A 64,698-nucleotide genomic window follows, 5' to 3' on the forward strand; every position below is an offset into this window, starting at 1 on the left:
AACGGCGCCTCTTCTACGATGGATTTCTCCCTCTATAATCTATAAATATACAGTTTTTAAAAGGAATTTCTCAAAGATAATATCTAACTTACTGAGAAATAAGAACGGTATTACCATAGTGACCTGAAAACAATGAATTATAACAATAAAGAGCCACTGTGAGTGAAATCTGAGTCAATAGATCTCAAGGCCAAACAGCTTTTGACATTTAGCTATTTTATTTGGCCAGCCAATGCTGTTATCCCAGGAGAAAAAAAAACAGCAGTTTATTTGCTGTCATGGTAACGTCGGCGGCCGCTGCTGCCAAAACGGGGCGAGCTCAACCGTGTCGTTCTCACACACTCTTTTTCGAAACTGCAATTTCTCCCCGGGGTGAAAATTTTTCAGCCCTGGTCCCAAGCAGGGCTGGATTTGCTGAAAATAAAAGGTGAAAATGCTCATGTGTTTACCCCGAGTTGAAAATACGACTGTGAAAGTGCCTTATGATTTGTGAATGCTGATGCGAAATTGAAGCTCTCTACAGAAATTCTTGCTCTTTAACGGCGAGGGACTGACACCAAAACCTGATGTGTCAGATCGCCGAAACTTGCGATATCATCTATTTTTCGCCATTTATCTAAAGCAATTAAAAAAATATGCCATCAAATGACAAAATGGGCCCAGAAATGCAAGAGACATCATCAAAAGCTGTTTTTTTAACATGTTAAATTATCACAAAGTGGATTTTTTTTTTTTAAATTCCTCAATTTCCAGCACTGCCGGCAAAAGAAGACAGCACGGGAGCTGGACTCGGGCCACCCAGGGGAGCTGTCACGCTCACCCCGAAAAGTGGGAGGTGCAGCGAGCTAGATTAGTCAGGATTAGAGTTTATCCCCTGCTACCAGCAGGCTGATGGGGATAACCGCCCTCAAGCCACTAGTACTGTAAGATAAGCCATTTACACTTACATTCCATTGTTGGTGTTTAGCAGACTGTCTAAACTGAAAGGACTACAGAGTTTTCTTTTTTTTTTATTGACCATTTAGTTTATAAATTGTCAAAAACAGCGGACAGAGTCTCATGGGACGTTAGCAGAGCACAAAATGAGCCTTCAGTTCACTCGTGCTCCTTTTCTCCGATCATAAGCCAAAGCAGCAGCCCCAAAGTATTAATTTTCATAATGACAGGCAGAAGACACTGACCCTCTGAGCCGTCCCGATGAGCCGGCTGCTACCTTGCAGCTTGGGTCACTGGATCAAACTGTGTGTCAATGAGGAGAGGTGAATGAAGGACACACACTGAGCTGGTAGGTACGGTCAATTTACCAAATCATGATCGATCAGTCATTTTCTGTTGACAGATTAATCAGGCAATCACTTTAGCACTAGTCAACATTAAAAACAGACTTGCAGATCACTGTTTTTAAAGACATCCGCCAAGCTCACAACTGTAAGTCAGAAATTTAAGTTCAAACTTGAGTTCGTTTAGAGCCTTTACAGTCTCAAATGGCTTTACAGGCCCACAGACAGAAAACAGAAAAAACAAAACGACACCCAGTGACCTAAAACCTCATATTGGGCAAGAAAAAACAAACCAACAAAACCCCAACGGCAATCAGCGAGGGGAAAAAAATGCAGGAAATTATGGGAAAGATCCCAGAGAGAGAGGGAAGCCCCTTCCAGGCGGGCCACGAGCGCAGCAGGAGTGCATGAGCTCTAATCACTTAAAATCAAATTCTCAACTGTAAGCAAATGCAATGCAAGAAATTGTTAAAAATAGTTACGAATTAAAAAAGAATAAACAACAGACAAGCAAAGAAAGCACGAGTTGTGGCCCATGAGTTGTGGTTTGTGCTGAGCCCTACCCCCCTTTAGGCCACGTTGTTGTCACGCCCCGTCGGCCAATCAGCAAGCAGCAGCCTCGAGCAGCCTCTCCACCGGGCCGGCAGATGATCACGTATCCCTCCACAGACAGTCACTCACCCAGCTCCTCTGCCCCGTCTGAATGAACTCTGCACGCTGCTAAAAACAATGCCCTCGCTCCTGTAATCCTCTGTAGCTTAATGGGCAGAGGCTGGCACCGCCGCTGCCAGGGGGAGGGGCCTGAGTCTCCGCCGCGCCCGGCCGTGTAAACAGTGACTGTTTGGGATTGAAGCGCCTGCTGAATGGCTGATGCTGGCCTCGTACAGTCGGATCCCCGCTCGCCTGCCCGCCCGGTCTCACAGCAGTTTGTGATATGAGGCTCTATTTAAACAATCCAAGCACACAGTCTGCAGAGCACGGCGCAGACCTGGGCATTTATACTGTGTCCACGTCCACTTTTGCTATTTTAACAGTAGAAAAAGGCTGAGCTGCTCCAGGCACCTGGTTCAAAAGGCTTGTACTGAGTCTCCTCATTAATCCTGGCTGTGTTTTCATGCAGTAAACCAATCAGAGCGTTGTCTCCCATCCCCTTTAAAAGCCAGGTGTGTCACACCTTGGTGGATTGCTGTTATAATGGAGGATTTTACAGGTAAGAAGGAAGGAGACGGATCTGCTCGTGCACCGAGTGAAAGTTGGTGTTGGCCCTGTTGCTGTTGTAAGACAGGGCCCCTAGTGTCCACAGATTTGTGTCCACAGATACAAATTATCAGTATGAAAAATCAAAAATGTGAAAAAAAAGTAATGTACCGTATTTCACCAATTAATCGCCTGGCCGCAAATAGCCGCCGGGTTCTTATAAACACCTGGGGTCTGCACCCATTTTGCGTATTAAACGCCCACCCGAATAACCGCCGAGCCAATTATTTGCATCATAATGAGGTAACCCAAAATAAGGCTCCTCACCTTATTTTTGCAGCAGTAAACAGTTACCGCACAATAACTGTGCGGCACTTCTGTTTTCTGTCAAAATAAGAGCGCTAGCTAATGTTAGAAAAAAAGGGTGCACCGTAATCTTAAATTGCCCGACTGTAAATATGTTGGACAGTAACTGTCATCACAATAATGGCCTGGTGCAGGTCTGTGCAAAAATAAATAAAGGCCTGCAGCGAATAGCCGCCTGGTTCTTTTAAACGCCCGGGGTCCAAGTTGATTTTGCGTATTAAACGCCCGGGCGATTAATTGGTGAAATACGGTATATCAATTAGTAGTGTGTTATGCAAAGCCAACATTACAAAGAAGACTGAGGCAAGACTAGCAACAGTGTCCAGGTTCCTGTTTTGGCTGCTAACCCCAACCTTTCCCTAACCAGGTGGTTTCAGGCCTGAATGTAACCTTTCCTCACCTGGATATTTGTTTTGGTTGGCTAAAGCTACCACATGGAAGTGGTTTTTGACAGAGATTAGTGTTCAAGGACATTCAGTTTGTGACTAAACTCCTGTGAGAGCGGGTTGTGTCCCCTGCAGCAGCAGCAGGTGAGCGTCTCCTCAGGCCGCTTCCTGTCTGGACGGCAGCCAGCGCCGCACTCCATGTCAGCCATTTGTTAAACGCCATCGACAGTCTGACTGTCACGGGGCATTTAGCAGCTCTCCTTGAAGTCCTGCTTTCATATAAACACATTCAGGGCAAGTCAAACCACGGAAGAACATATTTGGAGATCAGAGATAGGAAGGCAGCGGCCCCAAGCCTCAAACCAATCCCCGGATGCCCTCAGAAAGAGCCTGATGTCACTGTTTTCCTGATCTGGAACGTCAGTGTACATCTGTTTAAAATGTTCCGCTGGGATCCAACATGCATGAGTTTGGAAGAAAGTAAACTTTCCATCAAGCGTTCCTTACGGCTTTGGCAGAGCTCAAGTCACTTCTTGTGTTGCTGCTCCCGTTGTTGCCTCTTCACTCCTGATTTCAGGTCTGTGACAGAGATGAATGCACAGGGTTCCTATAGATTCTCCAACGCAAAACTCCACGTACTGTCCAGAACTTCATTTCTTCAGTGGATTTGTAAAGACAACACCCCAAATTGCATTTATCTGGATTTTTTTAGACGGACCTTAAATGTAACAAGGGTGTTTTTCTACACTGCTCCAGAGGTTTTAAGGCCTTGACTTGCTCAGATTACAGTTTTTCTCAGTTGCTAAAACACTAAACCCTATTGTCTGAACCAAATGCTCCATTGCCTGAACCCACTGATTGAATCAGTCACTCTTTTGGCAAAACCATAAGCACTTTTCACCTGTTTAGACACAACTTACCAATGCATTTTCATTGTGATGCACCTGTGTTGCATAATGGTGAGCACTGGATGCTGTGGCTGAGTAATGCACTTCTCATTTGTATATTTTTGTACTTTATTTTTACATAGGCTTACTGTATACAAGTGCTAAATGCACAAGATTTCTGTTTTTTGTACTTTTTTTTTTTTTACTATATACAAGTGCTAAATGCACAGGTTTTTTGTTTTGCAACATGCATTTAGCCTACAGTGAACAATAAACATTTATTTCTGCAGCTTCATGTCCTGAGCATTGTGTTTTCTATTTTTCTATGTAGTGTTTCGTGACTGCTCAGTAGTGTTTTTAATTTTGATGGACTCGGGGCACAATTTGACAACACAGTTCAGTTTTGAGCACAGATTGAACTGTTTTGAGGTGAAAGTTTGGTTTTGCAAGAGGAGTCTGAGGTTTTGTGAATGTAGCTTGAAAATTGGGTTTAGGGTTCACAGTTTAGAGAAAAGGAGAGCAACTTTCGAGAAATGTGTCTTAGCAATCGAGAAAAACTGTAATCTTTTCAGGAACACTGAATACAAGCGCCTCAGTCCAACAAGTCATATTTCTCTGAGACGATCGTCATAAATCACCCTGTAAAGCGCAATTACTGATTATTATCAAGATTCTTGTGGGTTTATAAAAATCTCTCAAAACGTCATGTTGTGGTAGCCCAGAAAGTTGGAGAATTTGGCTCGTGACAGTCAGGATTTAACGACGGAAATTCAAATTCCTGCGCTGGCTGTAAAAATCGTGGGGTTTCGGATTTTATCATTCGCACTTTTTTGGGTTTATGATCACTGACATTTGGTGTAAAATTCATTTTTCTGATCTAATTGTTTTGTTAGCATACTGGTATATATAAAAAAAACAAGGCAAACCATGTTCATTAGTAAGTCAATAAAGAGCAGGTCGCTGGTTCACTGCCAGGTTCTCTCCCTCTAGTATCCAATTCCATGCCTCTTTCATTCTGGTGTCAACCCTGGAAAAAAAAAACCTTTTCTTTAGTCTGTAAAAAAAAAACGCACATACTATGACAGCACTATGATTACTGATTGTGATAGGGAAGGCCGAGACACAAAAAACAGAACGTGAGAAAACGAGGGGAAACAGACATTTATTCTCATGCAAATGGCCGCTAATGGTTTGAGCTGAATACCAAACAGCAGCCAGCGACGAGAGCACAAGAGGGCAGGAGGCCAGCGTGTAACCTATCCTCCGCTGCACTCCCCTCTCCTAAATGGATAATCGCCCCATCCCGACCGTCCTCCCCGCAACTTCTTCACGTAGGAAATGAAACAGGTAAACAGAACGGCTCAAAGAGAAGAAAGCCGACATTCAAATCCAAAGACCAAGAGCTCAGCAAGGAGGGAAAAAGCACAGTGAGAAGAGTCCAAGTCCTTTCCAGGTTTGATCTCTATCAATGCAGATCCTCTCCCAAAGACAGTGGCAGGAAAACTCTCCCACATTCAATCCAATGTGAGGGGTAAAAGTATTGTCATTGTGAAGAGAGAGTTAAATTGTTGATGCATGAACCATGAAAGAAGTATTTTAATGTTGCAGCTCTGACTGCTCCACATCCTGCTGGCATGTGACGTTTTGCATGGAAAAGCTTCTTCTGCAAAGTAACTTTTAACTCACCAAAGTACAAGATTTTCCTCTCAGATGTAGTACAGGAAAAGTACCAAGTCTCACTAAATGCAAGTACTCCAGTAATGCAACAGAACCTCAAAACTGGACTGAAACAAGCATGAAGACGCAGCAGAACCCCAAACAGTCCGCCTGATTGGACAGACGCACCGCAAATTGGAGGAAAATGGCATCTCGGCCATCAGTTTAATCGTTTTCCGCCTAAACAGTAAAATAAAATCTGATTCTGAATACATTTGAGGTGAGAAATACACTTTGAGGTGCTGCTGCTGAACTCAGACTCAGGTTTCATCTGTGAAAACTTTTTTTTGGACAATTTGGCGGGGCTTTCGTCAGCTCAGCTCGTTCTGTCGGACAGATTCATTTGCAAAAAGCTAAACTTGATTCAACCTTATTCAAATAAAAAAAACAGCCACTGACCTGTCCACTCACCACGACGTATCCGCAACTCTGCATGGATAGATTAGACTTTTTTTTTAAGTACAGACTGATGAATAAAACAGTTGGCATTTTGTGTATCTCAGAACGAACACACATGGCATTTTGGAATTAAACATTTATACAGCAGCGACGTGGCCCGAAGGCCTGGTGACTAAACAGATCTGAGCATCTGTTTTGGCCGGATGACACCGGCGACAGCCATGCTGCATCACGCCGTCTGAACCCAACACATGCCAGTCAGCTGAGGGACGATTGTGTCACTTTCCAGAGCGGCTGACAGCACGCATTGTTGCAGGGGGCAACCAGCTGGTGAGCAGAGTGTGTGTGTGTGTGTGTGTGTGTGTCTCAATGGGATGCAGATTCTTGGGCATAGGAATGCTGGGGCGAGTGGGCAGAGTCGTGTCTATGTGTGTGTGTGTGTGTGTGTGTGAATGTGTGTAACAATGGAAGCCGTCCCCACTCAGTTCTAAAAGCCTCCATTCACTGTTGCTTTTAGAAACTGAGTCATTCTGTCCTCTGCACTGCAAAAAAAAAAAAAAAAAATCTCTATCCTTCATCTAATCTGAGCCATTTAATCTTGTACTGAGACCTAGAATTCCACTTGTCACTTGACATGACAGACGACATCTTTTCATGCAACAAGAAACAATAGAAAAACATCTTCCTCTGAAACAGGGCTGTGGCTACGTTTCTATTCAAAATGCTTCCATACAGAATTTTAGGTCCTTTTTGAAAATCTGGTAAAAGAAAATGCCGGTTTCCATCAGCTATGTTATGCAAATCACTGTGAGAGGAGCGCTTTAATACCACGTAATCAATAATTCTGTGCAAAATGACTGGGCTAACTGTGGAAGGGAGGCGTTCTCTGTCAGGGGGCCCATCCATGGCTCCATACCAGCGGTCAAAGCAGTTCCCAGTTCCATCGGCCTTCATCATTTTTCTCCTATTCGATTTGATAACTCATCCACCTCAGCCAAGTGCTTAGACTTTTATTTCTGGGAGATTTTGCAGATTTTCAGTTTTTCCATTCAAGTTTTTTTTTTTTTTTTATGCGCAAATTCAAAAGTAAGTGGATGACAACCCAGCGACTGTCACTACGGTCAGTGGCTGTGTTTCTGCCCCCCATTATTACAGGGATCTGTCCGTGTCTGCATTCATTACGTGATATTTACGAGCCTCTGTTGTCTGTTTTGGATGAAACTTGGTGAAATGATGGATTTTGGCACTGGGGTCCGGCATTGTGAATATAAACCTGTGTGGCCCACCGCAGCACCAACATCATCAGTATTTCTGACATGGATAAATCTGATGAACCTTTGGGGAATCCGCAAAATGAAATGACAGTGCCACCACCAGGCCAAGGTTGCAGCTTGAGCGCTAAGCCCATGTCCCTTTCGGTAATGTCGGTGTCTTAGGACACACTGCTTTCAGCAAATCAGCATGGCACGTTGCTGCCTTGACTCATGACCGACCTCCCCACTGGATTTCACGGCGTTACGTGGATGCATTTCAAAACAACGGCCCTTGACCCACTGCTGCGCCCCCTTGAGGCTGGTTGGCGACAACCGCGCCAAGAACGACTTCCATCGGTTGTGGGGGGGTGTGATCAGCGTTAAAGTGAGGCTATAACCAAACAGTTTAAGTAGCTCTGGATATCTAAATATAGAAGTGAACAGTTAAACAATTCTATAATAACAGAAAGATGGTGTAGACATGGGGGTGAGATTAAAAACAAAAGTGGGTTATTAAAAACAGACTGTAAGTCAAGGAGGGACGAGTCAAAGCCACATGAAAACATCTGATAGCAGCTGAAAAACATCATCGTCTGTCCTGGAAATGATCACGTATGACAGAGAAGGGGGGAAATGAAGAAAAAAGAGCAAGAGAGAGGAGAAGGCAGCAGGGTCTTTTTTCCGGGTACTGTTACTGTACGAGCCGCTGCAGGCTGCGCTCGCTCCCTCGACAGTCAGAAAGAGTCCAGCTCCCCAGTGCCCCAACTCCGAAAACTAGGAAACCAGCTCAGCCTGCCTGACCCAATTAGAAACCTCCTCTGCAACAGCAGCCTCCGTCCTCTCTGTCAAGCAGACCCATTTGCCTGCTGAGAATAGCCCCAAATAGTCCAGGATGCAAATGGAAATGTGACAGCCTCTGCATGTAAATGTGTGTTCCAAGATTAGGCTAATTCTGCCATGGCCACCACGAATACTTGGATCTGATTGGCTGGAGGGTGTCCAATAAAACCGTAGCCCCTGTCAAACAGTTTAATCTGCCGTTCTATATCGATATGAAAGTTACTGGAACCTAATGGCTACACTAACACGCTGATGTTCAATACTATTTTCACCTCTGTACATCCGGTGGTTCGGTTCCTCTGGGTAGCATTTTGTGTTAGCTTAGCGTAAAGACTTGAGGTCTATGGGAGTCGTTAGCCTGGCAAAGTGAATGCTAAGTTAACACAAAATGCTACCCAGAGGAACCGAACCGCCTGGACGCACAGAGGTGAAAATGGTATCGAACATCTTGTCTCAGTCTGGGTAAGCTGGAAAAAGGAGATTTCGCACAAAACACTGGAGTATTCCTTTAACACCAACACTCAGCTAGCCAAGGCATTTTTGCAAACACATGTTTAGTATTCCAGTTCAGCAAATCCACAAGTTGCATTGCCAGATCAGCTGGTAGCGTCTCCGTTTCCATGTTGTTCCAGATATTAGTCCGACCCCAAGTGGAAATAGTGCAGGAAGTTATATTTTCAGAGCATACTGATCCATAAATAAATCAGCTCTACTTATTTTTCTAAATGCTGTTAAGCAGCCATGGTGTTAGTGTGATAATGTACTCTGAGGTGTCCAGCTTAAGGGAATTAGTGGATGTGGCGTTCACCTTCATCATTCATTATCACTTTCATCATTCCAGCTAAAGACTTGCATAGATAGATAGATAGATAGTTAGATACTTTACTCATCCCGAAGGAAATTCACAGTTTTCAGCAGTATCCACAGAGTACAAGATTAAGTAAATCAAAAATAAAGAATGAGTAAATCAAAAATAAAGAATAAAAGATGACCCTCGAGATCTAAAGATCTAAGTACCCAATGTGCAAAAAAACAATGTGCAAAAAACCAATAAAACCAGTGTGCATCGATGTGTGCATAGATTAGGGCAGTGTGCAAATGTACAGTATAAACAGATGATAAATAAATAAATAGCACCCAGATGATAAATAGATGATAAAAAACCAATAAAACCAGTGTGCATCGATGTATATAATGTGCATAGATGAGGGCAATGTGCAAATTTACAGTATAATGATTTGAGAGAAACAAACTGCATGAGTGTTTTGTTTCCTCCAAACTATGTTCACTGTGTTTAGGATGCATCTAGGGCTTAAAGTAACAGTCAGTTAATCAATTAGTCAACTGACCAAAAAGTAACTAATTATACTTTTGATAAGTGACTAATTGCTTTGGTTATTTATCAAGTAAAAATCCAAACATTTGCTGATCCGAGCTTCACGGAGATCACTAAGATGCTAAAAGTGACCTCCTTTTCTCTGTTCGTTTCATTAAAAAAATTAACACTTTGGGGTTTTTTGGCTGCTGGTCTTGGCTGCAATTTGAAGACATCACTTTGGGATTTTCTGACTTCCTGTGAGCATTTGTCATTATTTGTCATACGTCACACACACAAAACGATTAACCGATTAATCCGAACCAAATTATCATTGATTGCAGCCCAAGTCAGCCTCGTCTGAACTTCAGCTGCACTGAGCTTCACGTCAGCTTCACCCTCTGGTTGTTTGAGTGGTTTCATGAGCCGAACAGGCCGGGTGGTTTTCTTCTATATTCACATGAAAAATGCCTTTGAAGTGGGCGCTATCGCAGCAGGGCTCTTGGATGAGACGACGCAGCCTTCAGTGGACTGACGTCGTCTACCCTCGTTCTCCATTTCAGAACGGGCTCCACAATCTCTTCCTCAAGAGCGAGCAGAGATATCGCTAACTTTCACGCGTCCATTCTGATTTTCAGTCGTATTACCACGTTTGTCACCTCAGGACAGCGGCTGCCAATTAGACGGGCTGCAAGTTGCTGCTGAAATTTGCTTCACAGAGCTGAGGACTTTTATCTTTACAACCTCAAGAAAGCATAAGGGCATTTGGTTTGATGCTACACTATTGAACTCATCATCCTCCCCACAAGGGACAGGAGAGCTATGTTCATATGTGAGAGCTATTCCAGCTCATTCTCATTCCCAGGGGGTCAAATACCGCAGCTGGGTCATGCCTTTCTGCGTCTGATACCGACACCAAAGGCATCCATTTGAAGCCAAATGCCCCATTTGGTGTCAGTGGGGGGGTTTAGTAGTATAATCAGCGAGAAAGTGGTGGGAGTGGATGGCAGGCAGGTAAGCATCAGGACCTTCACTCTTGAGACCCGAGTTCGGTTCCTGTTTCCAGCGAGACTTTTCATGTGTGACCAAGATCGTGTCCAGTTTCCCTTTTGTCGCCTTAACCTGACCTTTATATGACCTATATATAATATGTATATAAAGCCAACTTGCTTTAGCCTCAGTAGAAGCCCTGAGAAAATCTACCTCCCTCTCTCCATCGCGGGTTTAGGATTTAGGATTTAGGATAGCGCATCCTGCCCTTAAAGGCAATGGCACCTGGCACACTGATTGCTTTAACTGGCGTAACGCCCAAAACACGCCTATCCATAATATAGCGGGTAGCGCAGGTGTTTTGCGGATAGCAGGAGGTGCACAAGATAGCAACTTTTACGGGGGAACGCCTCTTCCTAAATCCTAAATCCGCAAATAGCGGGTTTAGGGAATCTGTGTGACCAAGATCGTGTCCAGTTTCCCTTTTGTCGCCTTAACCTGACCATTCCCTAACCTCAACCAAGTGGCTTTGTTGACTAAACCTAACCTTTCCCTAACCTTAACCCGGTGGTTTAGATGTCTAAACATAACCACGCAACTCTGACTCGTGCTAAAAGCGAGAAGGCCCGATGTGTCTCATCCTGGCACCAAACGCGGCGCGACCACGCTGCAGTTTTGGACAACCTGGGAATGAGAATGTGTTGGATATTCATAAGCTGCAAGCTGTATTTTTTTTTTTTTTTTTTTTGTATGTCCAACTTTGACTCCAAAGGCTTTCGAGGAAGTCAGCTGGTTACAGAGACCACCCTGCACGTCCACCACAATAACCAGAAAAATGTATTTGTGCAGCACAACCTCCAACTCCTGTTGCTTCTCCCTGTTTCATTTCCAGTTTTTGTGACTGAAAACCTGATATTTCCTTTGATTATTCTTCACTGCACAGTGAAGGAAGGATCTGCTCTTTCGCGGCAACACATAGCTTCCCATTACAAACACAATCCTCCACTGAGCTCCAGCAGACGGGCGTCGCAGACTCAACACTTCTCATCGGAAGACAGTTGTTGGAGTGGATGTGTGAACTTGTGACCATCTAGTCAAATCCAACACATAATCAGTAAATCTGAGATAAATGGTAGGCACGCACGGGGAGTCAATTAAAGGCAATCAATTTTGTGATGGCAGATTACACAAGAGAAGAGCTAAAGTCTGTAATTATGTGCAAAAAGATGAGAGAGGGGGGGTTCGTGACCAAATGGTTTGGATCTGCGGATGGGTTTGGGAAAGCCTGCCTGGAGGAAATGAGGTATTTTGCATACTTTTAATAATTACCATCAAACATACCCAGACTGAGGCACTTCAGCTTCAATGACTCCATTCATTCACACTGACAACTCTGACTGAATATTTAATGGTGCCGCTGTCTCAAATACCTGTTCTGAGGCCTCCGAGCACCGCTTTGAAATATCACTGACGCTTCAGTGGCGGCGCGAGTGCCAAGGAGACCAAACTTGCTGTCGTTATTAAGCCATAATACTGTGAGGTGTGTATCAGTGTCACTATAATAGTATAATAGTGAAGTATGGAGAAACGGGAGTAAAACCATAGAAGCCTAGCAATGTACTGCTGCAGAGGGGCCAGAAGAGGCAAAAAGGCCAACCTAAAGAATCAGTTATAAATGTACAGTGGTTCCTTGTTTATCGCGGGAGTTACGTTCTAAAAATAACCCGCAATAGGCGAAATCCGCGAAGTAGTCAGCTTTATTTTTTACAATTATTCTAGATGTTTTAAGGCTGTAAAACCCCTCACTACACACTTTATACACTTTTCTTAGACAGGCATTAACATTTTCTCACTTTTCTCTCTTGTTTAAACTCTCAAAGGTCAAATCTTCATAGAAAAATAAGGACGCAGAACACAATGCGCTGTAAAAAAAAAAAAAAAAAAAAAAAAAAAGCATGCAAAATTGCACTAAAAAAATCCGCGAAACTGCGAGGCCGCGAAAGGTGAACCGCGTTATAGCGAGGGACAACTGTATGCTATAGTAAGAATATTTTCACCAATTCACCTCGCCGTCAGACAGCCCTTTCCTTTTGGAGCTGCATTTTCTTAGAATTACAATTTCTGTAGAAATTCTGCATTACTACATATAAGCACAGCTGTGATATGCACGGTTTTACACCACAGCTATGCCCCTGCCTGCCTCTCCAAACTGTAGGCCATCTAACTGCAGGTCATACACTGACTGTAGATGAGCACCTCATACAACCTCACTTCAAAAAACCCAAACTAACCCTTTAAAGTTACACTGATGTTAAGACTGCTTACCTAAACCTGGTCCCGGATGGTAGTGAGAATTTAGTTCCGTATGAAAGGGATAATATTAGCAGCCTAGAAGAAGCTACTTACAGTTTATAAAGTGATTCGCCAAACTTGCATGTGTGGCTCCGATGCTGACGCCAGGATGAGCTGAGCTACGTTTGTCTGAGAAGGGGAGGCGAGGTCCTCTGTGTGTGTATGTCCAAGAAAAAAAGCTGTACATAATCTTCAATTTTCTGTTTCTTTATTTTTTTTTCAATTAATAGATGAATGAATCCATTTAAGAACGAGTGTCAATGTGAAAAACACTTTGTCCCTTTGAGTTTGTTCAGTCGCACTGCTGCAGTGACGTGCTGTTTGTGGGTCTAAGCTTGAGATAAGTAGATCTGCTAAAACGCTTCAAATTGAATTAAATGTTTAACTTTGTGTTCCTAACAGTGACCGGCTGCCGTCGATCACTGATGTTTTATTTCAGCGCGAGCACGAGGTGTTTTGGCTCCACGGGCCACTAACAATAGCTGGTAACAGCTTCCCTGTGGAGAGAGAGCGGCCGAGCAGCCTGGCACTCCGCCTGCTGCACCTACTTCACTCTGCTGTGTGTGTGTGTGCGCGTGTGTGTGTGTGCGTGTGTGTGTGTGTGTGTGTTGCAGTGCAGGGTGAGTGCCAGGCTGCCTTGCTCTCTCCTCCTTGAAGGCTCTATTTCAGTGTGCAATCACAGAGCGGACAGTCTGTCTGTGACAAGGTGAACACAACCATCCTGTTTACACACACACACACACACACACACACCACACACACACACTCTCATCCACAGAATGTCAAAAAGTCAATTCAGATTCAGCCTTACAATAAAACGAATCAACTCGGTAATTCTCCAGTTAATTAATCCAATTAATTGTGACTCTACCAGCTCCAAAAGGATATATTTCCATTTGTTATCGCGGTATATTCCCAGTGCATTTTTAAGAGAATGTGTCTTGTTTTATTGTCATATTTCAATATGACGCCATAACTCGCGTTGTATAAATAAGAAAAAAAAAAACAATGAAAAAATAACACAACTCCTGCACTCCGCCTTCTGATTGGACGGCTGATTTGACTCGTCCCCTTTTCCGATGGCAGCCGTATCGCTAAGTGACATCTTGGCGCCGGCTTCCAGCAAACTGGGACTGAAAGTCATGAGGACGGAGCGGAGGTCGTGCACGGCGTTTTAGCCGCACAAGGGGAACAGTGTTTTGGGAGATATCTGTTACTGTTTGTGCTAAGCTGTTAATCACACCGCTGGCCGGAGCCGCTTCCACCCGGTCCAGCGGCCAGCCCCGTTCAAATGTAATTGGTTGTGAAATGAAGTATCAGCGGCCTGAGCCAGAACCCCCCCCCCGTCCCGCCTCCTCCCGCCCCGCTGCAGCAGAGCACACTTCCTGAGCCTGTGTGAGTTCTGGAAGATTCTCTCCACAAATACCTGCCTCGCTCTCGCTGGAAGTGAATAGCAGCCAGCGAATGCACCGCTCCACTTGAGAGATCCTTGAGATGAAGGACATTACACACACACACACACACACACACACACAGACACCGACTGCAAGCAGGACACACAGCAGAAGACGGGCTGAGTGGCTGCTGATTGGCCGCCGCAGAGCTTCTCTTCGCTGCAGCTGCAGGAGAACAAACACCATCACTGAGCAGCACAGTTTCTCTGCTTGTAGAAAATGAATAGACTTCTGTACAGTGTTTTCATCGTGGTGCCTGAACACACACACACACACACACACACTCAGAAGGACTGTGACTGCATGCATGCTGCTTCACTGCAGAAACGCATGCGGAAAAATGCACAGGTTTGGTTTGCAACTCAGTTTTCAGGCCGTGGTTCAGTTTTTATTCCAGTTTGGACTGAAAAATGGAAAAATGTAATTGTTTTAGTCTATCGAGGAATTGATAACTGATTCCAGCTTCATGACAATCACTCATTCTGTCTTACTTTTTTTCCTTTCATGTGATTATAAAATTAATACTTTGGGATTTTTTTAGGCTGGTAGTCAGACTAAGGAGGCAAATTTGAAGCGAAGACATTAGGAGACAATTAAAATAATCAGCACACAGTCCAAGGTTTACTAGCTGTATAAAGCTAAAGAAATCCAATATAAAGACATTATATCTGACTTCTAAATCTGATCCCCTGTGCCTCTGATCAGCTGATGAGCGATCGGTGCCCAGTGGCTACAGCCTCATGGCGTTTACGCTGCCTTGTGGCTGCAAGCAGGGGAATTTCAAAATAAAAGCACGTGGGAAACAACGTGTAAACGATGCTGCTGGCAGTTTTATTTTTATGATTAGTTTCTTCTTTATTTGCACTTAAAGCTACACCACCCTTGTCTAATTACAGGGTAGGGTTCTGATGCCAATGTAAAGGCCTTTATCCTGAGCTAAGTGGAATTCAACTTACAGTGTTAAAAAAATATAATTTTCTTGGTACGAGTGCTCCTTTTCCCCAGTATTATTGCTTAACTCCTCATCCACGGGACGTTTCTGGGGATGTAACAGCATCTTACAGTCAAGGCTTTCTCCTTCATGTGAGAGACTGAAGCCGTCCAGCTGATTTCTCTACGAGCAGAGAGAGGCCTTCAGTCTGATTACTTTACTCTCCATTAAGAGAAAAGCTGCAGCGTCCTCCGTGTAATTTTATGCAGCCCTGGATCGCCACAGACCGCAGATCATCTGACGTGCACTCACGGTCATGCAGTGTGTTGTTCAATCAGACGCTTTGATATGCTTTGATGTCGGGAATATTAATGAATGTCAAAGTGCTCTAAAAACAGCTGGTGCAGCTCATTCAACAGGAACTTGTTGAACATCTCTGCTTTAGAGAAACAAGCCATCACCTTGTTAACTAAACAATTAATTGAAATATTATTACTAAAACAGAATTTGGCCGAGCGAGATGTGTAAACCACAACAACTGCATTTTTGTTTTTAGAAAGGCAAAATGTGAGAGAACAGCACGACAGAAAATGCTGCTAATCATATTCTCCAGATGAAAGAAAACATGATTATTTGGCATAGACCTCAGCAAAAAATCACACCATCATTTTACCTTTTTTTCAGTGAAAAAAAGAAAATGTGAATCATATTAAATCATATTAAAATCACAACATCTGTCAGACTAATTGCACTATGATTTTCTAACCACATTGTTTAGCCCTAGTTAAAGACTCTTTAGACTCATCTGCCAAAAAATACGATGAAAAAAAACGATGAAACTTGAAGACTGTTTCTTAGTCAGAATTAATTCCACGTTTTTTGTCACTTACTACACAATCCTTACTTCAATCAACCCTCAATTTTGCATGGTGCACCTTTTAGAGATAAAACAACCCTCCACTTCTTTCCTTCTGAGGTTTGACAAGAGAGAATCTGCTCATCTGCCAGTCTTATTCACTTCTGCACTTGTCAACTCATAACAGCCGTAAAACACACTTAACTTTCGCTGAGAAATGACCGCTCTTATCAAAAGCGATGAAATCAGCAGTAAGAGTTGTTCAGAAATGACCTTTAGATGCAAAGACGCCACATGAGGAGGATTTCTGCAGCCGAGACCGATCACGTCAGATCGTCACAGCTCCCCTTGTGCAGGAATAATACAATTAACTATGTACACCACTGAGCCCGTGGTTAGAGCTGCCCTGTCAAAGGGAGGAGGAGGGGGGGGGGGGGGGGGGGGTTGTGGCAGAACAAGGATTTCCAGCTCAGCGAAGCGTTAAGGTGAGTGATGAAGGGGACATCCTCAGTTTCCACCAGGCGCTTCCTTCTCATCCCACATTTTTCCGTTTGCTTGCGAGTCTCGGCGATCCATCTCTCTGAACCGTTTACTTGAAGAGATCCTGACGGAGGAAAGGCTCAGCGCTCTCATGACGCCGTCAGTCCGCCGCGCAGGAAGGAGCGACAGGCAGAGAACGGACCTGAGTGACGTCATGGAAGATGGAAGATTCTGGGTAAAACCATGACAATAACCATAATTTGCTCGAGGACATTCTGACAGGACACTTTAGGTGCGTTCCGATCCACAGTGCACCGCGACAGAGCTCCCTACTCCCTCCTCCCTGCACAGGTAACGTCGGCTTAGGGAACTTCACTTCACGAATTTACTCCAATCGGAACACCCTGCAACGTCACAGCTGTTTCCGGCCGAGTTTCCAAAACACGCCCCGGTGAAATGTCTTGTGAAATGTTATTTCATTCATTCACATCACAGCTGTCATTTGCAAGATGTACGGTTGTCATTCCTAAATAAGCGTCACGTCTCGTGCACCCTGTTGTTGTCAGCATAATCAATTTAGCTTAACAAGCAAAAACCGATAAATAAATGTGATTTCATTGCAAGATGTACGGTGTCATTCCTGAAGAGATTCGCATCACATCATTTACAAATTGTGTCATATTATATGTTGATCACTGACAGATTATTTTAAAATCCTTAATAATGACAGTGGTGAGAGAAATAACCGCCGCGTCTCGAGCCGCCTCGTCACCATGACAACAGGCAGCATATGTCGTTCAAAGCGAGGTGGTTCAGTTAACCGTTGGTTCGACTCGCCGGCGCGCAATGACTGATGGGTAATATCCGTTGGCGAACTGGGCGAAGTGAGCAACTGTTGTTCACTTGTTCCCTGCACAGGTCACAGTGCCCTTCGAACTGCTCCCTGTGGTTTGGAATCACACTGAACATGGCGGCGCACCCTGTGTAGTCCACTGCACAGGGAGCTACAGGGCGATCGGAACGCACCTTTTGGCTGTTCATGGCAGCAGACTGGCTTCAGCGGGACTGAACTACACTTTTCACTACCGATACGACACCAAGTCCAAAACTTTAAGAGGCAATCGATGCCTTCAAGTACCAATCCGATCCATTACTAATAACTAAAATAACTGGAGAGATACAGGCTTCTGTGAGTCTGTTTGCATTTATTACTGACATGCTGCTCAGGGTTTTTGGTACCAGATATCAGTCTTGGGTAAAATCACTGACACAGATACTTTAGCCCAGTATCGGCACTGACACAGGACCGTTTCTTTTAGTTAAGGAATTGATTAGATTTGCCTTTAATTGAACGTCTTATCTTTTCCCATTTGAGGAAAAATTTCCATTGAAGTGGTAGATTTCCACTGAAGTGAAAGGCGGCGTCTAGCTAATAAAGATAAAAAAGGCAAAAGCGGTTTAGGATTCCAGTCTTGAGGAACCAGAAAAATACTGCAACATCAATTTTAAGCACTTTGGAGCAGATCATAAGCCCGAAACTATAGACAATGAAGGAGAAGATACCTTTTAGGTGCATTTAAGTGCAGTATCTCTCATCTATATTTGGATGAATTTTAGACACACAAGTTTTATTCTTCTCAGCCACTTAAAAGAATTGACAATAGTTTCCCAACACGTCACAATTAACCGTCTCTGTGCACCGCTGCTGCGCTCATATGAAGCTGGAGTTAGTTAGCAGTGTGTGTGTGTCGGCTTTAAAAGAGGTCACCACTTTGATATGTGAGTTTCCAGAGCGAGATGAGGCACCCAGCACAGCTCCAAAGAGGCCACAGAGCTGGTGCCCACATTTCACCACTCATGAAAAAAAAAAAAAAAAAAACCCAGCAAAAACTATGTGCCAAGGGGAACAAGTTTGGAAAATCACAACAAACTGCACCCAAAGAGGAAGAGAGATGAAAAGGCGGAGCTCCAGGCGAGAGCAGACGGAGGAACGTGAGTCAATCACCGTCAAATTAACGGTGACACCGCGGTAAAACTACCGTAAACAAACGCGTCCGCGGGTGAGAGGACTGGCGGCGGCGCTCTCGTGCGTTTGCTTTCTCTTTCATCTCAGTGATCAGGAGCAACACGTTGGAAGACATTTTTCCATCTGCGTTTCACTCGTTCCACCGTCTGCCGGAGGCGGCGGGAAAACGGTTCAGGAAGAGAGGCTTTAGCTGAACAGCGCCCTCTTTCTGTTCTGTGCCGTAAAGCAACTGATCCCACCACAATAAATACTTGTGAGTAAATATGTTGTCTATTATTTTTCACATTTCATAGCAAAAATGGTCGTCTCATGATAGTGCATGGGTTTATTTAAAGGTACACTATGTAAAATTGATCAGTGTTTTAAATGTAACCCTATAAAGCCTGAACTATGAAAGAATTGGCAGAAAATTCCATTATTTTTTTAAATTGAACCCCTTTATTTAGTCCTATAACAAAATGTAAAAAAAAAAAAAAAAAAAAAAAGATTTTTCAAAAAATGTGTTATTACATACCGTTTTTCTGTTGTATCATATATGATAGTACTTGAAGTGCCAATGGTATGGTCCAGGGTGAACAGGGGAAGTGTCTAAAGGTATACAACAGTATTTTGGTCAAGTATTTATTAAACTAATGGAATGTGTTATTTGATAACGTGTATCATATATGATACAAATGGCTTTATAGGGTTAAATAAAGACTCTTCAAACTCAGCTGACAAAAAATGTGGAATAAACACGTAATTTATCAGTGAGTCTCAAACTGTTTGCTTGTTCAAGTTTTTTTTTTGTTTTGTTTTTTGGTCAGTTGAGTTTAAATGTCCTCATTTATACCAGCTCAATTTTACATACTGCACCTTTAATGGATGCAACATTTTTGGCTAAAAGTAAAAAATCAAACTGAACGATTCCAAAACAACATAAATCTTTCTTAAATCGCCAACTGAATCAATATTTGATCTGAATTGCTGTTAATGATTGATGCCTCTACAAGGTAGTCAGTCCTACATTGTATTTATGTCTTAAAAATGAATAGACTAGTAATGATTTGATGTTAGCTAAAATGCTACATTCACTGCCTTCCACAGCAGAGTTGCCAATTCATATTCATAAAGTTTTAGGTGCTTCATCTATTTTATCCACCTCATATATTATCATATTATCATTAAATTATGCTGCTGTTATTCACGTTCTCTTTTTGCAAAGCAACACAAACGCATGCGACTGCCAAGTAAATGTACGGATGTGAAAAACAGACACACTTTTTCTTTTCTTTTTTTTTTTTTTTGGCGTGTGTACATCAGAGTTTCCGTACCAAACGCCGGCAGCTGTCATCACGTCTGCTCCCTCACGCCGCTTTAACCTGATATATCTAACTCCATTTGGATTAGCTCCACCGCGGACGTCTGTATTTGACTTCACTTTCAGGCAGCGGACACACACACACGGTTGTTTGGCTGTGAATCCCGGAGCGACAGTCCCAGATGTGCTGCATGGACACACAGTGTATCTGCAGAGTGATAAGAATAACCCACTGTCCATTGTACGTCTCGCACTGAGAAGTCCTCTTGTTGCTGCGTAACAAGACTCGCTCTCTTACAGTACGTCGCTATGAGATGTGCCTGGAGGGGGGACGAGACTAAACTCTCCCATTCAAGTCCAAGTACTGTTGACTTCCTGAAATTGAACTAAAATAAGAACAGAATTGGAAGGAAAAACTGCTAAAGTGGGTGATGTAAAATGTGGTGGTAGTAAAAGTTGTTGAGTTGGTTTTTCATGTGATCTTCTGCGTGTAATTCCCAAAGGACAAGAGTTCAAACTGGATTGTTTGAGGTGGGAAAAATGAGAAATGACACAGTAATTTGGACGCTGGATGGCATTTAAAACAGAGTCAAGTCCAAGACGGCAGCAAAAACCTACCTAGAAAGTACAAAGTGCACAAATTAGCCGCTCAATCAGTGAAACTGGAGCAAATCCACTTTTGGATTAGCCGCCTACAAACATTCCTTCCGCCTCAGTTATTACAAAACACCTTTTTAAGACAATGGTTACACGGGTTACAGCTTCCACAGGTGTTGTTTAATTTAATTACGATTCATTTGCATGGACGGCCGATGATAAAAGTGTGCATGGAGAGTGAAATGAAGATGAGGTGTGCAGGCGAGCAGACGGGCTGACGGCCTGCCTCGCACGGCGATATCACCGCAAGGAAATCAGCGATTGACACGTCGATGATATCACTTTCCTATTCAGGGCATGTTAGAGTGGAACTGTGTGTTCGTCGGAGCCCCTGAACATGCCATGACTTAGACAAACGGAGAGAGAGACACTCAGACAACACGGGACTGACGGAGAGGAGACAGGGAACAAGTCGAGGCAGAGTTCAGGATCAACAAAACAAAAAAAGAACAGAGTCCATGCTGCATGTCTGACGTTCAGCTGAAGCCTCCCTGCACAGAGGCCTGCGGCGACTGGGCAAGAAAAAAATACGTAAATACACACATGTACACACCCCGACCGAAGCCTCTCCATCGTCTGATCGACACGCTCCGTCAAAGTCCCGCCCACTCTGATTGATTGACAGGTGTGTGCAGCAAAGAAACTTAAACTTAAAGCCCCCTTGTTGTTTATTTCTTCTCATTTTTTTTTATCTCCTCTCTGGTTCTGCAGTTTATTATTGACTGGCCAGCCAACATCAAACACTTCACTGAGCTGATTTCTCTGATTTGGCTCATCTCAGCTGTCACTAAACAGTTAGCTGATTGATTAGTTTACCGAAACAGAAGGCCTGAGTACAGTATTGGTGATCGATTGAACTTTTTTAGTGATTTGTCGAGCAAAAACACAAAACTAAACGGACTCCAGCTTCACTAAAATCGCTAAAATGCTAAGATCGCCTTCCTTTTCTCTGTTCATATCTTTATAAAATAATTTTTTGACTGCTGGTCAGACTAATTAAGACATCTCACTGCAAAAACTCAAAATCTCCAAAGGTATACAACAGTATTTTGGTCAAGTATTGATTAAACTGAAAATGGAATGTGTTATTTGATAACGTGTATCATATATGATGCAAATGGCTTTATAGGGTTAAATAAAGACTCTTCAAACCCAGCTGACTTCTTATTTGCCTTATTTCAAGTCAAAAATGTCTTATTCCTAGTCAAAATATCTCATTACACTTGAAATAAGACAAATAATCTTGGTAAGATTTTGCGTTTTTGCAGTGCTGAAGACATCACTTTGCGCTTTGATCACTTCCTATCAGCCTTTGTCTTTATCTTTCACACTAAATGATTAACCCTTGCAGCCCCAAACTAACACAAGACGTTCTTTCTCCTCGTGTCTTTTGTGTCTTCCGTCAGACGGCGCAGTTCAGAGGTCACCGGGCGGCACCAGTCTGATCAGGTTACTGCATCTCCTGCGTGCTTTTTCCAGCCGCATCATTTCATACTTTTCATTTTGTTATAATATATATTCTGCCTTTAATCAGTTAACAATGATGAACGAAGGAGACGTCACTCACATCCGCTCTGCTGTCACTTTGATATGAAATTTGCCAGCAGCGAAATAGTCTTCAAGCATCTTCATCAAACCACTAAAATGGGGGTGGTGTGTGTGTGTGTGTGTGTGTGTGTGTGTGTCTGGGAGGGGGTGGGGGGGGGGGGGGGGGGGGTGGTGGGGGGGGGGGGGCAGTCGGGCAGTTTCACTGGCTGGCTGCTGAATACGTTTAACCCCGAGGCTGCGTGGCTCAGATCAATCAACCCGACAAACTAAAGGTTTCCAACCTCATCAAAGAGCCAGTCAGTCCCGTCTGAAGTTCAGAGGAGCCTAAACGCCGTCATTACCGCCGGCGTGACTGACGAGACGCTGACAGGAAGCTGCTGCAGAGGAGGGCGGGAGGGGCGCAGGTGTGAGCGCGGCTCGGAGGTGTTGGGTTTGACACGCCGCGCTGCCGGGATACCGTCTGCCTGCGCGCTCCCCGCTCGCGTGGCGGTGACACATTTCATAGGAAGTTTTTTTTTTTTTTTTTTTAATGTCTAAGTGGAGGATATGAGTTAGCTGCTAAATAAGGAAAACGATCTGCACCGGCTTCACATGCAGAGGAGAGTGTGAGGGTGCCATCACACCTCCAGCTGCTTTTCTGTCTTTACCTTTTTTTTTTTTTTCAATCCAAACCACAGCAGAGAGGTTTGCCTTGTTGCATTTTTTATTTGGTTTATTTAGGTTTATGCTGCCCAGTTACAAGCAAACCAAAGCTTGTTAAAAAAAAAAAAAAAAAAAAACAAGAAAAAAATCACACCGATTCACAAGCACCACATGCACTGGAGACTTCTGGGAACCCATCATTGTGCAAGGCTCAAGGCTTTGGCAGTGAGCATCACGTTAAAGGCTGCGTTCTCATTACAAGTTCAAGTGGCCCAAATCTGATTTTTTGCTCAGTGTGACCACAAAGAGCTCATCTTTTCAAATCAGGCATTAAAAAACAGTCACAAAGCACAAACATGCACTCATACATAAGGTATATAAACATCATTAATGACAACTAAAAGAGCTAAAATAAGGTAAAAGCCGACACAGAGATACTGGTACCAACTGAAGTTAAAAACAAAAGCGGAGAGCGAGACCCTGGGACCGTGCGTTGACACAACAGGTGGTTGCTGAGAGATGCTGGGGTTGTAAAAAACAAAGTCTGAATCAAGCTAAGCTCAAAGTGCAGGAAAATTAACCTGAAATCTGTCCTTCAAGCTCAAAGTGGCCCAAATTTGCCGACATGTGACCCAGATCTGTTTTGTGAGCAGTGTGACCGCAGACAGCTAATCTTTCTAATCAGTTCCGGGTCATTCTCATATGTGATTGTAGAGATCAGTTATGAATCCGATGGGAGAACAACAACCTGAGAGCGGTGTCCGTTGCCTCTCGCTTTTCAGCTCTTAGCCCCGATCTGCTGCACAGATTCTGGGTCAGTAGTGGCTTTTTAAAGACGTGATGAGGGCCTCCGAGGAGCTCGGTGCAGCTAAATAGGTCTGTGAAGGCGCCTGACACTCAAACAGGATTTCTGGTTTTCAGCACCACTTCACTCTCTCTCCCCCTGCTTTATTATTCAGAAAGAAACCGGTCTGCAGCCATTAAACAAGGTCACAAACAAGCATTCACAGATAAGGTTGCATGAAGTCATAAGAACATCATAAATAACAACTAAAAGAGCTAAAATAAGGTCAAAGCGAAGGCGGAGATATTCGCACGGAACAAAAGCTCAGAGCGAGACCCTGGCATTACAGAAAATGCAGACTAAAATGCTCCGAACAATAAAGAGCTTGACAGTTCAAAGTGCATGAAAATTACCCTTAAATGTGTTCTTCTCGGCAGAGAGGGGCGAGCCGACCATCAACCAAAAGAAATGCGAGGGTTTGACCCGGCACATATCACCGGATGCAGCGTGGGATGGGACAGTCCCACCAATAAGAATGCACGGTACCATTTTTTTTAAAACAATGAACTGCCATAAAGGGTTAAAAGTCCGATTTTTAATAGTCAGCCTTACTTTTAATTAACACAGGGCGGGTTGAGAAGCAGCACAAACACTGAATGTTGTCTCAACCCCAACAGAATACGATTTAACAGGCACACGGTTCTCAAGAGTGTCTTAGAAAATGACTCTTGTTATACGGGGGCAGATGATCAATACATAGCAGCCAACATAAACATGAATTCATATTGTCTGGGATGGGTTTTCACCATTTTTTTTTTTTTTTTGATGAAATCTGAAATACTGCAAACAAACACAATTTCCCATAATTATGATACAGCAACTGATGCATAACTGGGCAAACTGGAACAAGCAGGAGTAAAATTTGTCTAATCATTTTAATCTGTGATGTGCAAAAAATGCACTTAGAGTGTGTAAAAGGTGTGTTTGAGTTGTGGATAGGTGGACAGGTGTGGGGGGGGTTAGGGTTAGGGTGTCCCATCCTGTGCCTGGGACCTATAATTTCTATCACAGCCCTTGCTGCACTGTAGCAGACTTTTACAAGGACAATTATGTGCCACAAAGGGTTAATCTGATGTTTCTTCCCCTGTTTTAATCCGGTCAGAACAGAAACTGAGGTTGGGGTTTTCAAAGCTGCGGTAGCATCCGAGCAACAGGCAGCAGGCAGGAGTCACCAGTGTTTGACAGGAGGGCAGCTCACCGCAGGATGACAGAGTCCGATGCAGCGGGGGCCTACAGCGAGTGTCGTGATTGAAATTCCCTCTGAACAAAACCTCGTTTGTGCGATTATTGTTCGGCGAGCTCGCAATGAGACAAAAATCCATTCCACATGATGCATTCATTGTGTTTGCAGCCAAACACGCACCAGGCCCCGCAGCGGCCACGGCTACTGTAGGAGCCACCACACGCACACACACACACACACACACACACACACACACACACACACACACACACACACACACAGCCACAGAGAGCCTGACACAGCAAACACACCGCACAACTGTACAGCATTCCATTCTGGAGCGTTATATATTGAAGCGAAAACACAGGAGATTTCAAATATATACAGCAAGGCCGCTTTAAACTTAGTAGGCAACTACAGACGCAGTGCAAGTTATTATAGGAATATTATAAGACATGAAAAAGGATGATTATAACTCCCCACTGGGCGCCGCACAGACACTAGAAGTATCTGAAGGAATATTATAAGACTATTACTATGATTTTTCGTCAGCTGGTGAGGCGAGTGATCACAAATTTGTGTCACCTTTCAACAGGTGACTAGGCAATAAAAGCAAAGCGGCGCTGCTGCTGAAAGGAAGAGCAGATCAGGCTGCAGATAATGCAAAGCAACAACTATTTATACACACACATACACACATACACACACACACACACGCTGCTGACAAACGGTGTGTGCAGATAAGAGGCCAAGTGATGAGGAGTTGGACAGACTTGATAACTCACCTCGATCCATTTCTGCGCCTCCAGAAACGCGGAGTCTGCGGCCGACTCGCTGCCGGGGTGATGCTGATGAGACTGTCCGGGGTCTGACACCGGGCTGGCCATTGGCGAGGAAGCGCTGCTCTCCGAAATAAAAGCCTGTGCGAGGAAGCGACTGTGCGCCGCGTTAATCCACCGAGATCAGCTCAAAAAAGGCCCGTGTCGCTCCGCTCCGTGGCTCCTTGGTCGTTCCTGTCGCAGCGGCTCCGGTTAGACAGGCGGACTAGTTGCTGCTGCTCCCCCGTGTCGCTCCAGACGGCTGGCGTCAAGCCGCACACACTCACACACACCACCTCCGGCCGCTGCCTCCAAAGTAAAAGCCTCGTTGATGCGTCTCGAGTGGTCTGGTTGCTAAGGCGTGACGTTTTCCACAAAATAAAGAAAAACAAGCAACAACACAGTTATCGCAAATGAAAACATCCAGATTTCCCAGTGAATTTAAATGTAAACCACGAAAAGGCTAGCTTGTCTCGCTATTCTATTTAGGTTATTTCTGCTGTTTAAACTGTTCATATTGCTATTTTTTATATAGGCTATTCCTCGTTTACAGTGTATATATTGCTTGCTGCTATTTATCATCTGTTTATACTGTGAATTTGGACATTGCCCACATCTATGCACATTGTATACATCGATGCACACTGTTTTTTGGGTTGTTTTTTTTTATCATCTATTTATCATCTAGGTGCTATTTATTTATCATCTGCTTATACTGTGAATTTGCACATTGTATACATCGATGCACACTGGTTTTATTGGTTTTTTATCATCTATTTATCATCTGGGTGCTATTTATTTATTTATTTATCATCTGTTTATACTGTAAATTCGCACATTGCCCTCATCTATGCACACTGTATACATCGATGCACACTGGTTTTATTGTTTTTTTGCACATTGTTTTTTTGCACATTGGTAGCTACTTAGATCTTAGATCTCGAGGGTCATCTTTTATTCTTTATTTTTGATTTACTTATTCTTTATTTTTGATTTACTTAATCTTGTACTCTGTGGATACTGCTGAAAACTGTGAATTTCCTTCGGGATGAATAAAGTATCTATCTGTCTATCTATTCATTCACATGACAAACAAGTGGGTTTTCAGGATTTTTTTCAAGATGTAAAGCCACTTTTGAGGTTTAAGTTAAAGGAAAAGTACTCGTAGCCAACTTTAATTATATTCAGGGCATAGTAGATGTAATATACGGCTTGTTACTGTGAAAATAAGTCCATAGACAAGTTAGCATTCCTGTTAGCAACCGTTGGTTACCATCTATGCTAACCGTTAAATTAGCTCAGTCTAGCTAACTTGTCAACTACAAATTAAAACATTATTAAGACAGTAATAGTCAATATATTTAAGGGTTTTCTTATGTTTGTTGATTATTTAACTTATGTCTGGGCCAGAGTTCATTGTTTGCTGTACAGGTTTGATCAGTTTTAGCTAACATGAGCTGTGAAAAGCTGTTTTGTTTGTTTGTTTGTTTGTTTTAAACTCCTCTAACTGTATTTTCAAATGTTGTTCAATTGAGCAATTGTTTTTCTGGTATTGCACTTTCAGTTTAAATAACAAAATCTCTTAATTCATACCACACATTTAACAACAACAACAATAATAAACTTTTATACAATTACATCATTATTACATGTGCTCAATTTCATATTTCTGTTTTATGTTGTAATATTTTGTAGGATTAATACAAATATTCATACATATCACACTTTTTTTTTTATAAACTTATAAGGCACATATTTTTATATTTCTCATTTCTTTTTATATTCCTTATTAGTACATTTTACTTAACAGCACTTGACCCAATCAATAAAGTTGCCTATCTCTGATTCATTGATTAGCCTAATAGATTCATAAGGAGTGCATCCATTCAACCACACACATCTAATTTTGAAGGTGAAAGCGCCACACTTCCGGTATCACTCCACCTAACTGTGGCTCACCTGACGCACCTTGGCGGACGGGACTCGCGCACCGCAGTATGATACGCACCAATGGCCAAAAATACGCCGCTTCTCTTCGGCCAATGAGGGCGGCGGGACGCTGGGGATCTCACACCCCCTCTGCCGATGTGGGGCAGCGGGGAGAGAGTCCGCCGATCCGGGGCAGGGCGAAAATAAACCTGCTGCTGCGACCCGGAGGCAGAGAGCCACCAGTTGACATAAAAGTCAATCATATTTTCAGAAAACCTGTTTACCTAAAAATGCTGGGAACCATGTTGAGGCTTTGCAGAACATTTTTAGATGGAAGCATGGAGCACATTTTGTTTCAGTGATAAGCCTGGACTTTTTATTGTTATCTACCCTTTATTTAGCCAGGAGGGTCCTATCTCATTATTCAAAGGGAGTGTTTCTAAACTGATGATACTATATGGACTAATGTCCTGGTCCACCTCCACATCACATACAGGAGCTTTTCTGACCTCCCATTCTAAATCCATAGGCATTAATATAGAGTTGGTCCCCCTTTGCAGCTACAACAGCTTCCACTCTTCTGGGAAGGCTTTCTTTGGAGTGTCTGTGGGAGTTTTGAGCATTTGTGAGGTCAGACACTGATGTTGGACCAGAGGGCCCGGCTCCCAGTCTCTGTTCTAATTGATCCCAAAGGTGTTGGATGGGGTTGAGGTCGGGGCTCTGTGCAGGCCAGTCAAGTTCTTCCACACCAAACTCAGCCGGCCACGCCTTTATGGAGCTGCTCTGTGCACTGGGGCTCAGTCATGCTGGGACAGGAAAGGGCCTTCCTTCCCCAAACTGGTCCCACAGAGCTGGAAGCAGAGAATTGTCCAAAATGTCTCGGTGAGCTGAAGCGTTAAGATTTCCCTTCAGTGGAACTGAGGAGAAAACCAGCCCACAGCGTTATCCCTCCTCCACCAAACTTTACAGTCGGCACAATGCAGTCAGGCAGGGAACGTTCTCCTGGCGTTCACCAAACCCAGACTCGTCCATCAAACCGCCACATAGAGAAGCCTGATTGGTTGCGTGCGGCCTCTCGGCCATGAAGCTCCTGTCGCTCAGTTTCTGTGCTGATGCTGATGCCAGTGGAGGTTTGGAGCTCTGCAGTTACTGAGGCAGCAGAGCGTCGTCCACTTTTACGCACTATGAGCCTCAGTGCCTTGGCGACCCGCTCTGTAACTTCACGTGGTGCCGCCCCCTGGTGGCCGAGTCGCTGTGGTTCCTAAACGCTTCCACTTTGCAATAATCCCACTTCCAGCTGATGGTGGAATATCTAGGAGGGAAGAAACTTCAGCAGCTGACTGGTTGCAGCTGTGGCTTCCTATTACATTAATATTACAGCAGTGAGCTCTTTAGAACGAGCCGTTCTTTCACAAATGTTTGTAAAGGCAGACTGCATGGCTAGCTGCTGGAGTTTATACACCTGTGGCAACAGGACTGAATGAAACACCTGAACTCAATGATTAAGAGGTGTGGCCCAATACTTTTGTCCATATAGTGTTTTTCAAAGCTCGTTCCAAGGTGCTCGTTCGCCCAAGGTGAATAAAAGGAGAAACCTCTGGGTGCAGCTTGGGGACACGGAAAAGAATCTGATTAGTAGATCTAGATCTATAATTGTTTGTGTTAAAGGAGAAAAGGCTTGAGATATAAGCAGGTAGTTTACCTAACAAGGCCTCAACATAAAAAAGGAACATGGATTATTCTCCTCTGGTATAGAGAGGACCATCCTAAAAATTCACATAAAAAACAATGGTGAGTGCTCTTGTAACAAAACAGTTAAAGAGGATTCCTCTGCAGCCTAAACCCAAACCCCAGCCTCTCTATCAGCTGGTTTACAAATGTCAGTTTCTCTGGTCTAATTTATCAGGTTGGGTCAAACTGGTTTCAGATGGTTAATTTTAACTGCCACCCTGCAACTGGTTGCAATCTGGCTAAAACAATCAGTTTGCCCTTTATGTGCCCATTAAGTTTAAGACAGCTTACAAGTGTTTTAATGCCAGGCAGAGTGACAAACAGTACACATTTTTTTGCAGCGAAAATGAACGAAAAGATGAAAAACATCTGTAGATCTGCATGAGTGGGTAACATATTTTTCCCACCAACACTTTTAACAGCTTTCAAACTGAATTTAGGACTTAATTTAGGAGTTAATCAGTTTTATGTCAGAGCTTTAAGATGTTGAGTTCAGACTCAGGATGTGCAGACCCTCACTGACAATATTCTCTCATCTCTGCTGACCTCTTGTGGATAAAACGGAGCAACACGGATTTTCCAAGCAGTCACTGTAGTCCTTTTTTTTTTTTTTTTTTTTTTTTTTTAAGCAACTCAGCTGATTTTGTTGCCTGGATACCAACAACAGTTCAGTTTTAGTGTTTTTTCTTTCACACAGAGAGACTTTGTCCTACAAGATCTAAAGGCTCAGTCCGTCAGCAGGCCTGTTTTAGTTCCTGCTCTCCTTCTTGAAGTGAGGAGCCCAGCTGTGTTTGACAGGACGGACTCTCAGCCTGGACAGAGCACACAACACACAGAGGCAAGTATTTATTTTTATTTCCATATATTTATGACTCGGCCTCTACCTGTAATTGTGTTTTAGGCGATTTTGTTGCATCTAAAGCGTTTTGCAACCCCATGTTTTAACATGTCAGTCTTTTGGTTCATTTCCATCGCTTGAATTGTGTTGAAATGAGCTGCCAGTGAAGAAAAACTGACCATATGTGCCAAACTTACTGTCTTATTAGGCCTGTTGATTTACATAATCATGTTCAATGGGTTCGGGCTGATATTCGAGCCACATGTTGGACTATGTTGAAAATGTTGACACATTAATGGGAGAGAATAGATCTGTTTGTGCCGCTAAACGTGGAGAATGGATCCTGTCAACAAACACATTGAAAACACAACAGTGGTTCAGCTGCAGAGGTAACTCATTATATTGAATCGAGTTTAGTGCTTTTTTGATCACTTTTCAAGTCAATAATTTCACTTTTAACTTTCACTTAAGTCTGATTTGGCTGAAGTATTGCACTTCACTAAATTTTAAATCCCGTCCATTACAGAGATCAGATTTTGTAGTTTCTCCATTTGAATCACATCAGCTGAACATATTGGAAATGTAGAAAAAAAAAAAAAAAAAGACAAACAACTGTACATGTTAGTGGCAGCTTTGAATCAGCTCTATAGCAGCCATCAGCTGTATGTTTCAACTGGCAAACAACTAATTCCCAGCTGGAACTTGTAGATTTGGGCCTTTAAATAAATGAATAAGTTCAGACACTGAGCTGGTGACCATCACACTGAAATGAATTTCATTTTGGTGCAGCAAAGTGCAGCTGGAGTCACATCAGATAAACTCATTGAGTTCATACTTTGCTTTATTATCCTAATATCATGAAGAGTGTGCTGTTCTGGTAGATCAGGATCCTGTGATAATATACAAACCAGAGATGGGGACTCGAGTTTGCGACTCGGACTCGAGTCCCACTTAAGTCGCACACACAGAGACTTCAGACTTGACTTGGATTCGTGCTCAAAAGACTTCAGACTCGACTCGGACTCGTGTTTTGGGACTCGTGAACAATCTTTGTTTTCTTTTTTTTTTCTTTTTTTTGGTGTAAACGTCTGACGGGCTTAATGTCATTCCCTCCGTTTGTCATGGTAACCATGGCAACCTATTACGCGTCGGGTGCGCTCCTCACGCGCCACGGCGCCAATACATCAGATGACGGTAACACTATGGAGACCGACACACCTGCAACAGCTGCTGTACCATTCGTAATTAAGTTTGGCTATAAAAACTTCAGACAAGACGGCACCAGCAAAAGGAGCGCTGACTGCAAAGTCTGCAGTGTCAAAATCAAGGATGCTGGATCAACCACATCTAACTTTATCAGGCACCTGAAAACTCACCCGGATAGGTCAGTCACATTAACGTCAGCGCTTATGGACGGTTAGCAAACATGTCATCTACGTGACTTTAACTTAATTTACTACTAGCTTTGTAACTGAATATTTAAAAAGATGAGTGAGTGTTAGTATGCTTGTCACAATTGTTTGTATTGAGTGGCATTGACATGACGTAAAAAATGGTTGGGTAGCCCAATGGTAATCATATACGTTCCGCTGCCACCATCTACTGGCGTTAAACTAGAACCGCCAAGGAGTCATTTTTACCCCCCTGGTGTTTTTAAATAGGTATGTGTAACTCAGTTAAAACAAAACCCCTTAGCCTACTTCTCTCAGTTCATGACTTCTCCTAAAATGGGTTCATTAATCTTCTAGTGAATTTTGAGGTCTGTGGGATAAAAACAAAAACAAATATGATCATTTAGCCTATACCTCGAACCGCCGAGGAGTCATTTTTACCCAGTTATAGAAACAGCTGTTTAGTGCCGTGCTCAACATTCGCGCCGCTGCCCGGTTGCTTAGCAACGGCTTGCCTATAAGACGCTAGCTGTCATATCGCGAACAAAAGGTTAATTTGATAGACAGACGAACTAGATCGATTAGATTGATAGATAGAGATCGCCTAACTCAGATTGTGAGTAGTGTGCGTTTTCATTTTTCTCAGTTCTCACGGAACTGAGAAACAACAACAGCACCGGCACCGCACTAGCCAAAGGGCAGAGAAACTCTCCAGCTACAGCAGCGCACTGACATAGATTGTATAACAAAGTGAAGACTTGCCACTCTGCTATATTTTCACTGGCTAACAGCAGCACACTGGCTTAGCTTGTCTATTCAGAGAAGAGGTATCACTTGGGCTTATTTTTCAATCTGTGATTGAAAAATAATTCGATAATTAAATTAGCCAATTTCACTGTGTTTCATTGTTGTTATGTTGTTTGTTTTTAGTCTACAGTTTGACTTTCAACATATTTTGAGATTTTGACCTTGTAATAAAACAACTGTAAATAGCGAGCGATCCGTTTCTTTATTACCAACAACGTGTTGTCATTTAATTTTTTTTTTTTTTTTTTTTTACTTTTGCTTAATGGTCCTCTCATAAATAATTAAATTAGCCTGCATAAATGTGATAATTAATTTAATAATTAATAATTTGTATTGTTTGTTGCAGTCTGATGTTGTATTGATGGGTGAAATAAATTTGACATTTTTGATTCGTAATGAAATAGTCTAAAGCAACTGCAAAATTAATAATTAACTAATAAATTGATATTTTCAAAGTATTTTTTTTTTTAATCAAGCACTACTTATTATTTAAAAGAGAGGACGAAAATGAACAACTTTATTGCTTCAAGAAAGTACATCCATCTGATTGATGATGGCGTGGAGCCGGGGGTAAAAATGACCCCTCTTGGCGGTTCTTGAGGTATTGGAATGTTGGCGGTTCTATGCAGAAAAATACAGTTATACTGTCGGTTTACAGGCAGGATAAAGGTTTATTATTGACCACGTAACGTTAATGGTACAGGTTTATCAGGTTACCATTACACTGGGCTTGAGTGAGAGGATAGAGGAATGTGTTAATTTATAGCAGACTTAAAAGATGTCATAGAGATCCAGTGAAGTGCAGCATACAGTTACAGTACCAGACACTTGCATGATTTACCAGCATTTGGCTGGTAAATGAGGTTAATTTTGTGTCCAGCAGATGTAGCCTGCTATAACTGTGATTGGAAAAATGATTAGTTATTATTGCATGACTACTAATGTTAGCAATGTTTTCCTGTTACCCTGAGTCTGTCTTTGTTTTTTTTTTTTTTTTTTTTTTTTTTTTTTTAGCAACCCTCTTTATATTCAGAAATAAAAGATTGGTATATAGCCTGCAACATTAGCTTAGAACCGGTTCTTTTCTCAGAAACATGTGGTTCCAGATGGGTTTTGCTACACATAAAAATTGTAGGTATATCATCCAGATCTTATTACTATAATTAAGAGCCTAATTCATTTTCCATGTTGTTCATCTACAGATTTTCTGAATTCAACAAAGCAAAAAAACTGGGCAGTGGAGAGGGACAGAGCAGCCTTGATTCTTTCTTCACTCAGGCAAAAAGTGTGCAGATATACAGCCAGGGCCATCCCAGACAGAAGGCCATTACTGAATCCATAATACAGGATCTCATCATTTCGTGCAATCTGCCTCTGTCTTTGATTGACAAGCCTAGCTTCAAGAAGTTTATGTCAGTGGTAGAGGAGAAATACTGCCCAGTAAGCCGAAGCACCGTAACCAGACGTCTGAGTGAGCTAGCAGCAGACAAAGAGTCCAAGATCAAATCTAATTTAGAAAAGACAGACAATGTGTCTGTGACTGTTGATATTTGGACTGACCGAAGCATGCGTGGCTTTTTAGGTGTAACAGCCCACTTCATGGAAATCGAGAAAAACAGCCCAAGCCTGCAGACAGTTCTTTTAAGTTGTGAACGATTCACAGGGTCACATACTGGAGAACGAATAAGTGAGAAATTTGAGGAGATATGTGACAACTTCAACATAAAACACAAATTAGATTACATTATCTGTGACAACGCATCAAATATGAAGAAAGCCTTCACAGTTTGCTTCCCCTCTGCAACAACAACTGAGAGTGAAGATGGTGAAGACGACCTGGAAAACAGCAACTTATGGGAGAATATAAGTGAGAATTTCCAGGACGATGTGGAATCTATCCAGAGCAGCTGCCGTCAACAGCGACTACAGTGCTTTGCACATTCATTACAGCTTGTTGTGCGAGATGGACTGAAGGAGACTAAGACTCTAAACAGTGCAATGGCAAAAGTGACAAAATTCTGCAGTTTACTTCATTCCACTTGTGGGCTGAAAGAAGCATTTGAGCGAGAGTATGGAGCCAATCGTAGCATCCCTTCTGCTGTATCAACAAGATGGAATTCAACTCTTCGTCTTGTGGAGGCAATCACTAACCTGGATCCTCAAAGCCTAAACACTCTTCTGGAAGCCCAAGGACATAAGGGTCTGTGCTTATCAGCAAGAGAATGGAGTCAGCTGAAAGAGCTTGTGGAGATTTTGGCCCCATTTCTTCAAGCAACAGACCTCACACAAGGGGACAAAGTGGTGACTCTAAGCGCAGCTCTGCCTTGTGTTCTCTCACTCAACAGCCATCTCAACAGTATGCTGAGTACAACTCGGCATCTGGCCGGTTTTGTGAAAGCTCTCCAGAAGTCTCTGCAACACCGTTTCCAGGGGATGTTTGCAAATGTCAGAATGGATGACTCAGCTCAACCTGCAGGAGATCTTCCATTTGGAAATGTGGTCTACATGATGTCTGCACTACTAGACCCATCGTTCTGCTTTTTTTGGCTAGAGCAAGATGTCCTTGCCTCAGATGAAGTCAAGAGTGAGGTGAAGGAGATGATAATAGGTAAGTGAATGCACACCATTTCAAAACACATTATCATCACATTATGCATCATTCAGGGCTTGAATTTTTCAGGCACCAAATTAATACTTAATTCAATACATTGTATACATTTCCTCCTCCTCCCAGATTTTCAGTCACGCAAATTTTTTCTCGCTTTCAGTAACATCAGTAAAATCTCATTTAGACTTACTTATCGTTCATTAACTTAACCATCACCACTGTGAATAGTGTATATCAATCAGCATCATAATATTGTAACTAATCATGATTTCTGTGCAACTTTTTCAGACCTTGTCTTGGCTGAGGCTCAGAAAGTCACCATACTTGCTGAAAGCAGTAGTGGAGAGGATGAAAAGGATGAGCCACCTGCTAAAATTCCACGCCTTTTCACTGGATACAGGAAGAAAAGCAAAAAGAAGGGTGACCATGTATCATCTGTCAAGGCTGAGCTCATTCGCTACATCCAGGTGTGCTCTGATGAAGATGATGCAGACTGCCTAGGTTTCTGGAAAAGGCAGGAAAAGGTCTTCCCAAGGCTCTATCTTGTGGCTATGAGAGTGCTTGCTGTTCCTGCAACCAGTGCACCAGTGGAGAGGGTATTCAGTCATGGAGGCCTTATAATGCGCCCTCACCGAGCCAGGCTTAGTGCAAAGACATTGTCCAACTTGATCTTTTTGAAATGTAACCATTCTGTTGCATAATACTTTTCTAGGTCTTACAGTAGGTCACTGGAGGACACCTACAAGCTTGTTAAATGTATTGTGGCCCATACCCAGTGTATTAAGAGAATAATAAGGTAAACATTCTGATCTAATTGCAGGTTTATTACTGTTAAATAAATATTTTGTTCTAGGCAAAACAACACAGGTGATTGTTTCCACAAAAATGTTACTGTTTTGTTAGTACAGGAGTCAAGACAGCCAATAACTGTATGTTTATGTTAAAAGAATACAGTTTCCTTTAAACGAAAGCTTTCATTGTGTTTTCTTCACATTGCATTGCAATAGCCTGTGTAAAGTGGTCATATAACAAACAACTACTCAGCACTGATACTGTATGCTAAAAGATAAAGGAGTGATGATAATACAGTAAATACCTTGAATTTATTAGATATAGCTGTGCATTATTCTTAGCAGAACGGATGGCAGCAAATGAAGGCTCATTCGAACCAGAAGAGACATGGGACTTTTATTTTTTAAAGACTTGAGACTTGACTTGGACTCGTATCAAAGACTTGAGACTTGACCAAGTCTCACCCCACAAAGACTTGAGACTTGACTTGGACTCGTGACCAAAGACTTGAGACTTGACTTGGACTTGCAAAAAAAGACTTGTGAACATCTCTGATACAAACTCAAACATGTGCCTAATTAAGGCAGGTTTATGCAGGTTTTGAGTCGATGCAAATCCGAAAGCTCTACATGACACAGCAGTGACTTAAGTGCAGAGAAAAATACAAATTATGAAATTCATTTTGACAACAGCAAAGATTATTTAACAGTAATGAGCAGATAATTATTAATAAACATGTTCAACCAAGACAAAAACTGTGGATGAAAAATAAACAAGCTTGTCCCCCAGGTAGTATTCTTTATGAAGAAACCAAAGACAAATTAATATGTAATTTAAAATATTTTTTGTTGACACCTGCCCTACTGCGTTCATATTGTAAATGAACTGTAGCTTACATTAAATACCATCTGCAGTGTTTAGCATGTCATTAACATAAAGTACCTGTAGGTCTGGAAAGAGGCCTGATAATATTGTTGCATTTGGTGAAGTTTTCCATCAGAGGTTAACAGAGGTCAAATATTATTGGCTCTTTAATTTTTGTGCCAGCTGCAGTTTCTTAAGAGTAGGCTAAATGTCTTTTTTCTGAAATGGCTGAATGAATCTCTTCACAGCTCTCGGTCAAACCTCTGAGCTCCTCGTCACACAAACTCATCCCAGCGTCTCTGTTTCATCCACAGATTTCCCCAGCAGTTTTCTGGATGTGGCTCACGGTTCTGCTGCTCCGTTATCGGGCCAAACTGGCGGCGCTGTGCCGTCGAGCTCTGGCCTGGGCGCTGCAGCTGCTCCGAGGCAGAGTGTGTGTGAGGAGCACACACGCCTTCGTCTTCTCCGGGTGCACTCACGGCGACGCTCGGAGCGTCCTGGAGACCTTTGACCTCTATGCCGACACACACCCGTCTCTCAGCATCGGCCCACAGAGAGGTCAGTGTGCATCAGAGCTGCTTTACTCAGCAGTGCAGCAGCTTGACAGGAATTCATTCTGGTGATACTGATGCAGGAAAATATCAAGAACAAAAAGTCCTTCGTCATGTAGTAAGAGATCAAAACAGGACAAACAATCAGGAAACAAATCCAACATTTTCATTGATGCAAAACGTTATAATTTATCAGAATTTCATTGACCAAAATCTGGGTCACTGTTTATCTTAATGTCTTGTGAAGAGCCACCTCTTGCATCGGTAATCCTTGTTTTTGGATTTTCTCCTTTTTTTTTTTAACAGCAGTGCTCAGGCTGCTGCTGTTCGGCCTGTAGTGATGCAGATACATGCACACAAAAGGTAGTACAGTTAAGACTAGACTGTTTACTTTGATCTTAAGCTTTAAGCTGTTATTATAGCTGATTTTGTGCAGATATATTGTGCTACTTTGATTTTTATGCCAAAAATGACACAGGTCCAGAATCCACTGCTTATCTGACAAACTATAACAACCCTTTCCTGAATGATCTCAGTTTTTTTTTTTTTTTTTTTTTTATTGGTATTTTGTGATGCTGCTCTGTTCAGTCCTGTTCACTACACTGTCAGACAGAATCTGCTTAGCATGTGGACTCATGATAATGATGTGCTTATTCCACCTGTGTCAGTTGAGTCTACAGGGTCTGCACTTCAGTTGAGCGTAATGTCCCTTTAAAAGCATGTAGTGTGCAGCGTGTTCTCTCCTTAAATAAGACACTTTGGACTTTTACTGCAGGAGATTTTTACTGCACTACTACTACTTCCACTGCAGTCAAATATCAGCAGAGGAACAGTACTTCTATACTGGCGGAGCACTTTGTAGTACTCTTTCCAGCAGTACTTTTGGTTTGATTAGTACTTTTCTTCTTTAGGTAGTATTGATATTTACTATTTATCACGTACCTACCATGAAATGAAGTGTCACTAAAAAAGACCGACCTGTGTGTGAGAACTGACCCCGCCCCCTCGCCCCGTGTCCAGGTGAGGTTTTGGACGAGGTGGTGCGGCGCGTGCAGCCTCAGCACGTGTTGGAGCTGGGGACGCACTGCGGCTACAGCGCCGTGCGGCTGCTGAGGATGCTGCCCCCTGCTGGCCGGCTGATCACCGTGGAGCAGGAGCCGCTGGCCGCCGAGCTGGCAGAGGAGCTCATCCTGGTGGCCGGCTTCAAACACTCCCAGGTGGAAACCAGAACTTCATGCATTTTGTCTCAAAAGTACATATGCAGTTATCAGTGTTAATAATAATGAGAAATGAAGCTTATTAAACGAGTATTAAAACTCATTTAGTCATCTGAACAAAATAATTAAACAGCAAATACGTACATAATCGTTCTGAGACGATTAGTTAATTAATGGAATAGTCTGTCAGCAATGCATGCTGGGATATGCTCCATGCCAGGGCCGGGTCTACGCAGGGGCAAGAGGGGGCCTGGCCCCCTCAAATAAATGTTGTGCCCCCTCAAACTAAATCCCCCAAAATATATTCAGTTAGACATGGTAAAAGGTGCTGGAGCACAATGCCCCCCCAACATTTGTGGCTGCCCCCTTATACATGCCTGGCTAGACCCGGCCCTGCTCCATGCCCTCTGATTAGGAAAACGCAAGTATAGAGTACAGGTGGATTAACTGTTTTAGAGATTTATAAAATAAATACACTGAACATTCGCTGGTTAGAGCTTCACAGATTCAAAGATACCTGATTTGGACCTGATTTGGACTCGTGTGGTAATTTCTGATGTGCTTTATTTTTAACTAAATTAATTTGAAAATTAATGTCTAATCAGACAATCAAAAACATGATCAATAGATTAATCAGCAATAAAACATGAATACGTGTATCTGGAGATCTGAAAGCTGATGATAAAAACATTGACTTCTTACACATCCAGTGTATATGGATATATATTTATTAGACACTTTATTATATTTCTTTCACTGGTATCTCTTTGTGATTTCCCTTTTTTCTGTTTTTAGGTTGGTTTTATAACACAGAGTTTCAGGTTACATTGTTATGAGATGAGCAATATAAATCTGTAATTCATCTTATTCGTCTGTCATGCTCATGTGTTTAGTATGAATGGTTATTTATCTGACAGGGAACTGATACTCAGCTGCCTGGTATTGAGGGAATTCAGTGTTTTCTGAATTCAAATCCAAATCCAGCAGAGCAGCTTCCTTTTTTTGTTCTCTTCAGTTTCAGGTGCTGACGTGCAGCTCGGCCGAGGCCATCCCCGCCCTGCGTCCTGCTGTTGGTCCTGACGGTTTGTCTCTGGTGCTGATGGACCACGACCCGCAGCGGTTCCTCCCCGACCTGCTGGCCCTGGAGGCGCAGGGCCTCCTCCGGCCCGCCGGCTGCTGCGTCCTGCTGGTGGACAGGAGGCAGAGAGACGGAGGCCTCAGAGAGACGCTGGATCACCTGAGAGAGAGACGGGACCGCTACTGCCTCCGGACGCAGCGCCAGTCTGTGGTCGAGATCGTCTACAGAGAGGAGGACCACAGCACTGCAGTAGAGGGATGATACAGAGAGGGAAATTCATGTGTTTTCTCTCACATGCACTGTATACTGTTACATTTCAACTGATGAGGTTTTGTCCATTTGCTCAAACATCTTTTTTTTTTATCACCTCAGTACAGAAATCTGCCCAAGAAGGGAAAGTCAGATTGTTCCAGCTCACGTAGAATTAAACTGGAAGGGCTGTGTTGAGGAACGAGTTAGAGATTTAAAAAAGGTTTTTCTCTAAATCTCTGTAATCTCTTTGTAAAATTGAATAAATTAATACATAAAAAATATAACTGAGACATTTCTGCGGAAGAAGTACTATTTTTTTGTCCTGCTCTCTTAAGAATAACTAAACCCAGGAGGCAAAACTCTGAAGCCTGAGCTTTATTTTGAAAAGCCGTAGGGCTCCTGGTTGTTAATGGCAGGTGAGAGAACAGCTGCTGGTGACATCACCTGCCAGGATGTCCCTCTTTAAAATGAAATTTAAAAATAGATGTGTTTTTGGTAATCGACACACCACCACCTAGTGGCCATGGTTTACATTACACCTGATGAAACACAATGCCATGTGGTGGCGCTCCTACAGATTACACGTCTTTGGAACATGCGTTGTACTACACTGTACTGATCATTATACTAATCAGGCTTATATTTCACAAAAAAATGGAGGGACACACTTATTAACATGAAGCTATGAAAAACCTCCTTAATAGACAGTGTGTATTATAATTATAAGACAATGGCTCAAACTGAAATCTCACATTATACACATTTGTCAGATTTCTGGTTTTGTGAGCCTCAGATGTCTGTAGAGCAAAAAAATCTCCATCTTAAGTCATTTAGTCTCATCTTTAGCACTGAAATCTTGTTTTTCTTGTAACAAGATGAAATAAAAATCCACCATTGGGATGAGATAATCCCACTTGTTTCCAACATTAATCAGCTTGTTCCCAGAATTTTCTTGAATCCAGTGGCTGATCTGCCTTATTCTGCCTTAATTCAACATGTTTATTCTTGTTCCTAGGAAAAAAAATATACTGAAACAAGTGAAACTACATTGAAAATGGGATTATTAAAGTGGGATTATCTCATCTCAGTTACGGATTTTTCAGTTTGTTTGGAGAAAAATGATCGAAAAAAGATTTTATCCCTGAAAATGAGACGAAATTACTTTGTGATAGTTTTAACTTGTGGCTCTGCCAATGAAGCTCATAAAAAATGTAAAGCCTGGGTTTCAGTTTGCAGGTTAAAGCTCAGAGGAAAACGTTGCCTGGAAACAAAGAAAGGAGCGTTCAAACAGCAGCTCGTTATGTTTTCCTTGTTTTCCCCCTGCCAGCCTCGTGCGTGTGTGTGTGTGTGTGTGTCTGTGTGTGTGTGTGTGTGTGTATGTGTGTGTGTGTCTGTGAAGTGGCACTAGAAAATGTGTGAAGGTTCAGGCACAGGGAGGCTGTGGGAGAGAGCTGGGATTCTCACTTGCTCCAATGTGCAATCTTTTTTTTTTTTTTCCCCCCCTGCTCCAGTAAAAGTCACACAGCTGAGCTTCATCCCTCAGCCTCGTCTTCCTCTCTGTGGAGTTGTCAGACAACAGGTACAGCTCGTTTCCGATGGAGAGCCTGAACGTGAAGAGAGCTGCTGAATCACCGTGTGTGTCTGCAGAAGCCACATAATAAACACACACACACATAAATGCTGCTCAGATAATCTGCACCAGCAGTACAGTTTCATACTCAGTGTTAAAACCTCGTTAAATGTCAGTGGGATGAGATAATCCCACACGTTTCCAATGCAGTTTCACTTGTTGCAGAATTCTTTCTGGAAACAAGCATAAAGACAGAATAAAGCAGATTGTTTCTCTACCTCACTGCCAGTGTGATTAATAAAATCCTCATGTATATAATCTGCTACATGTCTCCTGCCCCCTGGTGGATTATCTGTGAGTCCAACATGAACGCTGTCAGTCAGCGTCACACTCCCGGTTTTGCACAGATGTTTTTGCCAATTTTGAAAAAGTGAAGGTGATGTGAGGTCGGGCTGATGTAGCTAAAAAAAAAAAAAAAAAATCTTATGTTTGAAATTACTTGAAGAAAATTTTAAAGGAAGAGTGTAATGGGTTAAAAATGTTGTGTTCTGTCTATTAAAATAAAATATAACAAATGTGCATAAAAATAAAGTAAAAAAAAAAAAAAAAAAAACATGCTGTGCACAATAAATTGCAACAAATTCCAGATATGTCAAATACAAAATACAAAGTTATTTATTTTATAATTACTATTTTTTTATTTGTCAGAAGGTTCAGTAAACACTCTAGCTCCAAAGAATTTGAATTTTCTGGCATTTATTTGACAGCTGAGGCTTAACAGGGTTAAGGTGATAAAATGTGGCTTTGGGATGGAAATGAGGACTAAATTTTACTCTCAAAAGGCTCCTGTTGGATTAACTTGGATTATTTTGTCCCTGAGCCTCAATTTGAGATACAATGTTGAAAAACAAAACTCCAAACTGTAGTTGCAAATTGACATTTTAAAAGGTTTTTAACCGTCTATACAGGATGGCACATCTAATGTACAAAAGAAGCATAAAAAGACAAACATAGGAAGCAATTAACATTAATATGGCTATATAATAAAAATATACAAATATGCTATATCCAAACATGAGTGGCCAATTATGCATAATACAACCACAAAAAGCGATCAAACAAAAAATTAGAGAGCTTACACCCATCACTCCTCAACACACACGAACAAATGACAGGATGCAATTCCCCAAGCTACCACCAGGTGTCACCCTCTGCTTTCAGTGGAGCAGAGGGAGGCAGGCAGACAGCAGATGAGGTGGGTTTCACTCCGTCTCAGGGAGAAACCTCCTGCATGTTAAAGCTCAGAAACACAAAGTCCACGGGCGTTTACAGTCGATTCGCCGCACACGAGAACTCAAACGTGTGACTTTTGAACGATGCTCTGTTGAATGCGATGTTTCCAGCCGCCTGAGGAAAGGGGCAGAGGTCGCAACTGTTACACAGCAGAGTCATGGATGTTACAGAGCTAAAATTATATATCCATATTAAAAAAAAAAAAAAAAAAAAAAAACCTTCCACAGTGAGGTGCACTTAAAGGGCAAGAAGAGCGAGACGGAGAGAGAGAGAGGAGAGGAGAGGGTGTGAAGAGCAAAGTGTTATGAATTAGACATGGAGAGAGGGAGGAGAGGAGGGAGGGAGGGAGGGTGATGTACAGTCTGGGATTAGGATTGTGTCTGCATGGAAACAACTAGGCAGTGTGATGGAGAGCTAAATCCAATCCAGCTCCCAGTGACGCAGGAACCTGTGGGATGCATTCAAGTTTCTGCTGAAATGCTGATTAACCTCCTTTTTTAAATTTTATGTCTTTACAGGCTGTCAGTGGTGTTGTGTTATGCTGGTGAGGCTCACTGAAGTGGAACTGGAAACTGAAATTGTCATGGCAGGTTTTCCAGAGCTGCAGAAATACAAGTTAATCTCAATCTCAGAAGTGAAGACGGCGTGTTGATCTGTGATCTTCCTCATGTTTCATTCAGTTTCGATGGACTGTATGAAGCCCATCTCTGCCAGTACAAGAAAAAAAAGGATAAAAAAAAAAGTCAAAATTATGATGAAAAGTCAAAATCATGAGATAAAAAGTCAAGATTATGAAACAAAAAGTCATAACTTTGAGAATACAAACCCACATTTTGATGAAAAGTCATGATTATTAGATTAGTCTAATTTTCAGGACAAAGCAGGTCTGGATTTGAGATGACTGCCTGTAATCTGGGACTAGCCCACACATATCAGGATGTCTGGTCACTCGAGTCAACATGCAGACTGAAATCAAGGTTTTCATATTTTATGAGCTTTAGGGGTGGAGCCACAAGTGAAAGCTATTACACTGCAAAACCTGTCCCTCTTAATAAATAATTCACATTTTCCGTGTTAACCTGTTGTTTTTCCTCAAACAGGGTGAAAAAACATGTAATGAGGATGAGATAATCCCACTTGTGTCCAATGCAGTTTCACTTTTTTTTAAGATATTTCTCTGGGAATAAGAATAAATGTGTTAAAACAGGGCAGACAGAGGCAGATCAGCCACTGGGATCGAGGAAATGACACTTGATTGAAGAAAAGTGGAAACAAGTTGATCAGTGTTGGAAACAAGTGGGATTATCTAAATAGATAATCGCACTGTCATATTTTTTTTTACCTCATTGGGAGAAAAACACAGTTATGAGACTTAATAACTTGTTAAAATTGAGATCTTTTTTACAGTGTTAGAGATTGGCAGTGCTGCTCTCATGTCAGCTCCCCCCAGCATGTCCCTGTCTGTAATTTTATATAAACTGTAATCTCTCCTCATTTCACTCCATCTCGGTCCGGAGAGCGAGCCAGGCTGTTGCCGGGAGTCTCTCCGTTTCTCAGCCGTCAGAGGTGATTTAACATTTCCTCGGCCTCCTGTCACAGCAGCAGCAGTGTACACAATGCTGCACCACCAAATGTAAACACCGAGCTCGGCGGCTCCCCCAGCCTTCGCCCCTTCCTCCCGTCCCCCCGAAAAATTCCAATTTTAATGGGTTCAATTTCTGTGCTCCTCCTTCATCTGGCTATGAAGTGCACTCTGTGCTTTAGGAAGCCGGAGAGCGGATGTAAACACAGCTTTCAATTATAAATCAAACGCTAAAAGAGCCACGCTCCGCTGCCCTCGGGCCGTCCGCACAAAGGCCCGGCCTTCATACCCAAACACCCCACATCGCTCTGCTGGGAACTCGCGGCGAGCTATTCACTCCGATACATTCACAGCCCGGAGAGAAACTTTTCAGAGGTCATGAGTGTCAGAGTTTTGCAGAGAATTGTCACGCTCCCTCCTTTGTGCTGCGCCGGGTGCTGTGCCTTCATGAAATCCTCACCGAGCTCCGCCAGCTGGAGTGGGAGTGAGAGAGCTTCATTTATGTCGGGTCACCTCGTAACACACAAGATATGAGCAAACAAGTGAGAACGTAAAGTTTATTTAGCTCCTCTCTCACAAAGGTCACAAACAGCATGGCTTGATGACAACAAATAAAGCCAAAGAATTGAAAAAATAAGACAAAAATCAGGACAAAACACACTTAAAGGCACTCTGAAAGCTGCATTTTGCTCATTGGAAACATGTGTTCGCCGTGTTTCTGAGTTAACGAGCACATGAACGCCTCCTCCAGGTCGCGAGTCCCAGTGGGAAACTGGGAAACGTCGATCATGCGTGGAGTTTCGGAGCTGTGACGTTTCATAGCGACACTTTGCAAAGTGGAAAAGAATAAAGAATAGAGAATACGTACCTGATGTGCAGTTTATTGTCTTCAATCGGTTTGTAAAGATCAGTTTCATATAATAATGTGACAAAATTAGGTTTTGAACGAGATCCTGATTTCAAAGGGAAGTTGAACGCCGCGGTTTCTGTAGTTTTGATAGATAGATAGATAGATAGATACTTTATTCATCCCGAAGGAAATTCACAGTTTTCAACAGTATCCACAGATTACAAGATTAAATAAATAAAAAATAAAGAATAAAAGATGACACTAGAGATCTAAGTACCCAATGTGCAAAAAACCGTGTGCATCGATGTATACAATGTGCATAGATGTGGGCAATGTGCAAATTTACAGTATAAACAGATGATAAATAGCAGCAAGCAATATGTACACTATAAACAAGGAATATATAAAAAATAGAAATATGAACAATTTAAACAGCAGAGAAAAAATAACCTAAAGAGGCGAGGTCGGTCGAGACGGCCCGAGCGACCCGCTGGCAGTGCGACGATAAAGCTCACGAATGTAGTGAGGAGCTTGACGATGGAAAAAAAAAAAAAAAAAAAAAGGGAAATGACACCGATTTTGGGGTGAATTTCAAATTTGATTGGAAGCCGATGCAGATGACTTGTTATGGCCGGTAAACAAGGATTTACAGTGAGCCAGACTGGAAGCCTGGTTGATGACCTCCATGTCATGTTGTGTTCTCAATATTTTGTATATAGTGTCAGTCTTACTAATACTGACAACATGTGCCTTACACTGCAAAAAGTCAAATCTTACCAAGATTATTTGTCTTATTTCAAGTCAAAATGTCTTATTTCTAGTCAAAATATCTCATTACACAAGAAACAAATTCTGCCAATGGAACAAGCAAAGTTTTACTTGTTCACTTGTGTCACAAGTAAAAATTTGCTTGTTCGCTTGGCATAATATGTTTCTTGTTTCAAGCTAATTTTAACTTGTTTCAAGTAAATTTTCACTTGAAACAGGTGAAAATTGTCTAAAGACAAGTTATTTCTGAGGTGATCATGTCTTATTTTAAGTGTAATGAGATATTTTGACTGGAAATAAGACATTTTGACTTGAAATAAGACAAATAATCTTGGTAAGATTTGACTTTTTGCAGTGTAATTGCTTGTTTGCGAAGAAACTGCAAGTAGAATTTGAAACTCAGTGACTGTTGTGAAGCCTCGCCTCCATCAGTCATCAGGTGAAAACATTTTAGCCTCAGTTTTGGCAGCTTGTTTTTTTTTTTTTTTTTTTTTGATTGCATGGAAAAACACTGGAAACGACTTATGAAACCGCTCCAAAACCCACTGGGTGATTACGCCAGTGGAGCTGGATGGGGGTGATGTTTTTGTCCCGTTCTGTTTGTTTCTTATCGGAGAGCTCCAAAAGTTATTTGCACAAAACCACGAGGAAAGGTTAGCCATCGGCCGAGAGAGAGAGAGAGAGAGAGCTGGTTGACTCTTCATGCTGATTGGTCGGCAGGGGGCGTGGCGGAGGGCGTCGCCGATCACAAAAAGGCCTGCAACTTCCTGACGGATTCATGGAAAATGTCGAAAATTTTGTGGGAAGTTTGGTCGCGAGCCACGGAGGAGCAGATGAACTTTTCACGGCCGATCACGAAAAGGTGCATCACTCGCCTCTGGGCAAAGTTTTTCCTCAAGCACTCTCTGTCAGGAAAGAGGTTAAGATTAGGATTAGGATTAGGATTAGGGGCTTTGTGTCAGAAAGCCAAACCTCTCCTTTGTGCTTCAGCCATAAAAATACAGTTTGATGTCTGAATTTATAACATAAAAAAACCCCATAACCTTCAATAAAAAGCACGGAAAGTAAGAAGAGATGATTTCACTTGGACAACCGAGTGATGTGGAGAAGTGAGCAGAATGAGTGTGTGCATGCGTGTGTGTGTGTGTGTGTGTGTGTGTGTGTTGGAGAGGTGGGTCATGCAGGCTATCACAGTGGACTATAAATAGCAGTCCCCTGGTCTCTGGAGAGGCCATCAAGCGTCTCCTTCCTCCTTTTGGTCTGCCCACTCCAGCTGATGAACCAGGCACAGGGAGAGAGCCTCTGCTGCTTCACTGACAGTAAAAAAAAAAAAAAAAAAAAAGCAGGAGGCATTTTGCTGCTCGGTTTGACCCAAACCATCCTAATTTCCCGTGGACTAAACCAGCATTTGTGATATTTTGAATGTGCAGGTTGTGAATCGGACCGTGAAATTCGCTCTGCTCCAGCTAAAATAAGGTTTGAAGGTTGCAGCACAAACCTCGAGGTGCAGCGGACGCGAATAATGTTTAAATATATCATAACCAGGCTGGGAGAGTAAAGGCCAACAGCAAAACATGAAGAGCTTGATGAGACGGTTACCCAGCATTCATGTGGTGTCGGATACATCAGGCAAATCGAGACTCCAGCTGCAGCGTCAGAGTCCCGACTTCAGACGTGATCGCTCTTTCCAACATGGCAGAAAACAGCGCAGACGTGTGGATTTCACACAGGAACTCCCAAAAAATGAAGCAAATTTAACAGACATGGATATTCCTCGATAGGTAAAGCGCTACGGCGTTCAGTTTCTCGACGTCCCACCCTCGAAAAACTGATTTCAGGGAGGTCAAACTGAACCCAGTCTGTCATTTACAGATTTGGCACCTCCTCATGTAGAGATGATGAGGAGGTTAAAAATACAGTTTCATGATTATAAAGCTTTTGCTAGGGCCGTGTAGATGAGATAATCATCACTTTATCTTCTCTTATTTGTACCTTCTTTTTGTCTCTCTCCCTCCATTTCCTTCTTTTTTTTCCACGTTCACTCGCTTTCTCTCGGTTTGCATTTCTTTACATTGAGCTGCATGTATTGATCTCTGGGATGTGCTGCAGTGTGTGCGATCCCTGTTGTGTCCTGCTTAAATAAAGGTAAAGACAAAGAGGATTTACACACTGCAATGCTGCCATGCGTAAAGATAAATCGCTCGCTGTCAGGGAATACACACACACACACACGCACACACACACGCGCGTGCACATATATAATAAAGTTCAAAATAGCAGCGTTCAAAGCAGCAGCATTTTTTTGACCTCTGCTTCAACAATACTCTCTCATCAGGTTGATGAGAGCGGCTATTGATAAATGAAAAGGCTCAAGTGCTCTCCTTTAATCTGTGTGGAAGGATCTGGCAATCTCAAGTGACTCTACCACCCACCTACCAGCCTCATATACACACACACACACACACACACACTCCCTCCCCCTGACAAGGAGAGAGGAAGGACTGAGAGAAAATAGACCTCCCATCATGCGGCATCTTAAGAGGCCCGGGGCCTCTCCGGATCTACTTTCCCTGCTGCTTCGCTCCACATTTTTATTTTAGGGATGAAGCGACACACACTGCACTCCAAAACATGTCCAAGTCATTTCAGCCACGAGTGAACCTTCAAAACTTGTTTTTCACAAGTTAAATCTATTACACAGCAATAGATGCACATGTATGTACAGTCTAATGCAGCTCAGCTCAGCAGCTCTGCCATAGATTTTAACAAAGTTTATAATGTTCAGTTTTTGCTGACATTGTGGGGAAATTGTGTAAATTTAATTCTATGTTTATTATTGAGGTTGTAGTTTTCAGAGATCTTGTACTGGACTACATGATACTCAAAGGTGTTTCTGATTTTTTGTCCTACCTATTTAGATACAATGAGGGGGACAGAATAGTGGAAACACCTCTCAGTAAAGGCAAGGCAAGGCAAGGCAAGTTTATTTGGAGAGCACATTTCAGCGACAAGGCAATTCAAAGTGCTTTACATAGAGTATAAAGGCATTAAAACAATATAAAAGCAACACAAGAAAACATACATCAAAACAATTAATAAAAAGAAGCTAAAAGGAGAATAAGATAGAACAGGACATTAAAAGTTACAGTGCAGTGTAAAATATTAAACCTTAATGTGGTTTAATGGAAGGCAGAGGCAAACAGAAAAGTCTTCAGCTGTGATTTAAAAGAACTGAGAGTTGTAGCAGATCTACAGTTTTCTGCGAGTTTGGTCCAGATATGTGGAGCATAAAAACGAAACGCTGCTTCTCCATGTTTAGTTTTGACTCTGGGGACAGAAAGCAGACCTGTCCCAGACGACCTAAGAGGTCTGGATGGTTCATAATTTAGCAGTAGATCAGAGATGTATTTTGGCCCTAAACCATTTAGTGCTTTATAAACCAACAGCAATATCTTGAAGTCAATTCTTTGACACACAGGAAGCCAGTTTAAAGATCTGAGAACTGGAGTGATATGATCCACTTTCTTGGTCTTAGTGAGGACTCGAGCAGCAGTATTCTGAATCAACTGCAGCTGTCTGATGGATTTTTTAGGGAGACCTGTGAAGACAGCATTACAGTAGTCAAGTCTACTGAAGATAAATGCATGGACAAGTTTTTCCAAATCCTGCTGAGACATAAGTCCTTTAATTCTTGATATATTCTTAAGGTGATAGGCTGACTTTGTAACTGTCTTAATGTGGCTGTTGAAATTCAGGTCTGAGTCCATGACGACACCAAGATTTCTGGCTTGGTTTGTGGTTTTTAACATTATTGACTGAAGCTGAGCGCTAACTTTTAATCGTTCTTCCTTGGCTCCAAAAACAATTACTTCAGTTTTGTCTTTGTTTAACTGAAGGAAATTCTGGCACATCCAATTGTTGATTTGTTCAATGCACTTACTCAGTGCTTGTATTGGACCATAGTCCCCTGGTGATATGGTTATGTAGATTTGTGTATCGTCTGCATAACTGTGGTAGCATATTTTGTTGTTTTCCATAATCTGAGCTAGCGGGAGCATGTAGATGTTAAACAGAAGAGGCCCCAGAATGGAGCCTTGGGGAACTCCACATGTCATTTTTGTCCGCTCAGATGTGTAATTACCTATGGACGCAAAGTAGTCTCTGTCCTTTAAGTAGGATTCAAACCAGTAAAGTGCATTCCAGTCCAACAGCAGCACTAACTATGAGCTCAGAGCCAAACATAGAAGTGAATCAACACCTCTGTTACTGTGAAAACAAGACAAGCTGAGTGTTATAGGCAGCAGGAGAGGAAACTTTTTGAACAGCTGGACTGGATTAGATTAGACTGTACAGGTGGAGCTGATGAAGTGGCTCAGGTGGGCTGTGGCGTTTAAACGATGCTCAGCTGGTACTAAGGGGCCCAAAGTGTCCAAGAACATCTCCCCCACACCATCACACCAGCAGCAGCAGCCTGAACCGCTGATCCAAGGCAGGATAGATCCAGTTCTGACCCTGTCATCCGAACATGGCAGCAGAAATCGAGACTCATCATACCAGGTGGCGTTTTTCCGATCCTCTGCTGTCCAGTTTTGGAGAGTCGTGTGAACTGCAGCCTCAGTCTCCTGTCCTTGGTGTGGTCTTCTGCCGCTGCAGCCTGTCTGCTTCAAGGCTCCTCATGTTGTGCCTTCAGACATGTTCTTCTGCAGACCTCGGCTGGAACAACTGTTTATTTGAGTTCCTGTTGCCTTTCTATCAGCTCCAACCAGTCTGGCCGTTCTCCTATCACAGGCATCAACAAGGCGTTTTCACCCTGAGAACCGAAGCTCGCTGGATATTTTCTCTTTTCCAGACCGTTGGCTGTGTGTGAGAATCCCAGCAGATCAGCAGTTTCTGAAACACCCTGGGTCTGTCTCAATCGAAGGGCTAGATGACTTCTAGGTCGCAGCCCACGGTGCCCACGTAGGAGGCGTCCGACGTAGGTGCCGATATCAAGTTTACCGGAACTAAAAGTTTAGTGAATTGGGACGGTGCAGCCTGCGGAGGATTCCTACGTCATTATTATTGAGGCTTCCCGAAGCACATTCTAGTGATGCAGCGTAAAATGCCTAAGTAGGTTTTGGAGGCGTGTCGGTGAACACCTGTACATGAAATAAAAACCATAAGCAGCTTCAACGCTCTCAAGATGGACAACATGGATTCTGTAGTTTTATGTATTTTATTTTATTTTGTCTTCGTGAAGATGCAGGAAATTAAGATAATTGTTACACCTCACAAACTGCAACAGACTATCCCAATTAAGGTAATTGTACACATGGCTACATTGTAACGTACCTGATGCGCTGATGGTTGCTATGGAAACATCATGCAAAATGCCTATCTAACTCATCTAACTAAACTTGCATTTACAGGCGTTGTTCTGATACAGTCAACAACTAAACCGAATCTATGGTGGTAATTATAGGCATGAAAACTTATCAAAACGTCATGATATAAACATGAAGACGGTCTGAAACATGCTTCATAATTCCAGCAATGGTGGCTGATCCAGAAATACAACTGGACCGAAAGGTACCCTGGGAAGTAGGCTGTGATGTCGGCCGTGAAGCATCGTGGAGGTGTATCCTGCAAATGAGTCAAAAATAGGCTGGATCTGTCGGCTGCATTTGCAGGACCCTGCGCGGTAAAACTGAATTGGGACATCACTTACAAATACGACCTAGGTAGCGCACAGCCTTTGAATTGGGACAGAGCCCATGCCACGTTCAAAGTCACTTCAATCACCTCGGTTTGAACTTCAGCAGATCTCCACGACCACGCCTACGTGCCTAAATGCACTGAGTTCCTGCCATGCAATCGGCTGATTAGACGTTTGTGTTAACGAGTAGCTGAACAGGTGCACGTGATAAAGTGGCCGGCGAGTGTATGATTGCCATTGTGTCCGCATTGTTGCTGAAAAAATGTCTATGTGTGTGTGTCTGTGTTTTTTTGTTGTGGCAGAAAAAGAGAGAGAGAAGGTTCGGTGATGATCTTAGCGAGGACAAGCGAGGGTTTCTCGGGAGGGAGCAAAACAACCTCTATTACTTCAGCAAACCTTCATCGACGGGACTTTGTGTCGTCAACCTTTTATGTATTATTCAGGCGCTGGTTCAGCCCACCAGTCTGGAAATATAGATTATGTGTGTGTGCCGCGTAAATGTGCGTATGTGTGTGTGTTTGTGAGTATGTCGGTGCATGTACTGTACATTCACTGGCTCAGTATGGATCGGCCTCTACATTTTTATTAATGGATCAATTGTATTTCTGCATCGTCAACCTTTCAAAGCCCACTAAGGGTGTATTGATTTCACCACAAAAGACTCACAAAAAAACACTGAGTTCAAAAATGTGAATTCATCGATTTGTGAGTTACTGGGGGGGAAAAAAAAAAGAATGAATAGCCACTACAAGTTTATACCAGGAGAAAGGAGAGAGGAGAGGGGAAGATTTATGGGATTTATCCTTGGACTCAACGTATTTTTCTTTTCTTTCTCGGCGAGCACACGCGTGGGCGGGATGTAAAGCGACGGTGTTTCGAGGGGGGACTGAAACATGTCATTGTCGAGCGGACGCCTCGCTGCTCGAAAGGCTCGAAACGACGAGCTCTTCAAACCGGGCGTCTCGAAAGACGAGGAGGAACGAGGAGCGAGTTCATCGTTCTTGATGAGCTGTCAGGCTCCTCTTCCTCTGCAGGAGGAGGACGTTCCCCTCAGACGGCTGTTTAATTAGAGCCAATAACAGGAATGCAAATATGTCTACCAAGCATTTTGTCCGCCTTAGAAAAGTCTAGTAAGGCTCATTTATACTCAATATTAAATACGTCTACAGTTACGGATTGAGCCTCGTTGTACTCTGTGTTCATTTTGTCCGCATTTGTGCACATTTTCAGGAAGCTTACGGACAAAACGGAGCAACGCCACTGGACATCATGACCAATCTTTGAGCGAGACACGAAGAATTTTGTCTTGTTGATAATATTACAGGAAAGAATTGTCCGTCGTCCCGTGGTGATGTGTTTAATTACCTCACAGTCCACCGCCGTCTACAACGCCGCCTCCTCTTCTGCCTCTTTGCAGCAGGTCCGTTATCACGACCTCCTCCACCGTCGCCATGCAGAGACTTTTGACTCTGAGCTGCCCCCTGGTGGATTGACTGCTTCACACAAGCATGTGGGCGGTGTTTGAAGTGGACATATTTATTTTTGTACGTCCAGAGAGCATAAATGAGCCTTTACATGGCAGAGTCATTCTGCATGTGTCAAAAAGGGCTGCTCCTCTAAACCCATCAAGCTCCGATTTTCCCTTTAAAGCAACTACAAGGAGTTTTTTCCTGGTTCTGACACAGTCTCAGCTGAATGCTCTCTTTAACACTAATGCCTTTATGTGACCTACGTCAGTGGGAGGATTGGCTGTGTTTGTGTAGTTATTCTGAATGTCCGTCACCGGGTCGCTGTCCCTGCAGAATCAGACGAAACCCCTCATACATCCACATAAAAATAATAATCCTGCCTCTATGCTTTCTCCCCTCCTCTCTGCTCTGCCTTGCAGCTCCTCTGTCCTCTGGACCAGAACCAGAGCTTTATGGCTCTTGATGTCGCTCTTCTCTCCTGAATTGATCTTTGCTTGTCGTCTAGAAAAATCTCATATGTAGTAGTGTCCTCTAAATGTGTGAATTGTAATTGTAATCGAAACTATCTGCAGTCCTCGTTCTGGGAAACATTACCGCTTTTGTCCACAGGGGCCGCCAAAATCAACACAAACTGAAAGGCCCATGCAGTTTTTCCAAGTAAATTTCAAAGTTAGAAAACATTTTTTTTTTCCTATATTGCACAGCAGCAGCAGATTTATATTCTGCTTCTCCTGTTTGTGACTCTTCACTGAAGCTCCATCACTCTGACACTGAGGGAAATATTCAAAGCCGAGATGCTGTTGTTTTGTTTTTTATGGCTGCAGAATCACATCAAACAGAAAAGATCTACATGTGTCGTGCATCATTTTGGACGCATTTCCCTGAAATTCAGCAGCTCATGTTTGGGATCTCTGGAAACCTCTGGATCTCAGCTAGAATTTCAAAATAAAGTTCTGTGGGTTTGAACAAAGCTCGGTCATGCAGCAGCAACAAAACACACCAACGGGACCGGCGGGGTTTGGATAATGTAAACAAACGGCGTATCAGGTCATTTTCCTTAACATCCGTGCAAACAGAATGATTTCAGTCAGGGGTTGAAGAAATATTTTTCCTGTTAGTGCAGCTAATGATGCGGCGATGTTTGAAACTGCGGTGCCTTTAAATCTGGTTAAAAGTGGGCCCGGCGTCCGGCGCGTGAGGCAGCCGGAGAGCAGCGAGGTGGTGGTGATGTGATGGTTACCAGCTGAAAGGATCCAAAGTTCCCTTCAGGAAGGAAGTTACCTAATCTTTACCATATTTAGTAGGAAAAGGCAATTTTCCTTTCCACAGGGATTCTCCCTCCGCCTTACATGCACACACACACACACACACACACACACACACACACTGCATGTCCCATCCTGCAGTTGAAAAGAGGCCGTAATGACCTTATTTCAAAGTGGAGTGTAATTCCTGCAAACTGCCATGGGTGGAACAGAAAAGGTTATGGAGCTGCTGAGTTTATTTCCCATGAGTCCATTACTGCTGAAGTAGCCATAGATATATTAATGCCTGCGAGCGGCGCATGAGCCACGGCGGCGGCCCTCATGCTGCCTCACAGTGCCGCAGCGTTATCTGAAATTTAAATGGTATTGCTTTTTTTTTTTTTGTTGTGTTGTTTGTTTGTCACGTCAGTGCAGCAAAGATCCGTCTTAACAAACAAAGTTAACAAAGAAAAAAGTATTTACAGTATTTGAGTATTTACATGTTCCTCCATGAGTTCAGAACTTTCTACCACCTTTGGGGTTATGAAATCTTTTCAGAACTAATCATATAAACATATTATAGAAACTAAAGTTTTTGGTTGGACAGCATAGTTGACCTGATCACATGGAGACTTTTTTGCAGTGTGTCCAGGTTGGAGTACACTGTAATAAATTACCAGCATTTCACAATAATTAACAGTATTATTTTACACTAACTTGTTGTAATTAAGTTCTCCTGTAATATCCCAACAAATACCTGTAAAAACTACAGTATCCTTGGATTTTACAGCATTTAACTGTTATTTTACAGTAAAATCCTGCAATCAAAACACCCCTGTTATATCACAACAAGGTCTGTAATATCACAGATGTGAAATTACAGTAAATTGCTGTGAGTACATTTCACAGTATATTGCTGTAATCCGTACTGTGAAGGTCATGCAAAACGTATCCAATAATTTACTGTGAATTCACAGTGAAAAATTTTGCAGTGTACTTACACACAGCTATGGGGAAACTGAAGTGTAATTTTCATCTACGATGCACTCTATCTGTGTAACAGGCAGATAAATGTCCATTGATAACACAAGGCATCGTTTATTGTGCAAAGGCAGTGAGAGCAGGTTTATTTTTGAGAGATGGCTGCACTGAATAAATCAGATCAGCCTGCTAACATCAAGGAAATGACTCCAAATTCAAGAAAAGTTCTGGAAACAAGTCGATTGGCGTTGGAAACAAGCAGGATTATCTAATCCCACTGGCAGATTTTAACACTGAATATGAGACTGCACCGTTTATTAACTTGAGGTGACACTAAAGACCAATAATGGTATGAATCTGTTCTTCAAGCTCTGTCCGGTTTCGTTTCATATCATATCTGCTGTCCATCCTCCCCTCACGGAGCCTAGTGGCCGCTCTCCAATCCTAATCCAACGCATCTCAGCAGCCGCTTTTCGTTTTATGTGATTTTATGAGGAGCGAGTTGCGTTCATAAGCCCACATGAGAAGAGGAGGGGACGCCGCTCTTCGTCCAAATGGACTTTTCATTGAGACGTGGAGAGGGACCGAGCGACAACAGCAGCACAGCTGATCAAATCTCCAACCGAGGCACAGCTCCAGGTCTGTGTTTACTGATACCAGCCCGCGTGTGTGTGTGTGTGTGTGTGTGTGTGTGTGTGGATTGGAGCCTGTGAGATCTGATAATCTTATTGTGCAATCACACCTACAGTTTGTTTTCTTTGGTCCAAACCACAGTGGAAAAGCTGACTTTGTTTCATATTTGTATTTGGGCTTGTTTAGCTTCACGCTGCCGCGTTACAAACCAAGCGGAGCTCGCAAACAAAAGTCTCACGGACTCACAAGTCGTTTGGTTACTGGACGGGCGTTTTGGTAATCTGTCATCCTGCCAGCGTCCAGATTTTTTTTGGCAGTGGAGGGACTCAGAATAAAGCCCGGCTCCGGTGCCTGTAACCTCAGCCCTGTGTGCGCTCGGTGCTCTTTCCCACGTTTGACCCGCCGCTCTGTTTGCATCAGTTCACAAAACAGAAAATCAGCGAGCGTGAGCATCAGTCCAGAACGCGGTTTGCCCTCGCTTCTTTCTGCTGTGCTGGGCTTTCCAAGCTTACCCATGAAACCTTGAGTTTGGATGTTCCTCCCCACGGCTGGTTTGGATCACAGTCAGGCTCCTAACGGACAGAGCTGCAGAGCAAACAGCGAACACAGTTCAACAAGTCAGCGGCGACCGCGACGCTTTCCTGGAGGCTTTTCGGCCTGTTGGTGGCGCTAAACGCTGTTATTATGTGGATTCGTCCCCCAAATCATCCCCCAAAGGTTCATCATCAAATTTGCGCCGGCGGTGGTCTGAGATACTGAGCGAGGCACTGGCCTGGTGGTGGCGCTGTGGTGAGTTCATCTTTAATCCAACTTTAATCCTAAAGCAGGCAGCGTCGTTAACGAGAACTAACGAAACAACGAAAACTGAGCGTGAAAAACACTTTCTGTAACTGAAATAAAAATGAAAATGAGGCTTTACCAAAAAAAAAAAAAAATAACTTAAAATATTTCTTTTAAACTAAACTAGCAATCATGATTTAAAAAGCTAATTAAAACTGAAATTGAAAATATAGTGAAACAGAAATAAAATATAATGAAAAATTTACAACAGTGACGTCGAGCAACACAGGAAACAGTCCTGCAGGAAACAGGCAGCAACAACCAGCCTGCAGGTGAGCCTGGCTGTGTGTGTGTGTGTGTGTGTGTGTGTGTGTAGACAAACACAGAAACACACATATGTAGAAACTGAACAGGTAAACCCACGGTGGGCGCTCATGGGCCTTTGGTTCACAGCAGATCAGAGGTGGTTCCTGTTGCCGCGGTAACAGCTGTAGCGTTCACTGATGTCACCGCGTCGGCAGAAGAGTCTGTTTGAATAACTTTATTGAAACTCCCAGGGTGACGTTACTGGGTGGGTCTCTCTGTGACAGAGTTAAAGCACAAAATGAATTAAAATCCTGACATAAATACACTTCGTTCCAACTTATTATGCAAATGATATTTTTGTCCAATTTTCCTAAATAGTCAATGAAAATGACAGTCCGTATAATTTTCAAGTCACCAACAGTTAGAGTATAATTTGATTTTTATTGAACAAAACTCAAAATGATAACAGTATTTTTTAAAAAAATAAAAAACTCAAAATACAACTCAAAACTCAAAATCCTTTTATGCCTCCATGGGCATAAAAGGAGGAAACCTCATGGTGTGGCCACCAACATCCCCTGACCTCAACCCTATTGAGAACCTTTGGAGCCTCAAGCAAAAGATCTATGAGGGTGGGAGACAGTTTACATCCAAACTGCAGCTCTGGGAGGCTATTCTGACATCCAGCAAAGAAATTCAACCAGAAACTGTCCATAAACTGACAAGTTCAATGGATGCAAGAATTGTGAAAGTGATATCAAAGAAGGGCTCTTATGTTAACATGTAATTTGGCCTGTTAACATGTTTTTGATTGAAATAGCTTTTGATGTCCGTAAATATGACCTTCTAATGCTGCAAAGTCAACAAATGACCATTTTCAGTTCTTTACAACCCACAAAATGTTTTGAAAATCTGTTGTGCTTAATAGCTTGGAACAGTGTATTTTGAGTTTTTTATTTATTTATTTTTTTAAAAAATACTGTTATCATTTGAGTTTTGTTCAATAAAAATCAAATTATACTCTAACTGTTGGTGACTTGAAAATTATACTGACTGTCATTTTCATTGACTATTTAAGAAAATTGGACAAAAATATCATTTGCATAATAAGTTGGAACGCAGTGTACAGCTGAGGAGCCCTGACCTCCTCCAGACACGCTGTGTGTGTGTGTGTGTGTGTGTGTGTGTGTGTGTGTGTGTGTGTGTGTGGACTTGCCACCTCGTTCTGTCAGGCTTCACTGTGACGGGTTTTCAGTCCTCAGGGAGCCCCATGACTCCCACAGGCTGGTTGAGTTTTGGGTCCAGCAGACTTTATGACGGGGACACACCAGCCCAAGTGTGATGTCTGGCTGCCCCTCAGGACCGGACCGGACCGGACCGGACCGGACCGAGCACAGCTGTGACAGGACAAAGCCTCTGAAAACAGTGACAATGAAGTCTCCATCTTTCAGAGGCAGAATAACAGCAGCCGCCTGGAGCTGGTTCTGTCCTAAAATATCAACATCAATCCACATCAACACTGTAGGTATATCACACTCAACGAGCTGACTGAGCTACCCTGAGTCATGTACACACACACACACACACACACACACACACACACACACACACACAACCCAACCCCCTGTATGCCCCTATATGAACACATCTTCAGAATGGGAGAGCTGGTATGAGACCAGTTTCCATAGGACTTTTTTTTTTTTAATCAACCATTTTCTTTTCTTTTCTTTTCTTTCCTCTCTTTTCTTTTTTTAATTAAGAAAAAAAGAGGGGATATTATTAGACCAGTGCTGAAGAGTCCTGCTATAATTTCCAAAACTGACTTTGTGTTTGATGATGTAAAGACACATTTTGCGGGCGACGTGTGGTGCAGCTATATCAAATTTCTCTTCGCCGTCCTGCAATCGCCACGTTATCTCAGGGAGGAATTCCCTTCGCTGAAATGAATCTGCTCCGTCTTGACAACACAACGCTTGTTGGAGGCTTCCACTTTAATAATGTTAGAGGGGATATTATAAGACCAGTGCTGAAGAGTCCTGCTGTAATTTCCAAAACTGACTTTGTGTTTGATGATGTAAAGGCACATTTTGCGGGCGACGTGTGGTGCAGCAATATCAAATTTCTCTTCACCGTCCTGCGATCGCCACGTTATCTCAGGGAGGCGTCTCGCTCCCAGTTTCCCCCCTTTCCCTTCAGATTTATCGTCACTCTCTGATAGGAAAACAAATGAGCCGATGGTGTGAGTGTGACACCGGGACATGAAGAGGTTTGAGCTTGTAAATCAGGAAATGATTAGCTCTGTCCGGTCTGGACTCTGGGCCGGTCCGGGTGGTTTTTCCTGGCGGCTCGAGCTGCGCTGTGGCACATTTCACCCCATTAGAGCTTCTCCCGGCCTCCATTACGGCTCAAAGCTGTCCTCTGTGGCTCTTATGACTCGGGGAGTGTTTTGGATCTCGCGGGTTACATCTCGTCAGCATGAAGGCGAGGCTGCACATTTGCTGACTTTTGATTATCCTATTTTCTGTGTGGCCTTTTCAAAAATAAAAAAATAAATAAATAAATAAATAAATGCTAGGCCATCTTTTGTCTTTCTGAGTGTATTTTTTTTTTCACTAAGATTCCAAATAAAAAGGAAGCGCCTCCTGCCTTGTTCTCGTCTCTCTGGCAGCGTTTCATCATAGAAGTGCTTTTTTTTTTTCGTCCTTTTGAAAAGTCAAACCTGTCAAGGCCAGTTTAAAACTTAACGCCTTTTCTGCTGCTGCCTCTCTCTCTCTCTCTCTCTCTCTCTCTCTCTCTCTCTCTCCCTCCTCGCCCCGCTCGCAGATGGAAGGCCATTTCGCTTCACCGTCGAGACGCTGCACACACCAAAACGAACGTGCTGAGATTAATTAACATTCAAAAAACAACCATTTTATTATTTCTAATCTGAGAGCACATGCAGGAAACTGGACGTACCTTTCATTGTTGTTGACAAAGGGATAAAGTTTTATATGAATGAGGCATCGCTCGACAGTTGAACCCAGATGCTTTCATGCTTATTAAAATCTGTATTTTAATCTGTATTTTAAAATCTGTATTTTGCTCAGCAGCCGTCCTGAAACTCGAATATCTTGCACAGGAATATGATGCACATGGTACGAGGTAATGTACCTTTACTCCTTCCTTAAATAATAAGTTCAACAATAATTCATGGTAGTTTCAAATTTATTCATATAGCACTTTCAGGACAGGCGGCTGCCTTGGCTGTCGGCACAAAAGTTCACACATGACCTGGACGTGAGAAAATACTCCATCATGACTTGTGAGCCACTAGCAGTGTGTGCTGGTGTGTGTGTGTGTGTGTGTCTGCAGAGACCCTGCCCTCTGTCTGGATTTCCTTGTTCTGCTCAGCTTGGGATGCTTCTGGGCGTCGCCATTCGGGCCGCAGGTGTGTCACTCCCAGCCAATCACAGCACAGCGCAGTGCCAGACCGACAGCACCACGTCCAATAGGAAACTACGGAAAAAAAAATCATCAACTATTGATGACAAAACATTTTGGGCTGTCGTTTCCTGTCGAAATTAAAACAGGGGGTCTGTCTCAACCGAAGGGCTAGATGACTACTAGGTCGCAGCCCACGGTGCCCACGTAGGAGGCGTCCGACGTAGGTGCCGATATCAAGTTTACCGGAACTAAAAGTTTAGTGAATTGGGACGGTGTAGCCTGCGGAGGATTCCTACGTCATTATTATCGAGGCTTCCCGAAGCACATTCGAGTGATGCAGCGTAAAATGCCGAGGTAGGTTTGGGAGGTGTGTCGGTGAACACCTGTGCATGAAACCAAACGATAAGCAGCTTCAACGCTCTCAAGATGGACAACATGGATTCTGTAGTTTTATGTATTTTATATTATTTTGTCTTCGTGAAGATGCAGAAAATTAAGATAATTGTTACACCTCACAAACTGCAACAGACTATCCCAATTAAAGTAATTGTACACATGGCTACACTGTAACGTACCTGATGCACTGATGGTTGCTATGGAAACATTGTGCAAAATGCCTATCTAACTCATCTAACTAAACTTGCATTTCCAGGCGTTGTTCGGATACAGTGAAAACTTATCAAAACGTCATGATATAAACATGAAGACGGTCTGAAACAGGCTTCATAATTCCAGCAACGGTGGGTGATCCAGAAATTCAACTGGACCGAAAGGTACCCTGGGAAGTAGGCTGTGATGTCCGCGGTGAAGCATCGTGGAGGTGTTTCCTGCAAATGAGTCAAAAATAGGCTGGATCTGTCGAACCCCGCGCGGTAAAACTGAACTGGGACATCACTTGTCGCTCCGCCGTGACGTAAGCAGCCTACAAATACGACCTGGGTAGCGTACAGCCTTTGAATTGGGACAGAGCCTCTAACTTGATTAGCTCAGCCAGGGATGAGGGGGCCCAACTTTGAATTTGTGTGTTTCAAACAGCAACGACAAATTCTACCTTTAAAGTCCAGGAATTAAAATGAACCGGGAGTTAAAAAAAATCAAATGTGTCACTGACTCTGGTTGAAGAGATGAACTCCAGAATTTTGTTTTGGGCAAAAAAAATAATAAAAAAAAACTGCAAATCACCGTCTCGGTCACGAGGATCAGATGCGTGCTGCACTTTGTGATACACACTCGACACACACACACACACACACACGACGTCTCTGTGAAGCCTCGCCGTATCTCCGGTCACAATCCGGCGGCTCCCGTTTCCCGGCTCAGCCTCTCTGTCATAAGTGAGCTGTGAAGTGTAAAAGCATCATTACAGAGACAGTGACCCGGCGACGGTAACAAGTTCTGCTTGTTAACCGCAGTGACAGAGCTCGTGCACCAACCCGTGTGCTTGTGTGTGTGTGTGTGTGTGTGTGTGTGTGTGAGTGCAGTCCCATGCTCGGTTGGTATTCGCCGAGCGTCTGAAAGCGCGCTGCGTCCCGCCGCCGCCACCAGCCGAGCGCGGGCCGTGACCTTGTTTTTCATATTACTCTCATTGCCGCACATTATCATATGTTATGTAGCTATTCTTGTCAAGCGCAGGCGCCATTATAATGTGTGGAAGCTGTGGAAGGCAGACGCTGCTATAATTAGGCCGATCTGCATGCACGCCGCGTTTTTTTTTTTTTTTTTTTTTTTTTTTTGCGGCGTTCGTCCTCAGATTTAAGATGCAAATCGAGTCCCACGAAGCCCCGAGAGTCGCCTAACAAACCTCCTAATGCGGGCTGTGATTGCGTCTCACTCGTCGGAGAAAGTGATTTGAAATCTCCTCGGCCGGCATTAAATCTCCATAATGAAGCCAAAGACAAAAACGCCGCGGCCATTAGCGCATGGATTACAATTTTTTAATCTGCCAAAGCTCATAACACTGAAGCCGGTGCACGGTGAGAGAGATTACTCAAAGAGGAACTTGAACTTCTTTCTTACAGCGGTCGGGTTTCTGTCGGTGTGTGTTTCTGCAGTAGCGGCTGCACTTTGAATTAAAATTTGGCGATTTTAATTCTGATTCTGCTTTGCTAAAGAAGAGATCATTTCAGACAACACCAAAGCACCTGGTTTGTATTTCTGCACATGTGGACGGCCTGAAGGATGGGTGGTTAAAGGACAGCCTCTCCATGCAGAAAGCAGGCCAGGTGTTTCCAGGTGTTTCCAGGTGTTTCCAGGTGTTTCCAGGTGAGAAGCTCTGACGCCTCTCCAGCGTCGCCCGTTAAATCGGCTTCAGTCCTTTAAGCGAGAAAGTCGATGAAGGTGAGACTTCACATGTGGACGAGGCTGTTTCTGGAAACCTGGTCCACACAGGAGCCTTTTGGAAACACACAATTTGGAATTTGGAAAAATACAAATTTATGTATTTAAGCCTGTTTGCCCTCTTTGTCTGCCCTTTTGTTTTCTCAACTGTTTTCCTTTTAATATCCTAACTTTTATTTTTTGTTTTACTGACTTCCATACATGTCGTCTGTTTCAGTATTTTTTTTTTTGTTTTCTCTTGCACGCTTATCCATTTATTTACTTTTTATCTATTTTTTTTTTAAATCTATTTATTTATCTGTTTGTTTGTTTGTTTGTTTGTTGTCTCCTTTTTCATGCCTTACTCAATTTATTACTACTTTTATTTGGCTATTTTGAGTTTTGTCTGTTTCTTATTGGTCTTGATCATCCTGCCTCTGGTGTTTCCTCATTGCAAATGGATGAGATTTATGATTAATGATAGAGTTTCCTCAGCTTAGTTTTATTGTTTTACCATGAGAAGTTCTTTCTTTTACTTGTAATAGTCTGACAAGTGTTCAATAAATAAAGCCTGATTGAGTGATTGATTGATTAACTGATTGTTTGACAAGATTGCAAAAGGCTCCGCTATATGAAGGGACTGGAGAGACTAGAGCGGTTTGTTGAGTTACAAATTCAAGTGCAAATACGGTTAAAAATGAACCTGTGCAGAAAGTGTAGCTGGATGACAGACGATTTTCAATTTTCAACAACCCCAAACACCGTCTTCGTGTGGACAGGGGGACGCAACAGTAAGAAAAGACGTTTTGGACGCTCAGCCTTCAGCTGTAAAACGTCAGTGTCCTCACTTTAGCAGTTTTCTGTCATGCAGCACAAACAAAACAGAAAAAAAACACACAGCTGCCAGGGAGAGCCACGACACCCACGAGAGAGGGAGGAGGACAGGTCGGACAAAGGTTTCTGACCCTGCAGGACACTGAGACACAGACGGAGCAAAAGCAGGTGCACCTCAATGTTAGGATTATTAATATTTAGAAATATCTCAATGAGCAAGTGGGATTATCTTATCCCGTATTGTATAATGCATTATGAGCGCATTCATAAGGCATTATAATGCATTTATAATGCGTTATAAAACATGTTATAAATGTTCATAATCGTGTATGACAACTTATAACAAGGTTTATAAATGATTATAAGTGGTGGATATAATGTGTTATAAGCTCATCATTCATAATGTTTTATACCTTCATGGCAAAGTGACAACAGTGTTTTATGGAAGAATCTGAAGTCCTGGGTGGTATACCATGTTATAACTACCAGTTATAAAAATAATATGAACTACTGTAACACATCATAAGAAATAATAAATGCTCAAATTCTGAAATGGAATAATACCTTATAAACATCAATAATGTGTTAGAGGATGACTTTGTGAGCTTAAAGTAAAGTGTCAGCACTTCTGGAATAATGTCTAATAAACATCAATAATGTGCTATAGGATGACTTTGTGAGCTCTAAGTAAAGTGACAGCATTGTGTAAGGTTATTAGCAATTATATGATACTATAATATGAAGGTATAAAACATTATGAATGATGAGCTTATAACACATTATATCCACCACTTATAATCATTTATAAACCTTGTTATAAGTTGTCATACACGATTATGAACATTTAAAACATGTTTTATAACGCATTATAAATGCATTATAATGCCTTATGAATGCGCTCATAATGCATTATACAATAGACCTTCATAGAAAGTGGTACCCAAGATTTTAACTATGAATATGAGCCTAATTAAAGATGGACGTTTCTCTAACCAAAACTCAGTTTAATGATTGAATCACTCGTGCGTCGCTTGTTAACTTTCCCACCGTGGCTTGAACTCGGGACAAGCCACTGCAGGAGCGGCTGCATCTTAAAGCGAGGAAGCGAACAGGCCGAGAAAAGTGTCTGAAGGATGTGAAGCTTCCTCACATTTCCCCAGTTGCTCTCTGGGTTGT

The 64,698-nt window shown here is 42.7% G+C and overlaps 2 protein-coding genes across 4 annotated transcripts in view; one reads left to right on the forward strand and one right to left on the reverse strand.

The window, feature by feature from the left end:
- The window catches only part of LOC115366655 (LIM and calponin homology domains-containing protein 1-like), a 146,741-nt gene extending 120,794 nt beyond the window's left edge, over positions 1-25,947 (reverse strand). For 2 of the 3 annotated variants that reach the window (XM_030062211.1, XM_030062210.1), the window contains exon 1: positions 25,688-25,789. In XM_030062211.1, the coding sequence (XP_029918071.1) occupies positions 25,688-25,789 (102 nt within the window). Of the gene's footprint in view, positions 1-25,687 lie in introns of all 3 variants that reach the window. The other variant, XM_030062209.1, reaches the window with a different exon arrangement.
- A 3,257-nt stretch (positions 25,948-29,204) lies between these two features.
- On the forward strand, positions 29,205-40,070 carry LOC115366640 (transmembrane O-methyltransferase homolog). Its single transcript, XM_030062181.1, has 5 exons — positions 29,205-29,440; positions 30,078-30,218; positions 36,995-37,238; positions 38,252-38,448; positions 39,464-40,070. The coding sequence occupies exons 1-5, from the start codon at positions 29,438-29,440 to the stop codon at positions 39,785-39,787; spliced, it is 909 nt and encodes a 302-aa protein (XP_029918041.1). The 5' UTR covers positions 29,205-29,437; the 3' UTR covers positions 39,788-40,070.
- Positions 40,071-64,698: the final 24,628 nt, after the last annotated feature.

This window comes from Myripristis murdjan, chromosome 10 (assembly GCF_902150065.1).
Source record: "Myripristis murdjan chromosome 10, fMyrMur1.1, whole genome shotgun sequence".
Taxonomy (NCBI): domain Eukaryota; kingdom Metazoa; phylum Chordata; class Actinopteri; order Holocentriformes; family Holocentridae; genus Myripristis; species Myripristis murdjan.

Excerpts from the sequence above, each read along its gene's own strand:
- LOC115366640 (XM_030062181.1), top strand. Across the intron at positions 30,219-36,994 it reads AGAGCACACAACACACAGAG|ATTTCCCCAGCAGTTTTCTG; the intron begins GCAAGTATTTAT and ends TTTCATCCACAG. Across the intron at positions 37,239-38,251 it reads CAGCATCGGCCCACAGAGAG|GTGAGGTTTTGGACGAGGTG; the intron begins GTCAGTGTGCAT and ends CCCCGTGTCCAG.